Source organism: Aquila chrysaetos, chromosome 11 (genome assembly GCF_900496995.4).
Source record: "Aquila chrysaetos chrysaetos chromosome 11, bAquChr1.4, whole genome shotgun sequence".
Classification (NCBI taxonomy): Eukaryota; Metazoa; Chordata; class Aves; order Accipitriformes; family Accipitridae; genus Aquila; species Aquila chrysaetos.
This window is the reverse complement of record NC_044014.1, coordinates 29123382-29184329: the sequence shown is the minus strand read 5'-3', so window position 1 is coordinate 29184329 and position 60948 is coordinate 29123382. Positions and strand designations below refer to the sequence as shown.

At 38.9% G+C, this 60948-nt stretch overlaps 2 protein-coding genes and 1 long non-coding RNA gene across 6 annotated transcripts; all 3 read right to left on the bottom strand.

Annotated features, from left to right (window-relative positions):
- Nucleotides 1-4314: 4314 nt before the first annotated feature.
- LOC115348613 (pulmonary surfactant-associated protein A-like) lies at nucleotides 4315-17778 on the bottom strand. Of its 4 annotated transcripts, XM_030031556.2 has the most exons (7): nucleotides 17669-17778; nucleotides 15502-15587; nucleotides 14743-14868; nucleotides 9392-9505; nucleotides 6596-6740; nucleotides 5607-5684; nucleotides 4315-4876 (listed from the first exon to the last, which is right to left on the bottom strand). In XM_030031556.2, the coding sequence occupies exons 5-7, from the start codon at nucleotides 6723-6725 to the stop codon at nucleotides 4500-4502; spliced, it is 585 nt and encodes a 194-aa protein (XP_029887416.1). In that variant the 5' UTR covers nucleotides 6726-6740; nucleotides 9392-9505; nucleotides 14743-14868; nucleotides 15502-15587; nucleotides 17669-17778; the 3' UTR covers nucleotides 4315-4499. The 4 variants fall into 4 exon arrangements, with proteins under 4 accessions (XP_029887416.1, XP_029887415.1, XP_040983402.1 ...); XM_030031555.2 differs by lacking the exon at nucleotides 9392-9505; XM_041127468.1 differs by lacking the exons at nucleotides 14743-14868; nucleotides 15502-15587; nucleotides 17669-17778 and having other exon boundaries at nucleotides 9392-9763.
- A 6499-nt stretch (nucleotides 17779-24277) lies between these two features.
- Nucleotides 24278-28635, bottom strand: SFTPD (surfactant protein D). The gene is given in 6 exon segments (XM_041127335.1): nucleotides 24278-24825; nucleotides 25854-25943; nucleotides 26572-26640; nucleotides 26643-26678; nucleotides 27953-28086; nucleotides 28489-28635. Coding segments are annotated over 6 exon segments (780 nt in total). The 5' UTR covers nucleotides 28560-28635; the 3' UTR covers nucleotides 24278-24445.
- Nucleotides 28636-32119: 3484 nt separating this feature from the next.
- LOC115348550 lies at nucleotides 32120-48635 on the bottom strand. The gene is made up of 6 exons (XR_003925845.2): nucleotides 48362-48635; nucleotides 41548-41613; nucleotides 40266-40453; nucleotides 37920-38015; nucleotides 34380-34480; nucleotides 32120-32316 (listed from the first exon to the last, which is right to left on the bottom strand). It is a non-coding gene; the product is annotated as an uncharacterized LOC115348550 (long non-coding RNA).
- Between the last annotated feature and the right edge of the window lie 12313 nt (nucleotides 48636-60948).

The following is a 60948-nucleotide window of genomic DNA, read 5'->3' as shown; positions in this document are numbered from 1 at the left end:
GATCTGTAGAAGAAGGTTAAATGGGTCACTGCAGTCTTTACTACCATAATTACCATCACTGCAGCCTCCTCGAGGGTTAAGGTGCCTTTGCTGTGCAGTTGCTTTTGGCTCCTGAGCCACAAGGGCAGAGATGGGTGAAGGTTTCATTCCAGGTTTCACCTGACATCACACCTGGCTTTTCACCCTTGAGCCAAATTCTGCCAAACCCTGGGTTCCTAACAGGGACTTCAAACCAAATTCAAGTCCCCTTATAATTTTTAAAGATGCTTACTCTAATTTCCAAGCATCCTGTATTGATTTTCCTTTAAACCCAGGTATGTTTGTATAACTGTAGGTTAATATGATTTTATAACAGTACATTTCAACTTCTGGTAGAAAATCACTTGTAATCTGACATTTTGAGGTCCAGACAAACATGCCTATTATACCATTACACAACACTCCCAAGAACATTTTTTTCCTCTGGTTCATAAGCATTGTAATAGAGTCATTAGTCTTTCTACCACTTCAGTGTGGTTTCAAAACCAGCTAACAAATTTCCTGGTGCCAAATATTTCTTTTCCTATTTGCACTTATTGTACTTCTAAAGAAAAGCTGCAAATAAATGTAAAATGTGTGATTAATCTTTACCCTACTTTGTATTTGCAGCACTGCTAGCATATTGTGGCAGCAAGTACTGGTATTTTGCGAACACACATGTACTTTCCTCTGGAAAAGAACAGAGGAATAATGTAATTGTTCTTTAAATTTGGCTTCAAAATTAAAAAAAAACAAAACTAAATAAAGGAGGCACTGGTCACGGTTTATACAAGATAAGGTAGCCCTGCCAGCCTGTGTCACATCCTGCCAGTTACTATGTTCACATAAGGTTTAATTTGAACTCAATTTTCCCAAGAACCATGGGGCTTGGTGTTTTTTTTAAATAAAATTTCTACAAAAATCAGGAAGCCACAGAAAAATACTTATTTGCTGTAATCAAAGGTCAATTTCTTTACGTATGGTAGGGATTTGCAGGGGAGAGGTTCTAAGTGCTCAAAATTGCTAATAGTATTTCTAAGCTAAAACACCTAATTAAATTATATAGTTATAAAAGAGGATATCACTCTAGACCAGAGAGAATTCTCTGAAATCAATATCCATAATTTTTATGGTCAGACAAAACTCTCACTTTTAAATATTCTGCAATAACAATTGTATTAAATTTCTCTTATGTGATATGCAATCCATTTGCTTCAGAAGGGACTGAAGTTTTGTGACCTATTAACTTATACTAAGATCTTAATTCTCAAAATATGCTTTTATAGCATTTGAGAAGTGAATAAGTTATTTTCTGAATTAAAGATCTTACTGTTAGGTTGCTTTTCTGTGGCAAGTTATTCTAAATTAAGAAAAAAGACTAACCTGGATTTTTCCTGGTCTGCTCATTATGCACCAAGGATTATTTTTGCTGATTAGATTTTTAAGGAAAGATTCTATCAAAATTATTTATCCTACAATAACAGAACAGAGAAACAATTTATTCTGTTTCTTCTTGTGCTTGACCTCTCTGTCCATTAAAAAAAAAAAATAATCCATTAATACATAAATGCAGAATTTGGATCCTTCACAAAAACCAGACTGAAATGCTTATAAGTGTTTTAAACAGCATTTGAGGGTTTAAATTGATAGGGTTATACGCACACACAAAGCCATCTAAAAGAACAAAATAATGATTTATGGATACTTTTTTCTGTTCCTCTGTGGAATGACAAAGAATAATCAAGTAACATTCTACTGAGTATGTACCTTCACCAGGATTTTAATTACCACATATGACTCCCATGAGATACAAACACATTCCAAGTCTGTCCATAGAATATTGCTTTTATTAGGGAATTTTATTTCTTCCACATATGATGGTTGACACTGGACTTTTTTTCCCCCCTCTGAAGTTCATTGAAGTTAGGAGATAAAACGTCATACAAAAGAATGTGGACATAGCTTTTTATAAAGAAGGCAGAAATCTGGCAGATGTCCCCTTGATATCCTCAGTTTTATATATGAGGCATAGTCAAGACTTCAGCCACAGAACAAGGAGGGCTGCTTCAGAATGGTGTAAGGGGAAGGCTAGAGCACAGCAAGAGAAGAACGGAGTATGATGTTATATGGAGATATTTTATGAAAATAACTGAGGAGCTTTGTTTAGTTACCTGAAATGTTACAGATCTGTGTGAACCATAGAGGGGAATGTGCTGCCTAGCAGTTCTTTGATGGGATCTGAGTTTTTATTTTTAAGCAGCATGTGTGTGTTTGATTCCACCCCCACCCCCCACCTCCCCCCCCCCCCCCCCCCAAATAGTGATGGCTTAAGCAGAAAGAAATTGGACTCTGAGACCTAGCCTAGATGCTTTGCTTATTGATGTAACAAAAATTAGCCTTTGACTGAAAAAATAATCTTATTTTTCTTAACTGGATGAAAAGCACCCAAGTGTCTTGAAGTCTAAATCTGTTTAGAGATAGGTGATACATTGTGTTAAGCCATTTGTAAGATTTTACATGTTAAGGATTTTAACAAGAAATTTGTATAGTTACTTTGTAACCACAAGTGTGGTGGAAATGAGTTGTTGATTAACTAAAGGAATAGAATATTCCAGATCCAGTTGGAGATCTATCTAAATGAATATGTGAATTTGGTTCAGATAATAAAAGAACATGTTGTTAGAATGATTTTTTTTTTTTTTTTTTTTTTTTTTTTTTTTTTTTTTTTTTGGGGTCTCTTTCGTCAACATGATGCCTTCTTATGCCAGGTAATCACCTTGCTCTAACAAAGAATCTGTATGGTTGAAAGATTCAAAAATCGCTAACAAGGTTTACTCATTAAAATACTAATAATTAAAATGCGAGACGTAGAGGTAGTTTTAAGTAAACCTTCAGCTCTTTCTAGCAGATTTAGTGCAGCTGGTCAGAGCTAAGCCTAGGAAAATGTAAAGGTATTAGTTTAGCCTTATATTTTCCCAAAGTAACCTGAGAGTCAGAATTTTTGTCATGGCATGATCTATCCCCTTCCCATTTGAAATTTTTGGCCAAAATGGTATCATGGTCATAGGTCTCAAAGGGAGCTATTTTGTAAAGCAGGTTCACATGTTGAAATCGATCCAACATGGTCCTGGGTGTACTTTTCCCATTTTAAAGTCGCTGTCCGCTCTCAGATCAGCTGGAGTGCTGTATGCAATGCTGGACGCGAATCCTCCGCTGCCAAAAGTATCCCCTTATCTCCTGCATCTGAAGATGCTAAAGCTTTGCTACTTGATGGGGCTTGAAATGACCATGTGAATAGATCCCATCTCTTCCGCAGTGTAGGCTAGAGGCAAGGGACACCACCACCCAGACTCAAGTCCAGGGTTCCTATGGGCTCCCTGCGCAGAGCCAAACGTGGGGGAGGAGGAAAAGATGAAGTGTTTAGGTGCGTATTTTAACTCCAGTGCTTCCTTCCCTGCCCCCCGCCTCAGGTGGTGTGAAAATGATAATGGATGAGCCTAGGACTTCCTCACTGCAAGGTAAGTGTGTGAGAATTTGCTACTTGTGGTACTTTACTGAGCTCCCACTGCTCACCGGCTACCCAAACCGAGTAGTGGTGGAAACATTTTGGGAAAAGATGCTTCTTGATCCTAGCGGATTTGAGTCATGGTCTGACTGTGTGGTTGCTTGGCATGACATCAGCAGAGAAATAGCTTGTGTTTGAACTGATTGAACTTCCAATCTTACCTGCTCCCCCCAAATAGTATGTGGTTCTTCAGGGTTTGGGAGAAGACAGGTGGCATTCTAACACTGCAATGGGCATAGTTTTATGAGGGAATGTGATGTTTTAGCAATAAAATGAAATCTTTAGCATTTTATACACATATTTCTATGTCTGCATGGATCTAATGCAATGTTTATCTTAGTGTTTTATAGAAAGTAGCTTCTGAAACTAAGGAAATTAATTGTAACATGTACTGTTAATAGTTTTGTAAAACAAGAGTTAAATATGGATGCTGAACGAATCGGTGCAGGTTTCAACATGACACAATACTAGCCCTATAACTCAGAGGCGTACAAAGCCTGAGGCCATAATTGCTCCAGTGAAGTCAACCTCTGTGCATCTCTTAAGGCAGAAACTATTAAATACTTGGAAATGCTTCCACTGTGAAGCCATGGGCAATTTTAACTTCAGATTTTTCCAATATCCCAAGTCAAACCTTGGAATTTTCCTCTAATCTTCACAGTGCACAGAGACAGTCTGCCATGAAAAATGAATTCTGAGCTATTCCCAACCCTCCGAAAAAGATGAACACATCAGATTAGGCACATTTTAATTAAGTTAATCACCTACAACATTTGGCATTTTCTTAAGGTTAAGAAATGCTGTAATATGATTAATTTTAGATTCTCTGACATAGAATAATTGCAGAAATAGCATAAGCCTGATGCACGGGATATTTCATTGTCTCCATGCTTTGAGGTGGCTGAAAGGCCATTCTTCAAAATTCACAGATTGTGAGGCGATACTGGTTGCATTTTTTGTCATTCCAGCTCCCATCAGTGTACATCTCCACACATTTTTCTCTCCCTTTGCCATTAGGCTCATATCGGTGCCAATTGGTATAATTCAGAGGCATGCCATTTATATACTTAAATTGACCTGAAATCTCACCCTCTTTAATGCCCAAGTAAGCATATTGGTTATACTGTTTCACAATACCCAAAATAGCTTTATTCTCCTCCTCATTTGTGGGAGTTGCAAGAGTTCCTCCAGCATCTTCACAGGATTGTAGTGCAGATGCAAAATCAACTCGCTTCCCATTGCTGGCAAGCATTTTCTCTCCTACTTCTCTTATTTCTTCTTTCAAAGCAAGCACTAAAACACGAAAAGAAAAAAATCTAGTTAGCTTTTTCAATTTCCTGTGGCATATTGATGAGAAAGCAAAGAAAGAGAAATCAAGAGATGAAGAGAAAATTAAAAGTGGTATAGAGGGCAAGAACGAGAGTAAAGGATGAAGAGGAATAAAGATGTTCAATATTTTACCAATTCACTAGCTGTTCACTAAGTATATTGTTATGCTGCTTGTGACCATCTGTCATTGCCTTCTCCAAGACAAGGATGCTCCACTGACATTTGCTGCATACACTATATCAGCCCTATTATATCGTGTGTACTCTCTAAAGAGGATCAGTTTGCTTCAAATTTGAGCAAGTGAAACAGAAATGATAATTTTTGTGATTTCCTTCTCAGTAGAAAACAATCTACCACCTTTAGCAATCTGGGTGCTGATAGATAAAAAATCTAGCAATGCGGTACAAGGCTGACAAGGTCCCATGAATCCATGTGGAAAGTGCAACACCCCTTGGAATATTTTTTTAATAAATCAGATTTGAATAAATGTGCATTAGTGTTCCTGAGAGAAATCTGCTTCTCCAGGGAAAATGAGTCCTGATCTTCCTTGTTTTGGATGAGAAAATGAAGTTTTGGTATATAGTACAATTTTCAAGTGTGATTTCTTTCCTGCAAGTCATGATTCTATAATTAATTTTGCCTACTGCACTTAAAACCGATTGTGAGCTGAAACAGTAAAAATGGGAAAAATTACCGCCTTCAAGTCTGGAAAGTCGGTGTTTCAAATTTACTAAAACGTCGTAGAATTTGGTGTCCTGAGAATCAGATAGACCTACACAGATAAAAATAAAAGTTATACAATCAAGCAAAACTAGGCTCTGCTGTGGTAGGAACAACTCCTTGGATAAAACTAATAATTTTCTAAAACTAACTAGCACACAATGTATTTTTTTTTTTTTAACATCATCTGGGGTAAAATAAATATTTTCCCAGTGTTTTCCACACTGTTATTAACCTATATTAAGGCAAACAAATAAAACCCTCTAACCTCTGAAATGCTGGTAATCCCCCTCTGCACAGAAGAAAATGAATTTTTCTAGGTTGAAGCCTTATGTTTGTCGTGTTTGTGAAAGTGGCTTTGCCAAACAGAATTTGTTTTATTTGAATAATCTCAAACTGAAATGTTACTTCGAATAACTTTGATAGTGCTTTGACCTTGGTAACGGACCTGAAGAAAGCATTTCTACATAGAAAGAAAATTATACAGTGACAAGTGTGTTCCTTACCGGACTACTTTTGCACATACTATCTTTGAATACTAGAGAAACATGCCAGAAGCTTTTTAATTACACTTGTAAATACTGGAATAAACATTTTCTTCCTACTTGAAAAAAAAAAGAAAAAGCTTCTGCTGTGAAAGAAGCAATTCCCTTTGGAAAGTCAATGGAAAAGCACTACAAAGTTTATATATATATATATATATATATATACTTATATATATTACATTTATATGTTTAAGTATTGATAACCTGTTTATTTTCCCTCTTCTGCCAGAAGACAGATGAGGCCTATCTTTTAGGAAAAAAAAAAAAAAATTAAACTGACCATTTCCTCCATTCAGTTTTCCCTCCTCTGCTAAACACAGCTGCTTTCTTGAGGGCACATGTCCTTCTGTGTTAACTGTTTTTATTCATATAACCTTCATGACATGGATTCATTGCAAAAAAAGGGAAGTTTACTTACGTGGTGGATGTGGCTGTCCTTTCAGACCATCTCTCCAAGACAGTCCAGGTCCTGGACATTTACACAGTGCATGGCAAGTCACTAGCAAAGCAGCTACTGCTGTGAGCGTGTAGAATGAGTAAGACAACATGATTGCTCAAGTCAGCTGTAAGAAAACCCACATATTTGTCAGGCAGTGATTCTGTAAGGAATTGTAGGCATTGGCTTATATAATTGAATAATTTTCTCCCCCCCCCCCCGGCATTTGTTCCTTCTTGAAATTTACATTCTTTCCTTGTTTAAATAAAATCTATAGTTCAGGTATGAGAGATTTCCCAGATTTATTTTGCTACCATTGCATAGCTTATACACAAAACTGTTTCTAGACTGATACAGATTGATATGCTCATTACAGAATGACAGCTACACGTTTGGGAGCAGTGAAGACAAATCATCCTTTTTGCTATCACTGACGATTTGTTGTTGGATTAATCCTTGAGAAATGATGGGCTCAGATGTAACTGATCATGCTTAAGCCATTAGTTGTCTGTAGGGACTATAATCACTCAATGAAACATAGATGCACATGCTACTAACCTAAAAGGCACAATCTGTTACAGTGGTTTTTGTGATGGTTTGGAGCTAGTTAGCAATCTCTTTAAGCACCGTACTATTTAAGCACATTTATTTGAAATAAGCAGACTGATAGTCTTTTACACATGGGCAAAATTTTATAGCTCAATTGACATTCCTATCTTGTTTTGAACAAAATTCCAGAAGCTTGAAAACGTCAGATTTAGTCTTGTAGAAAATGCATTTTTGCTGGTTAGCAATAGGCCTGTTCATCTTATTTTATCCTTTCAGCTATAACATTAAGTAGGGTTATAATCTCAGTGCTGAGATATCATGACTAAAAAGCACTCTGAAACTACAGATCATGGGTTTACAATGCAGCATTGGTAATGCTGTGCAGTTACAAAACCTGAACTGATTGATGGACTGTAAGACACTATGGTATAGAGATAGCCAGTTATTGGCATTATTAACTTAAAATAATGAGAGATAAAGAAAGGTTCAAGATGCCAGAATAGGTATCCCTTTCTAATGAGATGACCCTGATAGGTTGACTCTCATACAAAACAGGTAACTTTAAGTTAATACCCATGACTTCACTTTTCTTTTGGCATGAATTAGAGAGGATCATGTACTACACTCTCTTAAAAACTTCCATCCTTAAAAAAATTCAGAATTGACAAGATCATTTTAATTGAAAAATATGTTCTGAATCCAGCTCCACTTAAAGTTGAGAATAAAATCTTGGTTAGCTTGAATGCTGCAAGATTATTAACACCTCAGCTCATCAGCTAAAACAAGGTATTTGTTTCAAAGCATATATGCCAAGCAGCATCAAAATATTAGTTTATTATTATTACCATTTATTAAATGGATACACTAAAACTGGACTAAGCTTTGAAAAAAAAAGTATTGTTTACATCTTCCAGACTGACTCTATCATAGATGGCTTTTGACATTATTCTAAATCTGCACCAATACAAACTATTTTTAAGGGCAAAGTGTACTTGTTTTTCTAGAGGAATGTCTCATAACCATCAATTCAGTGGGACATACCCTTGAACATAAGAATATTCAATTATGTCATAAATTTCAGCATTTTGCTGCATATAGAATCTGTTTAAGTAATAGCAGTGTCTATTCCTCGTGGTCAAGAATTTCCACTTTAAGGAGCGGAAATTTCAAATCCACCTGAGAACACATGTGCTATATTAAAAGTGCTGTTGAGGTTCTTGTGTTGCATCTGAAGTGTCTCAAGTTGTTTACCCTTTACTATATTGAAGGCTAGCAGACACCTCTGACACTGCTGGCCAATGACTCAGCAGATTATTAAAGTCTGTAACAGAAACCTACCTTGGATGGCTAGGAATACTTATGTCCCTGAGATAAAAAAATGCAATTACAAAAGGTGCTCTTCATCTGGTGCTGATTGTTCAGGGAATTACATTTGAATGGACTACTGCATCCAGCTCATAATTGGATTATGATGCAGAGGCAGAGTCCTGATCAGTTATATAGCAAAATGGAAAAAACAGCTCTTCAGTTTTAATCTGGTTCTAATGACCTTCATCAGTCATTACAATCTGGTGTCCTTCAGGCATCTCCTCACTAATATAGGCAAAGTAAAAAATACTAATAAAGGAAAACTTAATTTTAAAATGTATATATGACCATGGAAATGAAAAGGAACAAGTTTGCCTTCTAGCTGAAGTTCCTTGTGATTTATTAAAAGGAAATTCAACTTACCCTTCTGCTTCAAAGTGAAGTGAAAGAGCAGTTTGCACAAGTCCCCTTTATATAATGTCATGTTTGTTTGTTAAATGACACTGCTGAAGTGGAGACTGGATAATGAGGGCACGAATGAGCCTTTTGAGTTTTGCTTACACACTTGTTATGCAAATACTGAGAACAATTTTAAGGGTTGAGAAATTTCTTTTTCTTTTATAAGAATAGAAAGCCAAAATTGGAGAAAAAACAGTCTAGAACTAACAGATAACTCCAGAGTTGTAGACACACACAAAACGTAAAGAAACTTTTAGCGATTCCAAGTGAAATCATAACAATTTTTTCTTGTTTTAAAAAATTAAAAATGGCATATGACCAGCAGTGGCTTTTGTAGAAAGAAGGGTGCTCTTGTTCATTAGGGAAGCACGTTACCTTCCAGAGGTAGGTATCAGAGTCTGACCTGCTAATCAGAATTCTCAACTTTGCTTCCCATCTCTGTAGCTGATGTAGTTACCTTACCTTAATATCATTTTCTAGCTGTGTGTATGTTTAATGTTTCTGTGAGCATCTGGTCTCTTTTGCATGTAGAGTACAGCTGATCTTCACTTGGTCAGAGATGGATCCTGGAAAAGTCTGTATACACGCACAAAATCCTCAAATGGACTTGTTCAAGTAAAAAAGAAACCAGAGGCTTTGGTCCTCTGGTTTCCCAGCAATAAAGATTGGGATCTCATGAGCAACTTCCTTCTAGTTCTGATGCCTTCTACTGTAAGGACATTCATGTTTGATCCTAGCTGAGATTTGTTTTATGAACCTTGGCAAGCCAACACATCGGTCCCTCACCTGTAAGATAGAAATACCTCTGCTTCACAGCTTTTTTCTCTGTTTTGCCACTTTACACTGTGATCTCTTAAGGGTAGAATGGTTTCTACTTTTCATTTGCATTTCACTAGAACTACTGAAGTTTTGTCATCACGCTCATGATGATAGTGTCTTTCTACCCAGCAGAACTGACAGCTGCAAGCTAACATCTTTAGGCTCCTTGTTCAATAATAAAGATATGTCTCATATCAACTGGCTGACCTAACTAAGAGAAAATACCATGGGGGAGATATGTTTAGGATCCCCTGATTGATAGAAGAAACTCAGTCACTTAAATTCACTTTGATTCACAACTGTGAGCCTTGTCCTGCAGTTAAAAGTGCTCAGCACGGTCTGTCCTCCCTCTCAAAAAAAAAAACCCCAACCCAACCAAAACAAAACAAAAAACCAAACTGAGGGGACATCAGTGTCCTTTTTAGCAAATGAGCAATTAACACTCACAAATGTATGTTATAAACAATCTATCTTCAAGTCCTTCCTCTACCTGATATGCAGCAAAGCTTTGAATTACAAAACCTCTAGTCCCACCATTTGTTGCAACTATTTCTTCCTGTAGTCCAAATGAGGTAGATGAAAAGAACTGGCGTTAAGCATAGAAGATGTGGATTAGATGGTATCCCGTAGGTAAAATACCTTGTTTCTGAATCCTCCTGCAGTTTGGGAATAGCACAGATACCAGGCAATTCAGCACAATCAAGACATGGGTAATTCTGTTTCTGAATGGCAGCAGACCTCCAAGGTACCTACAGCTCTAAGAAATTTTTGCAATTGCAAGATGGAACTTAATGGATCCAGACTTTGAGAATCAGTATTTTAAATGATTAGGTGCCCAAGTTCTTGGGAATCTAGCTTACCAGAACACAATCTCATACAGATGCAGTTTCTAGGCAATTCTGCCTAGAGTTGTAATGGTTAATTCTGTTCTGTGGTATCACTACCCACATACATCCTCCCCATGCATATGCATGCAACTTTAATATATGAACAACATGATAAATCTTTGCAGATTTGTACTATTTCTTCCACCTAACACAGTTTATACTTTAAAAAAAAAATAATTAAAGAATTGAAAACATTAATCAGGGAAGTCAGTAAAGCCCCACCAGCTACACACTATTTGTCCATTCAGGAAAGTGTGGCATCAGCAAAACATGGCTTATAATGGCTTAAGATGTAGAAAAACTTTATAAATTACTATCTTTTACCAAAACTTTCAAAGAAACATAAATTTGATAACAGTTCTTCTCCCATGAGTCAAATTACACTTACACAATGGAAGCTGATAAGAAATCTAAACCATAATCCAACATGAGAGTTTACTTACTTACTTAGTCATTAGATTTACTTTCCTTAGTTACATGGCAGAGAATTAGGGAAAACAAATATACTAGAATAAGGAAGAGAGAAAGTAAATATTTTTTCTGCAACCTGGCACTCCTGGAGAATAGCTACAAGGCTTGGTATTCTGAAATTTACAGGTAAACCTGTGTGGTAATGGCTGAAGAACTTTAGCTGCATAACACCCACAGAACCTAGCCAGGGAGCTCTAGTGGTTTCAGTGGGCCCCAGATACTGCATCCTTCTTTTTGTCATTAAGTAGAACAATTAAGATTCCCACTAATGCATTAAATAGGCCGTGTCATCAATGCCATCAAATTAAACCCAAACGCCACAATGGCCTGCTCAACTATTAGCAAAGGAAAACTTGGGGAAAAAAAAAATAATCTGATTTTCAAAGATACCATGTACCCAGAAAGACTGCTTCTTTGTATAGCAGCTGCGCATGCTACCCTCAAAAAAGTAATGTGAAAACTAATAACTCCCAAGATGGTTTCAATACTAGAGCCAATTTTATATAGCTTTCAAACTTTTAATTTTCAGAAAACAAGGTGAACTCTGCATTTTACTCAGCACACTGTTTTGAAATGAGCTGATTACTAACAACCTTATCATAGTCCAATCTGCATAAAGCTATGCTGCACTCTTTCACGTAAAATGCAGTGCTGTACAGCCATGCTAGTTTATTTTAGCAGTCTGTGAGACATTAATCTTAAATGTGTCACTGTGCTGCAAGTTCCCGATATCGAATCTCTGAGCTTGTCCTTGGCACAGCATCTGCATGGTAAGCAGGTGTGGTCAATTCTCCATCCTTTACCTTGTTCAAAACAACATTCATTTTTTATATTTGTCCAGTATTTCCACTGTAATCTATTTGCTCTGCTGCTACAGATCTTAAAATCATCCAGCCTTAGGTGTTTATAGTCAGTTTTAAGAAAACTCACTGGCATCAGCTTAAGCCCTCATCAGAAATATAAGGAACTAAACATATGTCACCGATTAAGTAAGTAATGAACAATCCAATGGGTAAAGCACTGCCTCCTCTCCACCTGTAGTCTAATTTTATTGAGACAAATCTAAGCAATAAATATGGGAAGGTCAACAGTCCCCCTGCCTTTGAAAAATAAGAAACACTGATAAAATGATTTTTATGGTAGTTTACAGTGCATTGATGCAGGAACAGGATGAAAAATGTAGAGAGTATGGTACCTTACTACACTGCTAATACTGAAAGAATACAACTTCTGCTGTGGGTAGGTCTTAAAATTTGTATTATTGCTGTGTGTACTCTAGACTTATGCCACTTTAACTTGAGGGTAAGCATCTTACAGGAAGAATGTCATTGCTGATGAGACATATTTATATCTATGAACAAACACGGTATCAGTGACATGCTGTCAGCTTAATAATACACTGTTATTTTGAAGAATGGATCCCAGAGCAGAGATTTCTATGCTTAAGTGTAAGCAGGTGTATGGTGGAGAAGGAATGATGAATATAGATAATGAGGTTCCTAAAGAGAGGACAGCAGAGATGGGGAACAGAGCTTGGAGTATCAGATTTTAAAGACCTGGCTCCACCAGACTGTACTGAACAGCCCTTGCATAACATTGTTCTTGCAAAGTATAGAAAATGTAAACTTCAGACAAAAAAAGAAACAAAAGCCTTCAAGCAATTCAATTAAAAAAACCCACAACCCTTTCAATCTATTTTCCATTCTAGGAAAAGCAAATTCAAACTATACTATCAAGAAAAGGGATGACCAGGTTTTTCAGAGCTTTTGTTAAAAAAAAAAAAAACAGGCATGGTTCTTTCCTGCTGTCCTGGTTTTGGCTGGGATAAAGTTAATTTTCTTTCTAGTAGCTGGTACAGTGTTATGTTCTGGGTTCAGCATAAGAAGAATGTTGGTAACACACTGATGTTTTCAGTTGTTGCTCAGTAGTGTTTAGTCTAAAGTCAAGGATTTTTCAGCTTCTCATGCCCAGCCAGCGAGAAAGCTGGAGGGGCACAAGAAGTTGGGAGGGGACACAGCCAGGGCAGCTGACCCAAACTGGCCAAAGGGATATTCCATACCATGGGACGTCCCATCCAGTATATAAACTGAGGGGAGTTGGCCTGGGGGGGATCACTGCTCGGGAACTAACTGGGCATCGGTTGGTGAGTGGTGAGCAATTGCATTGTGCATCACTTGTTTTGTATATTCCAATCCTTTTATTATTAATATTGTCATTTTATTGTTCTTATCATTATTATTTTCTTCCTTTATGTCCTATTAAACTCTTCTTAACCCACGAGTTTTACTTTTTTTTTTTTTCCAATTCTCTCCCCCATTCCACTGGGTGGGGGGGAAGTGAGCGAGCAGCTGTGTGGTGCTTGGTTGCTGGCGGGGGTTAAATCATGACACCTGCCAAACACTTAGAACCTTAAAACTATGTTAACAGAATAACTACTTGTCTTTTGTTTTCAGATTATATCCAATTCCTTCTTTCTCATATACTTGAAGCAATTGATTTAAACTACAGATTCATAGTCATCCTACAGGACATCATTAAAGCAGCCTCTTAGATTATGTGAAAATGGTAAGCAAGTTGCTAGAAAAGTCATTTTGACTGAACCATTATTTCTATGCCTTGAAAAAAAAAACAGAGAGAAAATCAACTAGAGCACATTAAAACAAAGGCAGCAAGCAGCTCCTGCTTTGACATAACATGGCAGATTTTGAGACACAGCCTTCTTTCTTCCTTCCTTCAGGCAGGACAAGTACTCCCCCCTTCTCCCTTCCCACGTTCTCTCTCCAGGTTTAGTAAAAATTTAACCATACTGTAATCAGCTTTTGTCTTGTCTTTTTAGAAACAAACACAAACCCAGAAACAATCTCATTCTAACTTCACAACCTAATAATGATTTCCAGAAGGTCTGTATCTTACCTGTTTCACAGCTAGAGAAACTGAAGTTTAGAGAGATGCTATCCCTAGGATCATTGAGGAAGCCCATTTTTTGCCAAAGCATCAGTTCACTTTTCTATCCTGTAGGCCATATTACTGACTATAATTCCTCCTTACATCTTCCATGCTAAGCACATAGCCCCCTATGGGAATACTACACAACAGTATGGGAGATGATTCCTAATCCTTGGTCAACACCACAACAAAATTACCCACTGCAATATCAATTAGTAGTGTCATGATGGAGTAAATATGGCCTTTTTTTACTGAAAGTAGTGCAAAGAGTAATCATAGAGGTGTCCTACTATACTGTGTTCCCATGGAGATCAACTGTCCCATGTCCCTCCTATCAGAAGTGGTAATAGGAAGCAATTTATGCTTGAACAGCCACTGGCCAACATTGCCTTGGAAACATATGCTTGTAATTCATATCTTGCTCTTATAAGCAGCCACCTGGCCCTTGTTATCAATTTAAAATAAAGATAATCTAGCCTGCAGATAGCAAAAAAGTCCTGCTAAGCTGTTATTATGTTGTTATTGCTGGGAAATGGCCCATCTAATGTCTCGCTGATAAGTGTTACAACATGTATATCCAAAAGCATCGTCAACATTTTATTTGCAATTGAAATTCAAACTCCTTGGGAGAAACTTGTTACTGAAAATGCATGGCAGAAAATACAGGGTTACAAATGAAAATAAACTCACCAAGCTGCTGTTAAGGTCTGATGGTCACAGTAAAATGAAGCTGCTTTGCATCTTACTGAAGAGACCCCAACTGGTAATGAATTCCCAGAAAACACCACATATCGTGGTTGTTACTGCTGTTATGAGCTGAAAATTAAGACAATAGGTATTACAGAATTTCATCTTGCACAGAACTTTTCAGGAGATCAAACACAGAATTCTGTATGTTTAAGCTGATTGTGTTTGAAGCACATAGTATTTAATATATGGAATCTGTTTCTTTTGTAATGGCGCATGTTTAGATTCTAATTAGTGCAAAAGCATAGAGGAACTACTTTATTTCTCTTTGGTAGCAGATAGATATTAAGGGACTTCATTATTTCGGTTTCCATGAGAAGCAGAGCACCTGACTGGGCTGGTGAAGCGCAGCCAGGTGTCCATCCAGCTCCCGCAATTTCGCGTGGCGGTTTTGAGCTCCATCTCCGGAGGAGCGGATCGCGCTCCCCGGGGCCAGGAGGGATCAGGCAGCAGCAGCAAGCGGCGTTTCGGGGCCCCAGCCCTTGCTGTGCTCAGCTGCTGCATCGCGCTCTGCCTTGCCGCAGCAGTGTAACGCAGCAAAGGCGCGTTGCCCCAGTCGACAGCGCTACACCTTCTGCCCGTAAATCCCCGGCAGCTTCAAACTAGCCATGCTGGATATTGCTGGCAGGATAGCTAGAGCACTGAGATACCAAGGAAAGGCCATAGACTGAAGTGTCCAAGAAAGCAGATTAATCTCCATACCTTTCATTGATACCTGAGCTGACTTAGAACTATGCAAGGTGCAGTCATTGCAGAGGCTTCAGTGTAGAAATATTTTTGGAAGATTCCTGTAAGAGAAGAAGAGAAAAGAAAAGCTCAGCTACATGCATATATTTATTAAAACCATTTTACTTCCACCCTGAGCATTCCCTGACTGTAGCTGGGCATCCAGAACAGAATATTCTGGAGCCTGAATACTAAAGAGAGTTATTTTGTAGTTTTCTGCAGTAATTTGGTTTATTACTAAGTTTTCAAAACCCTTAGACTAAAAAGGTTTTTGATATTTTGAAAGAAGTTTATAGTTTTCTTCTTCAATTACAAGCCAATTTCCTTGCTAAATTCTCTGAAAGACTTTGCAAGACAAATGCTTAAAAAAAATAGACACAGCTTGTTGAAATCCTTTGGATTTTCCTATAGAGTGAGATTTGACCAAAACTACTCATCTACTAACAGAGATAATACAGAGGATGGAATTGGAGGAAAAGTTTACTTCATAATTAGCAATTGGGTAAGGAAATAAGTTAAAATTGAACAAATTCTCTCAATAGAACCATGGCTTATTTCATACCAAATTAGCATTGTTTGCAACACTTGTTGCAATCCTTCAGCATATATTTTGAGATGCTCCCTGAAGAATGAGAACTCATATTTTCACCATCTTGACATAGTAAAACCAGCAAGATTTGATCACAGAATTCTTCACGTTCAAAACAGAAGCTTTAGGCATATGTCTGGTGCCCTAATAAAAAGTATGACCTCTCCCTGAAAACATTTACCATGTTTATATCCTTACGTCATTGTTGCTAATACCATAGTCCTGTTATACCATTTTGCTTGTTATTGTTACGGTCTGGGCTATACTTAGAGTCTTTTGTTCTGATTATAAAGCATGAAAACTGATACCTAGAACTGGAAAGATTAGCACAATGAACCAGATATATTCATTCATTTGTGAGTATTTTTGTACTGAACGGAATGATTCAGGGAACACTACACTATAAGGTAGGAATATGAAACTTACTTTGAGTCTAAAACATAACCCTGCACTTCTAAAATCCTCTAATTTCCAGTGACCTGCAAAGGGAATTGGGTACCTAATTGTCCTTTGGAAACTTCCCTAGGCACGTAAAATGTTGAGGAGAAAGCTGAAACACAATAAGGAATGGGAAAACTTAGAGAAGGAAGGTCTGAGAAAACACTGGGAGGAAATTCTTCTCTCAAATCAGATATCAAGAGGGAAAAAGGTGGGCTCTTCAGTTGCTGGTTAGGATAACAGCCACTTAGCATTTTCCTTAAGTCAAGGCACAAGCCACTGCAACCTGTAGTGCAAGTTGCATGAATACACTCCCAGCTGTTTTCTTTCAGCTCTGCAGTGCATTTTCTTAGCTAGCTAATTAAAGCCCCTAGTAGATAAAAACAAGGAATAGGTGAAGACCCAGAGAAATAGAAAGACAACAAAAGGGAATGAACAGAGCCCTACAACCTCAGATTCTCTCTGGAGAGACTGGGAGATGTTGAATATTGCTTGAGGCCAGAATGATTAAAACTAAAACTCTTTAGTAGGTTATTAAAACACAGCAGACTTAGCTTGCATGACAAATCAAAGAGAATGTTTAATAACTCTGAGAAATGTAATAACCATGAATGTCAACTACTTAACTAATAAAATACAATTTTGTTATTCCATGGGGGTCACTCCTTACAGCCTTTATAGCAGCTTTATATGCAGTTTTGAAGCTTAAACATTATTTTTCTTAGTAAGACAAGAGAAACTCTACAAAATTACTAATAACCATTTCAGCTACCTGTTAAATGTTATTTATGTATTTATTTATTTATGTTTAAATTTGGTTTGGCATTCACTGCTCTGATTTGAGGAATCATTCTAGGATGCTGGCATGCAGAAATCCAGCCCCTGTATGTTCGAGCAGCTCACTGCCTGGTTAAAGAGCACTTATCCCATCCTTAGTGAAGCAATATGAACTACAGCCCAACCTAGAGATTTCAAATCCATTCTGCTAAGCATGACAAATATATGCATACCTGTACAATGGATTATATGTATCTCCATACTTTTTCCATCTGAAATGCAAAAGCACAAATAGCAACTTCTGTTCATCTTGTCTCAGATCCCCACGTATGTACGTACCGTGCAACTACATAGCCATTATCTTGTTCAGATATTATCTCCGCAGCAGCAACTGTGAAAGATGTTACAGATTGCTGGCTTATCCGTACTGTTCTGGAAATACAAACAGCAGCACAGCTATCGATACCCTTTTTGTTGACTGGTTTTTTTCCATTCATTTTAGCAGAGACCTGAGCTTCCAAAAAAGTACTGAACTGAATCAAGCCTTTTCACATCAGTGTAGTTCACACACCCCAAGTACAGTGAAGTTTACCTAAAGGTTTAGGCCAATAGCCTCAGAAAAGTATGTTAAATCACTGGAACAGCTGTTGTCCTGCCAATAATTTTCTTTTCCTGCCTTACTCTCATCTCCTGAAACCCTTGGTGCTTTCTCACATCTATCACCAGTTATATACTTTCCTGTTCTCTGAATATTCTTGTCTACGTTCCTGAGAGGGAAGCAGGTTGTAACATTCCCTCTATAAAAGTGGGCTGTGATATCTTATAACGTCTGGTTTGTAAGGGAATGAATGGACTGTGACAGAGACATGCCTGCAACATCAGCAGCTGGCAGGCAGGAATACGCTTGTTTGTCAGGAGTGGAAATCTACACAAGAGCACTTCAAATATGCTTATTTTTAAAGTAGTCTCGTTGCATGTCTGTCTTACCAGACTGTCTCAGGGGTTCAAGCTAGAAAACAAGTGTAGCATAGGTTTTTCCTAACCGTGTCTTCTCAGACATGTGTTCAGCCCTGTGCAGAGCCCAGCCTGCTGGGTACACAGAGTGCCCCTTTCACAAGGTCAGTCCACTTCCACTGTTATCCTGGACAATCCTCTAAAGCTGAAGTTAAGTATTAACTTCTAAAATTTATTTTTCAAAACCTGGAGAGAACAACTGTGCTCCTGACTGTTTCAGTACCAGTGTTACCATGCCCTACATCATTACATTTCTCTAGCATCTATTTTCCCAGCTATGTTTCCACACAAATGGGGCTCAACTGCCTAATAACTCCCATTTTTTATGTTCTTTTACCTTTCCAGAGTAACATATTGTGCCACTATAACAGAGGTGAATGATGTAGACTACTTTCCAACAACAACCCACACAATATGCTAGAACAAAGGCCAAATTCAGAACTCTACTGAGGGCATTTGACAAAGATAAACTTCAGGGCTGCAGTATTCAAAACCACCGGAGAGCTTCCGGTAACTCGAGATGGAGTGTAGGATACAATATTCAGCAAATTGGTATATAATACACTTAAGTGTTCTAGACAACATTTGAAACATTTCTTAAATAGCTTTTATAACAGCTATTGTGCCATGAGCTGGCAGCTTTTCTCACCAGAATCCTGCCATACTGTTCCCAACACTTAATCCCCATTTGTTAAAAATACAGGTTCTGCTTTAAAATAGACTTTAAAACATGAGATTAAAAGGAAACAAACATTTTCACTTTGTTTGTAGAACTTTCCAATTGAAAGGCTTTTAACCTTTTTTCACCATTAGTCACGAAGACTAGAAATGCACTTTAGTCTTGAAAATGAAAGCTGAGATCTCCAGCTGCTGGCAATTGCAGCTTCAAGCTAAATACCAGGAACTAGAAAATAACAGCACATAGAGGGCAATCTGAGGCTTCAAGATAATATTTGCTGTACTAGTTTTTGATGCACAAATAAAAGATCTACTTAGCAGGCTTAGGAAGTACCTTTAATACCCCCCCCCCCCCCTTTTTTTTTCCAGTTTAGCGGTAGCTCTCTATAATAAAAGGTAAAGAGGTAAAAAGGTTTAAAAAAGTGCATCACTTCTTCCTCCTGCCTTTCTCTTTTCCTGTCTTTACCCTCTTTACCTTGCTTCTGTAAATGCATATAGCTGCTTAAGCAGGGTGGAGAGCGCATAAGGGGATAGAGGGGTTAAAAGGTGGTGAACTGTAAGCAAAGTAACATTGATCAAACCACTTCTGAGTGGGACACCCTTGCATGGGTGTCATTGGATCCATAAAGTGCAAGGTAGGAGATAATCAAGACAGTAACCAACGTATTCATTACTATATTGCTTAAGAGGTTTCAGGTTTTCCAACTAAATTTGATGAAGTGCTGTGCCCATCTCAGCTAAAGCAGCTTGTAGCAGTTTAGATTCCCTTGTTGTATCAAAACAAAAGTTTGAATCAAAAACATGCTTGGGAATAGTTCTTGGGGCAGGGAGGAAGGTTGCATAGAGCCTTTCTTTGTACATATCTGAAGCACAAGGCAAAGGTGGCCGAGAGTTGTAGCCCAGCAGTGCAGACGGGAGGAAGGGGAAGAGATGCTCTGTGCAGAGGTCTCCCAAGAGAGCGCAGAAAGCCTGATGGGGAAAGCTGCAACAAGGCAGCAGGACCAGATGGTTTAATCCCTCCTTCCCCTTCTCACTGCCTTTAGTACATCTCTGAAATGTGTTCAAGTACAAGCTGTGAGAAGGAGTAGGACAATTAGGGGTGTAAACAACTGGGACTCATCATGATACAGTTGCCATGAGTATCCAAACAACAGGGTAAGAAAGAGACCAAACTAAGGCAAAGCAACGCAGGAACAGAGGGCCGCTTTGGGGTTTTGAATGTTGTGAGACAGTATACATACTCACGCATCTTTTGCAGCTCTGTAGTAATATTTTCTGTTAAGGCTGCAACGAAACACTGAAATTCAGTCTGCTGCACCACTGAGCTGATGCAGGCCCCATTTCCATGAAGCCCAACGTTAGCACGCCCAGAGTCTCTGAAATCAGACACCTAAATGTGGGTTGACTACTGCTCTCTCATTCTGTATACTTAGTCCAGCTGCTTGAAGTTTTATCTGTATTCGAACACCCTGGAAGAGGATGCCAACCAGTTAGACATTGTAGAGTCTTCCCCCCACTGCAAGGCTGCCAGAAGCCTCTTGCAGGATTAACGCACAAGCTCAGCTCTGTGGGACAAACTGTGCTGCTCGTTGAAGACACAAACAAACCAGAGCACACAGCCAGGAAAAAGCTCTCACAACAGTCTGCCCTGAAGCACTGATCTAAACAGCTCAAGCTACTGATGTCTGAAGCATCGCTAAGGTCACAGACCATAAAAGAAAGAAGATGTTAACTGTAGGTGCCTCAGGATAAAGTCATTCCCTAGAGATAACACAGAGGATCCAGTCATGCTGCTAGTGCTGAGAGGTTTGGCAGAGAGCTTAAAAGAGATACGAGGTGCACCTAGGTTTCCACGCTCTCCTGCATTATTTCTTCTCCTGGGCATTACTGGCCAAACTACAATCCAGGAACTATTTTTCTTTCCTTGTATCTCCAGGTGCTAGGGCAAAGGGTAGAGCCACTTAGGTAGCACTAGAGCCACAGACTTCCTTGGGTGACAGTTCTCCTCTGCATGTTTCACACAAGAGGGTGATGCCTTCACAACAGAAAACAACCAGAGCAAAGGGCATGTTTCTCCTCTGCTCTGAGCATAAGTTAACCACCCCTTCCCCTGTATTTCTGTGTTATAATTGAAAAATAAAGTGGTAAGTACAAGTTGCTACTGACTGAAATAACTTCCTGTTTCCACCTTGTAGTTCCCCACGAAAATTGCCGCTTGAAAAATAAAGAGAAGGAAAAGAGCTTTTCAGAGACTGTGGTTTTTCACATGTGACGAAATAGGTCTTCCTAAGCCTGTACTTAGCCTGAAATTGTGTTTTAGAAAGATAAACCCAGCACTTGATTAACAAATGCTGCTTTCATCCTGAATTACTCAGAAGCTCTGTGGAGGTCATATTAGCACCAAATGAGATAGTTCTAATCAGGGGCATAACAGCAAGTACAGATTAGTTTATAATTAATGCAAAATTAAGTGTTCATCAGGGATGCTGATTTAAGCCTCTTGGAAGATAATAGAACACAATTTCAAACTCCTTTCTTTTCAGCACCTACTGAAGAAAGGTGTCCCTTAAGAAAGGTCTCCCTAACATGTATAGTGAGAAAGGTCAGAACTTAGGGCGCTCAGCAGTACCTTGCCGAGTTTAAAAGTTTCAAGTAATATGACTCAATAAAAGCTCATTTTCTATTTCCAGGTCTTGTTTCTGCCCTGTGGACTTTTGTCCAGTCAGAAGATCAGCCTGCTCCCACGCAACGGCCTGCCAAAGCTCACAGATCTGAGCACTGCTATTCTGCTCCTCCGAGCAGCGGTTCAGGACAGGACAGTTTACTGGGTAAGCCCAGACCAATAGAGCAATACTTCCACTTACACAGCTGCATTTCTAGGGCAACTCCACCAGGGATAGATTTTCATCAGTGTAATACGGAGCAGAGTTTGGTTTCCCTTCTGCACAGGAAGTATTTCAGCTGGGAAACCGTTTTCCTTGAGATGGTTTACAGCAGGGTAAACCTACAAGATGGGGAATGCTGGGAACAGAAGTGATACCAGACTGAAGCCTGAGAGCTTAAGGACCCAAGAGACGACCTGACCGGACGTTTACATAAAGCAGCTCGGATTTGCTATATCCACCATCTTTGCTGGGGCCAAATACACCTTTCATGTACACAGCCTGGTAGAAAAGTTAGTTATCTGGTAACTGGACTGTATGAAACTGACCATACAATATGAATGTTCTCCCATTCTGCCTTCGTGAACTCCCAATGTTTTTAACATAAGAATATTTTTGCACTTACCTGCAAATAGTTTTGCAGTTTGTATAGATCCCATTTGAAGTGTAGTGCTCTCCAAACACAAAAAATCATAACGTAAGGTTACAAGAAGCTTCATAAATTTCTAACAAACCGTATTGGAGATTTGCTTGGAAAAATCATATAAAAATTAGTCTAAATTATATTTCAGAGCTGGACTCTTGAGAGAGTGATTGATAAGGCAATTAGGAATAGTATTTCTAAAAAAATTCAGTTAAAAGAACACAACTGTTCACATCTGCAAAATACTACTCCAAATCTGTTTCAAACCAGCAGTTTAGTCATTGTAACCTACTGGATGATGCACTAGGGGCATAACACATCATTGCTGTTAGTCCAGCTCCAAATGAAATGGTCACAAAACATATCACAGGTTTTTTTTGATACAATCTCAAAGTAGACTTACATAATCATTCCAAATAAATGCATTGGAGACTGAATTACCATGGATCCCTAAACCTGGAAGCACAACAGGATTGTACCTACTCTCTAGAATGTCTCTTTCTTGTCCTAAATTAACCCAAATCTATCTTTTAAATATTGCACCATATCCTGCGTTTTCATATAATAAATATTGATTAAAAACTCCCAGGCAAAATTTAAAAAGTTCTTGTTTTTATAGCTACAGGGCACCAATTAATGAAGAAAAGCAATGCAGTTCACTTGAGAACTGCAAAGATACATTGCCAGTAATGACAAAGAGAACATGATGCAGATCAGCAGATAAATCATACTCTAGAAAATTCATGCCCTTCACCAATTTCAGTAATTGCTTTTTTGCTGTACCTGTATAAGCTGGTGCAGAGAAAAGAAATGCCATTACTTACAAAGGTAGACATGGAATTAGGCAATGAAAATAACGGCTATAAAACAGAAGAGCTGGGCACCAAATGCTCCTCTGTACAGATATGTTCCTGTGGGTCCACATAACTTGCCAGTGTAGACATAGACCTTCTCTCCGTAGAGGTACTTACATGTCTTAAACTAAGTGGAAGAGGAATTGAAAATCTTCTATTCTTCCGTGGTCAAAAATTTAAAGTCTGCATGTAAACATTTTTCTTAATTGTCGAACTTTTAGTATTGGGCTTTGTTGTCATGGTATTCACCTATTCCTAGTTAATCCAGTCTGTATTTCACCTGAGGTGAAAGAAGCTCCCATCAAGAAAATCATAAAAACCTATGGTATCACTTCTTTCACGTTAAGGACCTGTTCACGTAAATAAGGCCTTTTGCTGTTTTTCTGCATGAGCTAAATTCCACTTGGAGTACATTTCACCAGCAGACTCTTGTGTTTAATTTAACACAAAAATATTCTGCTTTCTACTGCATTTAAATCTTGATCTGTATCTCCTGAACTTCAAATGATGCCTATAGATTGCCAACAAAGATCTTGTTCTCTTGTGATTGTTCTACCGCACGCAAAGCAATCTGGCTGGACTTTTTACTGTTTTATTCCTCTTTGTAGTTACAGCATATTTCATTTTCCTATCACATGGAAAAAACAGCACAAAAATAGCTGAAACTTCAAAAAAGAAATTATTTGCATGTAAGTAATCACTTGTGTGCAATGGACCTCTGTACCCAGATGACAAATACCACTTTAGGCTCTAAGTGATCATTAACAGTCAATTTTAGAACTAGAGTAAAAGCGCATTGGGAGAAAAGCTATCACTAAATACTGAAATAACATAGACTGTATGCACTGTCCATTATCTACGTGATAAAAGAATGTATCAGAAGCAACATATAGAGAGTAATATCTCCAAGTTTACAGCTCAGCTTAAAGACAGAATATATAAGAATTTTTCATTAGTTTCAAGATTATTAAAAAATGCTTCCCTCATGCTGCATTTATGAGGAACTCATAGGAAGGTATAACAACCAGCCTGCTGAGCATGCCATAACTTATTAACCTTACTATCAATATGATAAACACAATTTAATTCATAATGATTGAAAAAATTAAATCTGTATTTTATTAGGAGATTCAAAACTGAAAGTGAAAGAGAAAACAATTATAAATACACTCTGGTTCTGGTTATCTCAGGCCACCTTTATGGGAACAAACTTCTATATCAACCACATAATTGAGAGCAAAAGCTTTGGGTTTTCTTAGATTCATCAGCTCAAGAATTCACAAATAATTAAGGCACACGAATTTCAACAATCAACATCATTCCATTTTCCAGAGTCTTGCATCACTGCACAGTCTTCATTTTTTAGATTATTTGGTTCTCCAGCATTCCAGTTTCTGTAAGTTACAGCCTCTTCATTCGGATACATGAATGTGCTTTTAGTCTGTTCAGCAGATATCCCCATATAAGCCTGCGTCGAAGGTGTTATTAAGTCTTTTAAAGTTGTATTCTCAGCCTCCTTCCTAGGAGAGGCAAGTGCACTTCCAGCTTTTGCACAAAAGGATTTTCCATTGTAAAAAGTATCTTCCTTTTCAGTTGAGACAAATATTTTTTTACCAATACTCTTGATGTTCTTTAAAATCAAAGCTAGAAACAAAAGTGAACATAATTGTATTTATTATACCAAAAATTGATCATGTTATAGTAATTTCTCCATATCACAATTGCACTTCAGAAGTAGCTAATACCAGCTATAAAAAGACTATTTCTTGAAGTCGTAGGCAGAATCCAATAGAAGTCAAACAAAATAGACACCCAGAAATATCAAGCCTACACTTAAAGAAAATGGGAATTTCACAAGAAACTGGATCACAAGTCTTGTACTAATGTTTTTCATTTCCAGTTCATATAGCATTACAGCTCTTGAATCAGGATCTGAAGGAATTCACACTCAAATTGCAAGCATGACAAAATAGCTTGCCAGATTTCAATGCAAAAATCACAGATCAATTAAAATCATACAAAGGAACTGAGCTGCAATTAGGAGATCTTCTGTACCCATCAGCTTTATCACAGGAACCAAAGCTGAGGGACTGTAACAGAACTCAGGGTTCAAAGCAACAGAGTGGAAAGAGGAGACAGAGACAGCTTTAGTGAGCCTGGGAAACTGAGTATTTCTCCAGAAAATATAAAATTATCTTGGAGAATTAGGAACATATAGCTCACATGCTTGACAGGCTTTCATAAAAAGCCAATGAAAGTGAAGCTCTTGTTCATTTAGCAGATAAAACTGCTAACAGTGATTCTTTTGAAACACAGTTGCTGTCTTTAATGAGCAAGTTATTTTATCTTATTGTCTTTAACAGGTTTCTGGGATTAGTGTAAAAGGAGTCTGCCACATCATCTACAATGATACAAAAACTGGGCTATATACATAGTTAAATTTTCCCCTGATGATGTGGCAATGGTAGCAGCACAACATTCTTGTGGGCAGGTCAGTTCAGGAAGGATGTATTCAGTGAGACAGCATTTAATTAATGACCATCTCCCATGAGTGACACAAGAGAAATTTGTAATATTTGTTTCAGCCTACTGTTTTCAGTCCCTTCTCCAGCACAAGCATGTCCATCATTTTACCAGGCCAAAAAGAAAACTAATCAACGATTAGACCTTACCTTTTTTGTATCTGTTTAGTTCAGCCTCCAAAACCTGTACTTTTCTTTCCAAAGCAGTTACTTGTCTGTGCAGGTCATTGGCTACTAGAACTAGGAATTAAGGATGTTATTTAGTAATTTATATTAAAATGACTACACAACAACTGTCTCTGAGATGTTTAGCTTTCCTGTAACCTGATGCCATGTGAGGAGAGCTATTCGGTTTCCAGAGCAGAAACCACAGGTCACATTGCAGGTTTGTTCCATGGAAATTTGTCCCAGTGGGAGAGCCTTATCCCTGACTGGGATGAATACTTGGGTGGGCTTTGAATTCTTAGGGCTGCCAAAGTCATCTTCTATTCAGAGGGAAAAGCCCAGTTCTCAAAGGCAAAACACAGATGTAAACGCTTTAAAATGAATTAAAGTTGAAGCAAAACCCACACGAACAGGCAAAGAATGAAAGAAAAATATGCTGTTTATAATGAGATAGAAGGTTTGTTGTTCCACTCTCAACAATAAACTAGTGACTCATTCCAGACACTTTTTCCCCCCAGTTATGTTGGTCAACTCATATCCTATGTAACAGACAACTTATCTTTCCATTCCTTACACTTCTGGAAATCACACCTTTCCTCAAATGATGTTGTAAGGTTACCAGATATTAACACAAATATTTTTTTGAAAATATACTAAAAGCTTGAAAGTCAGATTATAGAAACATGAGAAATTTATTTCTTACTTCCACATTCTCCTTTTTCTCCTTTCTCTCCTTGTTATCCCAAATCTTCTTTTATTTCTGGAGGTCCTCTTTTCCAGGGAAACCCTGCAGACCTCTCAATTCTTCTCCTAGAGTTTGATTTAAAATAAAATTGTTTAAAAGTTTTCCAAGTTTTTCTCCCACTATGTTTTCTTAGTGCTTAGAGAGAGTACTAAACCCTGACTCTTTTTTTTTCTTTTTTTTTCTTTTTTTTTTTCCACCCCAGGAAAATAAAAGCATCTCAGGAAGATTGAATTGTTCCTGTGGAAAGCTTCATTTGCTAGGAAATGCATTACTTTGATGAAAAATTCTTTACTACACCTACTTACGGCACTGAAAATCCAATGAAATAAATGCTGTCTCATGTTATTGCAGAGGTACACATGCTCTAAAACCAGAAAGCCAATATACTTCAGCTGTAATCCAATCACACATTACAGTATATGATCTAGAAAATGAGCTAAATCATAAGATTAAGGATACCTCTGAAGCAGTTTGTTGAAACAGATAGTGCTGGCTTTGCTTATTTCAACCATATAATTGCAGAAGACATACTGAGGGTATGTGGACCAGAAAACGTCTATACAGAATATCAATATATGCTACTAAAATTTTATGTCATAGTTCATATCAAGTGGTATTGATAACGATGGGAGTTTGCTTGAAGGTTGAAAAGCAGTTATCTAATTCCAGGATGCATGGAGGATAACATGATAACACAGACAGGATACAGTAAGAAAGTATATGATTCCATATGTACTTATTAAGTTTGGACAGAAACTATGATTTGGCAGCTTGGGAGAGCAGATGACTTGGTTCTGCCGCATGACAGAAAGCATGATCTATTTTCTGTTTGCAGTAGTGCATGAAAAAAGTCACCTAACTGACAAATCATGCCTTGGGGGAATTCTGTTGTTGGGACTTAGTGCGTATGAAGCAATCAAGGTATGACCATCAGATTAGGAGCCAACTATAGCAAGCATGATTTCTGGTTTTGAGAGCTGGCCCCTGGAAAGAAAAAGCAATAATCATTTAGTAGGGTATCGTAGGAAACTCTCTAAGTGATTCAGAGTACAAATGGTACAATCAGATTAAAATCTCATTACAACTGTGTTTTATGGGCTGCTGTGAAAATGTACTGTATTTATTTATTAAAAGCCAAGTATCTAGAGTAGCATTATAAATGCAGAAAGCATTTTCAGCTTCCTGACATTGTGTGGAGCCTGCAAAAGGACAATGGGGTAGAAGAAAAGGAGAGAAGTAAAAAGACGAAATGAAAGAATGAAGGAAGCATGAAACAAGACTAAAGGGATGATAAGGAGTATAAAAAATACAATATTGCTAAATGTTCGTAGCTCTGTACCTGGTTCTTGCTTTTCACCTTTGGGAGCATCTCTTCCATCTCTGCCTGGTAAGCCATTGACTGCAGGAGCACTGCACTGAATTACTGGGCAGGAATAAACTTTCTCTTCTGGTATATCTGGTACCAGCACAACACTCGTGGGCAGGGAACCCCTGCTGCGCTTCTGCGCCAGGTAAAACCTCCGCAGTGGTTTCAGACACCATTTTCTAGGGTGCTGATACATGAGCACAGGAGGACAAAAGGGAGATGGCTAAAGAGGTCACTGCTACCAGCTGTTCAGCCTCTCTGTGCTCTTCAATTCCTTGCCCCAATTTCAGGTTAACTTTCACAGGCTTTACACACAACTATGGCTTCAAAGTTGTGCTTTCTCCAGGCCAGTCACCCCTTGGAAGGGGTGCGGAGCTATATGACTTTACTGTGCTGATGCTCATGATGTGGTAAATTGCAGCCTGTGTCATTTCCTCCCAAGTTAATTTAAGAACAGTGATGGACCTTGTGCTTTTCCTAATGAGACACAGTATCTCTTGAGAAATTACTTGCACCATCTTGTTACCATCAACAGTGAAAGCCAAAGTACCAAGGCACTGAAAGGCTGAAGAATAGTCATTGCTAAGCCCACAGATCTGTGACAAATCAAGCAGTCATTTCATAAATTCCTCCATTTACATAATTTTAAAGGGTTGCCTAGGAAAGAGTTGGCTACATTGCCTAGGAAATACACTCCTGTCTTCAGGCAAAAGACCAAGAACAAGAAATAATGTCTGAACCATTTCATCTAGCCTCTGATTGTATCTTTATGTATGGAAACCAGAAGAGAAACAACCAAGCTTATAAGAATCTGAAAATCTCAAGCTGTAATGAAAATACCTAATATAGCAATATAGTCATCAATCTCACCATGCTGCATATCCATTTCAATGTTTTGTTCATTGTATGTCTAAATTTAAAGCATTTCTCTTCATGCCAAATGAGTCATACAGTATTCCAGTCTGGGATGAATCCTGAACTCTCCAGCTACTGTGTTTCTGCTGAGACTCTTCTTTCCACAGCTATCAGGATTGCTGTATGTCTAGCTTAGAGTGATTCTCTTGATAGCATTTCCACTACTAGTGCGTTTAAGTAGTAATGATCTGATTGCCTCCCAATTTCTGCTTTCAGACCTTGTATATTGATAAGATACATTTCCTCAGTATTGCACCTCAGAGCCGAAGTACTCTTGGATCCCAGATCTGCAATGCTTTGCTGCCCTCTCTGAGCAGAACAACACTAACAGGCAGTAACATCATAAGGTAAAGCTCTGCGTGATGTTCTGACAAGTTGCGCCACAGTAATTGTCCTTGGTTTCAATATGTGTTTAACTGAAAAACCAAAATGAAACTACCAGAAACATGAGCTGACAAAATTTTATGTTAAATAAGCCACATACTAAAGGCAATTGGCCTTATTTTCTCCCAGTTCTACCAGTCAAAATGAAAGACAAGCCTAAGGAAGCACCATTTGGTTGACAGATTGGGGTAAGGACAGAAATTAAATCCAGCGTGAATTTTGCTAGTCACCTTAATTATTTCTCTTTATTTTAAGCTTCAGAAAAGATTATCCACAGAGAGCAGCTTCCCCTGTCATGTTTCATCTGATAAAGTACAATATAAAGTATAATCACTAGCATATTACTGTGAGAACATTATCATTAGGATAAAAAGCAGAGTTTAAGAAGCACCACTTATACTTCTTTGTGCTGCCTCCATTAGGCTCCCATCAAAATCTGGGGCAATGGCATACATGAAAATAAAGTAAGGAAAGGTATTTAGCTAACTAGTATAACAAAACTTGAATCCTGGTTTATATTTCTTATCCAGCTTCATGGACTCAAGCCAGTTCTTAACAGCCCTCTAAGGATTTCCTTCTGCTGAGTTTTTATACTATGTTAATTATCCAGTACCAGGGCAGTTGATATGGCTGCTGTCTCCCATGAAGGCAGCAAGACAAAGCTTAAAATAATAGCACAATAACAGAAAACTTGGAAGCAAAATGTTAAGCTCTCAGAGAAGTCTGCTCCCTATGGAGATTCAGCCTCACACAAGCCTTTGTTGGTTTTGCCTGCCAGGAGCTAAGATCTACTTACCTCCAAAGTTTTCCAAGTTGACCACCTCAATCCTTTATTCTAGGAGAGCCAAAGTGCCTGTTTACCTTTGGCAAATTAGTGGCAGGGTTTACTAGCAATGAAATCACTTCCCAAAGACACTAATTATAATTTGCACCAACAATGGTTTAGATAAAAAAGCAAAATGTTCCAAATTTCTCACAAAAATGGAGTAAATCTTAGGGAGCTGAAATAAAAAACACAGGTTTTGCAATCCATATTTATATTCAGAGAAGATGGAGAATCCCACATGCAGAATCACACTAAGTGGATGTAATGACAGTATGACAGTCCTCAGGTCCCAAGGCTTACACAGTTGCACACTTTGTCAGCAGAGCTCAGAATTAGGCCTTGAAAGGTGCCGTGAAACTTCTATATTTAGGAGGTAGCCAGTTCTGGAGGTCCTATTTAAAGACATAGATCTCAGGTAACACTTTTGTTCCTCCATAAAAAGTGCTTTAGGACACGATTCACCCAATGCAGGTAAGAGCGGGGAAGGGATCCTGGAAAAGGCAGCAGGGAGTCCTTGTTCCAGACCTAGTCTTAGAGGTGACAGGTCTGAGTCATTAGCCCGAAACCTGAGAGTCTGACAACACAGGACAGCCCTACTGAGGTAAAGTACTAGGGAAACTGCTCTTCAAAAGCAGATATTACATTTATACAGAGAATACTCAGGGACAGAATGCTATTAAACTGATAGATTACATCCTGCTAACAGTCCTCCTCATCAGCTTGCTGTGGTCCAGTAGGGCAGCCTACAAAAGTCCTTTCTAACCAGCATGTCTGCACCTGCAAGGGTTGCATGGCCTCGGTATGGCCAAACACTTATCATAGCAAAAGAGAGCTTTACTTACCAACACCTTTCCTTGATCAGTACACAGTGAAACTCTTATCGCACCACTGGCTTCCCTGACAGCCAGCACAACAGAATGTAGCAGAGAAGAAATGGAACAGAAACCTGCTGGATTTTTACCATGAGGACAAGCCTGCCGGGAGGAAAAAAAATCCCCTACATTTCTACTAAAAGCTGTAATTTTGTGCTTTAATTTGGGAAGAGGTTGCTTACTGGCTTATGTCTGTCTTGCACAATCCTAACGATTGCCTACCTCAGTCTCACCACCCCTATTTACAGGTACTGCATATGACATTCTGGGAGTGAGCCCTTTGCTCTCTGCCTGGCCTTGGACAGACATTGACTGTGTTACAGTGCAAATGAACAATGAAAAAATCAGAACACCTGCAGGCACTGAAAGTTTTGACTGTAAGGTTTTTCCTCTGTATTCAGTCAATGGATTCATTTTTGAATACCCTAGGAGAGGGAAGGATATTTGAGACTTGCTTGACTGCAGTGACTGCCTTTCCTGCAATGTAGTCTGAATTATCCCTGGAAAAAACTTGGCCAACTCAAACATACCCATTTATGTTTAAAAATGGGATGGAGGATTTGGAAAAACAACATGGAGTGAAGGAATATCTTTAAACTTTAAAGTAAATCACTTACTACTTGTCTTCTTGTAATGCTAGTGATACAGTTAGTGATTAGAATAAACTTCTCAATAGAGCTTGCACTGTCCAGCTGGCTATAGTACATTGTGTGGACATGAAAAGTACAGTAGCAAGAATAGTGTGTGGGATATTGCCATGGGTAGCTCTGCAAAATTAATAACATAAAATATAATGCTGAGGAAGAGATGTCTTGGGCAATTCTGCTTGCAGAAAATTTCCTTACCCAGAGGAAGTTCTGCTAGACATCTCCAGCTGCAAAAACCCAATTCAAACTCTCCATCCCTGCAGCAGTGTCAGGAGTGATTTTTGTTCCCAAGATCCCATTTCTGGGGCTGTTCTCTGATGTGGTGGCATCAGATAGAGATGCCCCAAGCTGTGAGGCTGCCTTTGTATCTTTCCTGTTCAGGAGCTAAAATAAATTTAGTCTCAGTAAAAATAAAATTAAAACATCAGTTCAGAGCAGTGCTATTTGTCAGCCGTGATTTGATAAAAACATTGTAGAGCCAACACCATTAAACAGAGATTTGGAATTCGAGATCTATTTTTTTAAATAGGAAGCTGAAATTTCCACACTGACCTTTGCTATTTTGGCCAAGAACCAAATGTGGTATCTATAAGCTGTCAACACATGGCATGCAGGGCTCATCTTGTAACTTTGTAACCCACAAAAATGTCTGGTTTGTTGAATGTCTGTTGAAGTTCCCTGCAGGTTGCTCGCCTGCAAAAGCGGAAGCATGAAGCAGATCAGATTCTCAGCAATTTCCCCACCCCTAGGTTCTTGCTAGGTCAGGACACCATCTTGCTGAAACAGTTCATCACACAGTAGAAATTTTACTAAGCTGTGGCAAACCCATCATGTTTATATGCAGTACCCAAACTTACAGGACTATTGTAAATTTCTGCATCAAGTGACAAATAAAAATTGTAAGGGCAGGTGGCTTAGTATTCGCTAATTATTAAATGTCTTTCTTCACTGGATTTGTAATTTCGTTTTCTATTTCCTTATTTCTATACAGCCTTCCTTCCTCCAGAATTATTTGGTTCTCCTCATTCCCAATTTGAGTACCGAGATCCTCACTATTTAGATCCTTGAATGTACCTTCTTTCTGCATATCATTCATTTGGGGGAATGGTCTTGCGTCTGGCTGCTCTTTGATGTATGGTGCAGGTCTCTGCAGATTTCCCTGGAGAAGCAAGCAGCTCAGCACGTGAGAACACTTGGCTTTCAAAGTTTCAAACTTGCCTTTGGAGCCATCAGTTTTGAGTATTCTTCACCAGCAGCAATATCATATGGGAATAACAGAAGTGGGAACTATATCCAATTATTTTCATCACAGCATAGCAGGGTGACAGCTTCTAGACACTTGCAAAAGAATATATGGCTAAAGCAGTGGATAGAAATGCACAGCTAGCTCATTGATTCACTTTGATGTCAAACCAACTGAGTGCTCTTATCCCCAAACCAGGAGTTTACAAAGTATTTCAAACTTTTCATTGAGACAACTAGAGTCAGGATTAAAGACTTTTGAAGAACAAAACCTAGGAATAACCTTGTTTCAGAAAAACCTCAAACCAGGCGTTATGGAGCACCATTCCTAATAGGTGCTCATACAGTGAGTTTAATTAGAGCTCTTAGAAAGATATAAGGTGGAAGCTGTCCTGTGCAGGATCTTTTTCTTCTGAATTAGTAGTGATTTATCCCTTGCCTGTGTAACCTACTATGCATGCGTACCTCTGCAGAGTAAGAAGGCTGGAGCAGAGCTGAAGCTCTTCACCTATTTCTTTTCACTTGTCAGCCTGCCACAGAGACTATGCAGATGAACAATTGCTTCCTGTTTGGGTTAGTACCCCAAGTCAGCCCTCATTAGGGATAAAATCTTTGGATGTCCTGTGTCCACTCTCTATATTAAGAGCAAGGTAAAAGTATCAACTTCTTGTGAGAGAGGAGGGAATTGATATAGCGGGACACACTAGGAACAATGTCGTAGTAATAACACAGTTACGCAGGAATAGGAATAATACTGTAATTGTTATTACAGAGTCTCACCCTTCATTCATGGTAGAAATTAGACAGCATAAGCTTCAGCATGTATAATACTCTGAGTTAATGTCTATGTATAAAAATAAAGACCTAAATAAGCAGATCCCAGTGAGTTTCCAGTGGACATTAATGAGAGTCAGATATTCTTTAATTTATTTTTCTGTCCTGGGCCAGACAGCTGACAAACTAGGAACAAAGTGGAATTTTGTACCACCTTCCCCTCCCTCAAACTTTAAATGACTGCATATTAGTCTGGACCTAAGCTTATAAATCAAAAACTGTTCCTGTTTCTTATTAAAAAACAGACTTTGCAGAAATGCTGGGTCTGTACTTTGGAGTTTGCAAGACCAAGCATATAATCTTTACAGAAGCTGTAAGGAAGTGAGACAGTTCTGAAGCAGACCAGACCAAAAAACCCCAAACAACCTCCTTAACTCTGAGTTCCATTTGAAATTCAAAGTTCACAATTCACACAGGATCCCTCACTTGGGGTACTGACTATTAAGAACACATGTACCGAGTTTCTCCTCCGCTTTTGACAATTTGCTGACTGAGCTTCCTGTCACCTGAGCTAAAAGAGGTCTGAGCTTTAAAAGCATGAGATTCAGAAAGAAGATAACATCAAGATGCTATTCTTACCATTCCTAGTCAGCTGCTCTGCTTTACTAACATTGTAAAAGTTTGACTATAAAGTCAAACAACTTCTGTCTTCACCTTCACAGAGATTTAAGGGAACTTACCTTATACATTTGTAACGTATTGCTGTATGGGCCGTCCACCACTCAAGAGAAGTTTTTATTCAGCCACTAGGCCACTTTTCACCCAGCTTTCTGTTTGACTTCTGCAAAGAAGGCATTGCTTAGTGCAACTGGAAAACTAAGCACAGTGTAAAATCATGACATATTTACACTTTTATATTTGAGAGCAGCTACAATCTTGTCCCAATATGAGAAGAATTAGGGAGCTAGAGAGACAGAGGATTTCACAGGGTTTTTTTCTGCTCTAGCATACCCACATACAAAGAGAAATTACAGTGCTTCACAATAAAACCACAGTTTACACCTTAATATCTCCTCAGGTAATCAAACAAAAAATATGCTAATGCTTACATGGGTGTATGGTGCCATACTGTTCAGCGCTATATTGTTCTGTGCAAGAAGAGGTTAAATCTTGCCATCAAAAAGTAACAAAACAAAAATAAATGCCATTCATGCAAAGTTCAGAGCACAAAATCTAACTATTGGGGTAATGGGGTCTATAGACTTATGAGGAATTTCTGCCCTTCATTCATCTTGGAGGAAGAGGAACCTTCTTGCTCTTCCTTTGCTTTTCTTTCATCTGCTGTAAATGAAACTTGAATGGAATAGGGTTATTTTCCGTTCAGACTCCTTCAAACTCACTCAGGCCGTTCCTTGATGCTTAAGGGCTCACGAAACACCAGCTTTTCACTCTAGCTACCATAAAAGATGCAGAATGGCATCTTTTGCCAAAGTTGGATGAGTTGTTCACATTTGACAACTGATCGGTCAAGTAAAGACTTCCCAAGGGTTTTCTTCATGTTGCAACAAAAATTTGTGAAGCAAAGGCCTCTGCAAGCATGCAACAGCTGAGAATCACATACAGTTGAAGAATCAGAAGCTGTAATCACATTTTGCATCTCAATTTAAGTGCACATTGAGAAGCATTTTGTGAACATTGAACAGATAACAATCCAGATGAGAATGCCACATAGATTTAGTAGTACAGAGTAGAGTCTGTTCTCACTGAAAATTATTTAATATGCACAGCAAAGCTTGTGAAGCATGGCATAGTTACTGAGATTACCTACTGACATTATGAGATCAATGAAGTCCCTATGTTTTTTTTATGATTTTTCTTGTTTCAGCAGGATTTTGCCTTTCTGTTTCCTAATGTTAATGATTCTAGAAAAGATTCAAAATCATTAGTAGGGTCTTCAAGAGGTACATTTGCACAGCTGATCCAGAAGTACTTAATATGGGAAACAAGAGATGCTAACTAGGCAACTGAAAGCACAGCCAATAAGGAATAAAGCAGCCTGTAAGTGACCTCTGGTGGACAACAAGAACAGTGTTATATTTGTTCGCTTTATATTTCTCAGGAGATAATTTATCCATTTAACTAGTTTACATCCATTCAGTTGGGTATTATCTAGTATTATACAATAATCAAAGACATTTTCCACTTGAAACATAAGTATTTCATGCAAAAAAATTGAAAACTAATATAGGAATGGTAAAGTTTTGAATCATAAACTTTAAAAGCCTCTGTAACAAGAGGGATTCTTGACTGTTGCATACATACCATTAACACTATACCATTAACAAAGTGAAGATAAGGCAATCTTTCAGGCAGTATAAAACTCACAAGCAATTTCAAAGGGAACACAGTAGTCCTCTGAGGGCACATCAATTGCTCCAAAACCCACCAGCGTTTCGCAGGTCAGGTGAGGTGGTGGAAACTGTTGCTTCCAGCACACGCAGGCTGCTGATCACAGCCACTCTACTCAATCATAAGAACTTACATAGCTATGTACTACAATACAGAATATCACCAAGGACCTTATCCTATTCCCAACTAATTTTTTTGAAAGAGAAATGTAAGCTTGGGAATTCATTTTAATCTCATGGCTTGAAGAGGCTTCCAATGTTGTGTTCTGGGGCCCATGTTTGCAGAGTGCACATACAGCCTGAGAGACCACAAACTTTGTGCAGAACCATGTAGGACCGCAAACTCCCTTTTGGTAATTAGACTTGTTTTCCCTTCCTACTGTTTCCTAATTTCCACCTGGAGCTAAAACTCCAATAGCTTCTCACATGGGTCTAACAACAGACATGGGAGATGGTTTGCTGCACAGAAATAACGTACTGAAATTGTTCCCAAGGAAAACCAGTCTGTCTTGGCAACAGTTGTCTTGGCAACTAAGTCTCCTCACAGAGGATGATGGCCACTGATCCATGAGTCATTTTTCTCAGAGACCAGAGGGGCCGGGGAACAGAGCTGCAGAGCCCCCACCATTTGGCTTTCCCCCCTCCCTCGCATTGACAGGGAACTCCTACCAGCCAAAGACATTAACTGAAATTCTGCCTCTTGAACATAGATGCAGGACGTACTAATTACAAGGCATATTAATAGGCAGCATCCTTACAGACAGGATGGGGTTGGGCGGTTTTTTGGGGTTTTTTTAGATAGTCGTGTTAAGGACTAGCTTAACTCTCCACCAGGAGAGGAAAATTACACTGGAAAAATTGCAGCAGAATATAACTCAACACAGCTGTGAGTACTAAGCAGAGCACAGATAAAAATGGCAGAGCACATTTCTAAGTAGCTTTTTCAGAAGTCAGTGTGAAAGCTTTGAAGAGCTGTACGGTTTTTGATTTCATCTCTTACGTAGAGAGTGACACAGGTGCTCATGAGGGCTAGCACTGCTCCAGCAAGGCTGTGCTGCGCTAGTAACTGCACAGCCCCAGATCTGAGCCTAAATGAAGCCTACGGCTTGTAACGAGGAGCTCAAATGCTGGTCTTTTGCCATGGACAGTGTTCCCATGTTCAGCTCTCCCCGACTGCCTGTTATGACTTGATTGCTCTTTCTGCTAACGTGGCCTTACTGCAAGTTAATATCACTTTGGGACAAAGCAACACGCTATGTTAATTGCTGCTCCTTGCCCTGTACAGCATATGCCTAGCACTCATTGAGTGGAATGGATACAAACACAAAAGTAAAACCGCCTCCTTTTCAGCACCATTTGCACACACCCCCCCCCCCCCAGGTGTAAGAGCACAACATAGGAAGCCTCATTTCCCAGCCAAAGCCTGCTGTTCTCTGTTTCCCTTACACTCCCACCTCTGAGAGGCCGGAGCACAGTTTGCCTCCACGCCTCCTGGAAATGTCTGAAGTCTCAGCGAGGTGAGGTGAGCCTCGCCTGGTCACAGCCACGGGGCTCTCGCACCAGGACAGGGGCTGCAGGGATGGCAGCTCTTCTTCACGAGGAGGACGAGCAGCCCTCCGGCCACAGAGCTGGCAGCGCCCATCCAGCCCACAGACCTGCGCTGCCTTGAAATCCTGCTGCCAGGCAAAGCAACGAAACAGAAACCAGCCATTTCATTTTCATGGGCTTGATATCCCTGAGCTGTCTCTCTCAAAGGACATGTGTGACTGGAGACTCTGAACAACCGAATGATGAGCAAAGGGTTGAGTGGTGAGCAGAAACTTAAGTTACTGCAATTTGAGATGGATCAGTTAGAAGAAACAAGAGAAGTACCTGAGTCGGTCCCAGTTCAAAAAGGCCAGCATGAGGGTGAGCAGGACATCCAGGTTCAGAAACAGCAGCATTTCCAGCAGTTTCTTAGAAACTGATCTGAAAGAAACATTCCTGTTTCAGAAAACGTGACTTTGCGATAAAATTATTTCCTCCTGGTTATTTAACTTCTTTAGTCTGAATGATGCCAATCTATGCATACTACTATTTATTTAGTCATGAATATTTGAACACATGCATTGTCGTATAGGAGGAATGCAAAAGAGTTTATTAGATGATAGCACAACCATTGCATGAATTAATATTCACACAAGAAGAGGAGAAATGTTTTTCATCAGTTTACACTTCTCTTTCCATTACCTCCACAGTAAACTCAAACACAGTAAAAGTTTCAGGAGCCTATTAGGCAGGTGGACTCCCAGAGACTTTCAAGGAAAGGAAAAAAGCACCTCAAGCAATAAATCAAACATCCTGAAAATGGCATAGTAAATACTTGGAGATATGTAAAATCCCACTTCTAACCTAAATGAGTAAACAACTTGAAAAAATGAGGTCAGACATAAAAAGTAGAAACTGACTACAAATCAACTGCAAACACATTAAAGGCCTGTATTTGTTCAAATACATTATTCATAGGAAATAATTTGAGCTGTACTTTTACGCAATTTATGTTGCATAAACTTAAGCAAATACTTGTAACCAAGAGCTGATTTAAAGAATTAATGAGCAATTTTAAAATAAAATTCTATTACTAAATAAATTCCTCCCTGATTTGCAAAGCCATATACTTCCTTTAGCATATATTCCAATACTTCTCTTAACAGCTGAGCCCTGTAATGTTGGGATAGTGCCAAACACTTTAGGTCTGATCAAGTTCTTGCTAAACAGGACTGGTGTGAGGTAGCGGGGGAGAAACCATTGTTTTTGAAACATTCTTAAGGTATTTAAGGTTCAACAGCAACATGAGCCAATCGTATGTTTATGCTAAACAGCTACGTTTCTTCTCCAGGATCAATATTTCAGATTGTTTAGTAAACTAATGAAGAGGAGGAATGCACTTTTTCAGCTCTACTAAAGCACTTGCATTGTCCATTGCTGCACTCTTTTGGACATTAAATTTAGCAATGAACATCTCAGGCTAAGAAGTACTGCAATATAATGTGGTACATCTGCACTGTTTGAATTGATGTACCATACTGGCAGTGTTACTGCGCTTTTTAGTAACTATAAGCAATTGGGAAATTCAGATTCCACATGCCTTCTAGACAGCTGTCTCAAAAAATTTTTCTATATGCTCTGCCAGAACTATGTCATTTTCAGTAAAAAGAATCTTTCAACAAGAAGACAGTTAGTTGGGTGGGGTTTTTTCTTTTTCTTTTTTTTTTTTTTTAAATACCTGGGATCTCCTTTCCCTCAACTCCTCGTTCCCTTCTCTGCTGACAAAATATCTCCAATAAGGGCACAGAAAAGCATGCCCACACCCCCAACTTCTCTGAACTCAGTGCTAGCTATGGAAAAGCATGGAGAGTGGGCTTGATTTGCACTAACTTCACAGCACTAACTCCACACTCATCTGCACTAACTCTGAACTAAATGTGTATATTATGCTGAAGCAATATCGAAGGAACACAAGACTTATCTAATGACTACATAATACACATTTATGCATCCTGAATAAAAACCAATGTAATAAAACAGTAGCTAGCGTCACTCTCAGTTTTGTGTGACCTTTTGCACTGAATTTAAATTGCCTGATCTTTATAGAATTTAAGGTAGACTTCAAATATGTGTATTTCTATGCCAAATCCATTTCCATGTCATTCCAGTAATCAATCCCTCACTATTTTCTGGTGATTCTGATTTTTGGGATTTTCTTTTGTCAATTATTCTATAATTTCTTATATTATATAGAAGCCTTAGTAAACCAGATGTTTTTGAACTGCTGGAGATAATGGGGAATATCTACAAATGAACACCTCCTCCAATTATTACCCCCCAAAATTATCACCCAGAGGAAAGAACTAGTCTGGCTTCAACAGTTAGCTGACTTTTAAAATCTGAATTTAATTAAAGTACATATGCTGCTTGACCAACAGTTGAGGCACTGTAAAGCTTTCCGTTGACTTTTTGGACTGTGGATTAAGCACATATCAGGGATAATGTTGAACTAAACAAAAAAAATCAAACATCTAATATTTGCAAAGAAATTAAATACTTACAATAACTACTTTTACAGTAGCTCCTATCACCTACTTTCCACTAATATTTTACAAGTTCTCTTGTATTCACTTTGTCACACATAAACATGAATGGTACAAATAACTTCCTTAATAGGAAGTTTTCACTTACTCATCTTCTTTACTTCAAAACCACTTTTAAGGTCACAGGGCAGATGCTGTTTTGCAGATTGAACCTGCTTAGAGAAACACTCCGAGCTTTACTTGCTTCTTTGAGACACATCCATAGGCTGTTACATAGTAGATGGACAGTAATACAGAACAAGCTGTTTCTCCCCAGTGTCTCCTCTGGACCTGACTCTTTTGAATACAAGGACAACAGAGATGAAGTTTTGCCTTTTGTAAACATCATGCACAATTTCCCCACATTATGGACAAAAACCAAAATGGACCCTCTTTTTTTAATTTTTTGTTTTGTTTTGTTTTAAACCCCCTCCCCACAGTTTGGCTAATTTATGGCACCAACCAAACAAGTAGCTGTTGTCATTAATCTTTAATAGCGTTGCTACTCATTAGAAATCAAAGCTGTTGCATTTGTAGAGTATCTTTCCACAAAATGTGTCTCGGTATTTGAAAAATAATAGGGAATGAATCCTAACTGCTCTTAAAAGGTAGCTGCCAAAAATCTGGATGTAATCAAGATTTTCCAGACCCAGGATTTTGAAACGATAGATCTTTCCAAAGAGACTGAGCCAAAAATATCTTGATATGTTGACAGAAATGCAAAAATGGGTTTGTTAATGTGTTCTGACAGCACCCCTTAGCTCTCAAATACCTCTCAGTCATGTCCCATCCAACAGGAGGGTTGCAGCTCCAGTGCAATACGAATGACTGTTACTCTCATTCAGTCACTTCTCTCATATAGTCTGAATAATTTTTATGTGACCAGTAGTTTGAATATAAACTATAATGCAAAGTTAGCTATATAATAGAACAGGATCTTCTGGCACAGACTATTTTCTGTTAGTAATTTCTCCAGTAGATGGTCAACGTCTACACCATTAAGTCTCTGGAGCTTCTTTTCGCTACAGCCCAAAGACATTTGTCATCTTTTTGAAAAGTCTGGTACCCCAAAGTTTTCATTGACCTCAATGCGAGCTGTGGGTTTCCAGAATTTTTGAAAACTTACCCACTTTTCTAAGAAGCCTAATTTTAACATGTTGGTTTAAATAGCATATCTATATACAGACATAATTCTGAAAAATATAGAATAGTTCTCCAACAGCTTTCATACATATGAGAGAAGCCCTAAAAACCAACCATCATTTTCTCCCAATGTTTTCTAACCTGTTTCTAGATAAACATAGGATACATCACAGCTCTTCACATATAACTGTGAATTGACTAGTAAATGATAGAAAGGTCATGGGAGGATTTATTGTCATTAATATTACCTTGCAGTGAGAAGGAATGTTCATTTCCTTTCAGTAAGTCACTACCCAGCAGATGATTTCTGTTTGCTTAAAAGTGATAAGAAGAGCAGAATACAAGAAAATTAATTTTCACTGATGACAAAACGAATGAAGGAAGAAAGTCATATAGCTGATGAACTTCAATGTGGAATCCAAGCAGGAATGCTAAAATAGTGAATTTGTTACTGTGATAGAGTACAACCATAATGGGGACATCATTTATGCAATATAGTCCAAAATGTTACTTAAATTTGATACACGGACAACATATAAAGCAACATACACATTTTTACCAAGTGACAAATAACTCAGGGACACGTTGATTAGAGTCAGAAATTACTAACAGGATCCATCTTTTCACTTACGCATTTGTTCATTGTTCTCTTTTTACCACTCTATTTGTTTTTATTGATTTCCAGTTTGAGTTGTAGGATTTTATTACTTACATGCCTAAGCAATTCTCCTGCCTGTATATCATCTATTTCAGGTAATGGTTATGCCGAGCTGCTATTTATTCTATCGCACTGCTCTCTGCTGTCTTCCTTAGAGAAGCAAGCTGCCCAGCGGCTTGGCAATGAAGAGCTTTTGAAGTCTCAAGTCACCTTCAAAAATATCAGTTTTGAATATTTTTCCACCAGCAATCATGCCTTTTGGGAACAGGAGAATGAGGAGGACCCAGAAGCACAATAGATCTAAATTACTTTCAGCACAGCATAGCAGAGTGGCAGCTTCTAGGATCCTGCTGAGCAAGGCCACGTTATTTCCCTGAGTGACCCGCATGTGAGAGCACTGCATAGAAATGCATAGCTAATTTGCCAGTGTACTTTGATGTCAGTTCAGCTGAGTACTGCTCTTCCAAACGAAAAGTTTAAATGGGTTTCCAGCTCTGTAGTTCTCTGAAAAATCTAGGGGGTTCAGGATCAAAGGGGTCCTGGAGCAAGAAACCCTTTGAGATGGCCTTTACTTCACACTGGTGTTACTATGATCCTGGAGAATTACTTCAGTCAGATCTCCGAGGAACCTGCAGTAAACTCTGGGAAATGTTTTTTTCTTAGAGGAATATTGTATTTCTTGTACACACTAATTTGCCATTATTTATGGCATCAGTGTATCACTACCAGCCATGCAACAGCTTGGCTGTATCTCTCAGCTGAGGACAAAACAAAACCTGCAACCCCACAGGTACCCAAATTACTTGCAAACCCAATCTCAATCTGAGTCACCTTTCAAAACGTATCTGTATGAGGGAAACGACTAAGAAGCTGCTGTACCTACGCTACACCAGCTTCTCCTATCTAAACAAGGACCTTATCTCACCCTGAGAAGAGGAAGTGGACCTTTTTTCCCTACTTTTATAACATGTTTGTTTACCTTACAAGGCTTCTGTCTATAATGGTAGCCTACTCTTTTTCTGTGTCTTTTGTTTCCTTTAAGGAAAGGCTGGACTTAGCCTATGCTAATGTCTTTGAACATTGTCCTTTTTGGTCCACACAGTCCATTTTTTCCAAGACCCTCAACACTTCATGATCCAATGGGTTGAATCAGAGAAGATGAAGAGAATGAGTCAAAGAGAAACAGTGCAATCATTACTTTAGTCTCATAGCTTTGTAAACATTTGCAGATTGCTCTTAAAACCACTAGACACAAGCTGTAACAATGAAAAGGAAACCCTAACCTTCTACTACAAAAGCAAAGTACAAGATTTGATCCTTATGGACCTTAACTGGAATTCCAGAACTGAATATATTTCAAAAAGTTCAGATGTTTGCATTTATATCCTTCTTGAATAAATTCCTGTAATTGCCTGAGTAATGGCTTTTTAAGCCTTCCTTTTGGCCTTAGTAAAATTATTTAAGTGGAAAAGAGGCATTGCTTTTTGTGGAAGTTTGCCCAGTTGGGCTTTGTAAAGTTACCTGATGGAAGGACGTACAATAGTGAAAAGACTTCAGTGCTACACGGTAGATTTCTTCTTTCATTGTAGGATAATGTACACAGTAGGCAATTTTCCACATACACTAAACAACTGCACTGACCTAGATATACTGGAAATATATAAATTATCATTTCAGGAGAAAATTCAGTCTCTCTTCTGAAATTAAAATCAACACTAACCCCTATTACTGCATTTATTAAGAGGGGTTTCTGTGGAAATAGCAATTGCTACATCTTATTGTGTGGAATCACAAGTTTTACTACCTTAATTTCAGAATATATTGAATTTACTGGAAAATGTGAAGTGATGATATTCTATTTGTGGCAGTGCCATGATGATGAATTAACATTACCGCAAGGTAAAGTAATTATGGTGAGTTAATACTGGCTTTATTAGAAGCATGTCTTGACTTTAGCCTCTATTAGTAACTAAGCTGGGAGGCTCCTCTGGCTGCAAAAATGGCTGCTGTTTCATCTGGGCCTGCCTATCTTTCTTTAGTATCCTCTTCACCACCTCTGCTGCTTTCAGGAATACTGCTAGGAACAAAAGTGCAAAAATATATTTCCTTTCTCCTTATATTTGCATAGAATGGCATTAGATGCTCTTGTCAATGACATTTCTAAAGAGGAAAACGTGGAAAACAAGAGAAAAATATATTACCCAAATATCTGTCCTGAGAGGACAATGGCAAGATAAGAATTGTGTGCAAGTATGGCATATTTGAGAGACATTTCTGCTATCCTCTCCCGGCTGCTTACTGGAAAACCACAAGTACCAATGCAAAGCCATAGAGAAACTCTAGATATCTGGTAGTGAAGTAAAATAGAAAATAACTGGAGAAGACCCTGATAATATTCAGAGCCGATAATAAAAAGTTTTGCAAGAACTGAGGTAGAGTATATAATTACGGAAGGCTTTTTTGGGGAGGACTAATGAAGTGACTGATTTGGTAGGTGGGGGCGGCGAACCTGCCTCCTCTTCTGCCACTGAAGCTAGGGTGCTGATGCACAAGGCTACTTGTCTGTGACCAGATATCGTGGCTCCCTTATCTTCCATGTTGTCCTCTTCAGCTGCCTGCTAGTACAGATGAGCAAACAAGCCACCACCTGTGTCAAAAAGCTAAGGAAGGGGTGGAAAGTCTTGCTTGCTTGAATCAGAGAGGTTTAAAGTTTTCTGTCTAACTAGCTTCAGTGAAGATGGAAAGCAAAGCATACTGCCTTAAGGTTTGCTCTAAAAGTGCTATTCTTCTATCCTTCCTTCAGGCAGAGATATGGATTATGTGACATTTTCACAACCTTCAGCAGCCCTCTCTTCTACACAGTTTTTTTTTCAGTGGTTTAATGCCTTAATAGTATTTTCTTGCAAGCAGCTTCATTTTATGAGCACTCAATCTCTTATGACACATACATTTGCATTAGAGGTATATTTTTTTTTTTTCTTAACTTGGTAGTGGGACATTTTCAGACCTCTGTAGTTAAAGTTAAATTTCTTTCCTTTAGCCCTCTAGAAACATCAGATTTCTGCAGAATTTCGTAGGAGTCAAAATGATGCTTCCAACAGGTGCACATTTGTTTTCCTTTGCTTTATTAAACAGTCCTTATCTTGCCCCATGAGCCTTTTGTTGTATTTTCTCTCCCTGTCCAGTTAAGGAGGGGCAGCTCTGGTGGGCACCTGGCATCCAGTCAGGGTCAACCCACCACAACCAGAAACAGATCTAATTCACTACCAGACCAGGGCACGTTTAAATATGGTAACCTAGAATTGAAAGATCCGTAGAACAATACTTATGGAATCTTCCACTCGCATCTTGCATGGTGTTCTCATGTTGACCTAGCCTTTCACCACATAATCACAGGGAATCAGAAGATTTTATAAACCTTCACATCAGCTATGCTCACAAACCTTCTATCCATACTCGGCAGGCTGAGGAGGACTATACTAAACATCATTTTAATGAAGAATAGTTGACCATAGTTACCAATGAGACAAATCGGAGATGGGCATTTGTGTGTACCTGGATTCCTTTTTACCCCCATTTCCCTTCTATTTCTGCTGTCTTTGCCTGGCTTTCCATTCTGAGCAGGGCCACAGACTGGTGTGGGTTTGCAGTGGGGGAGCTGCCACCAGGAGCACTAGTTCCTGGGACTGATGTGCCCAGCATTGCATGCAGCAGCATTGCTCAGTCTGGTCTGGAAGAGTTAATGACAGTTACTGTCAGCTGTTGACTCTCTTTAGCTGCTAATGCTCCATAAGGTAACTAAATTAAATCAAGATAGATTGATTACCACTTTTCATTCTGACTTGCTGCTTTTTAATACACAGCATGAGTGCTCCTGGACAGCTCTTAAATAACCCCTTTAAAAAAGAAGCCCTTAAAAAAAAAGTTAATTGTAAAAATCACCTAAAATTTGGAAATCCATAGCGGTAAACTAAGGTTTCATCACATTACACTGTAAGAGCCTTGGCATGTAAGTACTCCCAGATGCATTTTCTCTTGCTCATAGTTAAGGGTCTATGATGTCCCCTAAAATAAGAGGACTTCAGAAATGGGGCAGGTGTCCAACAGGCTTGGAAGCCTTTATTCTTTGAATGTAAGGTGATGAGTTTGGCGAGGGCTTTAACTGATAATTATGGGGGTATTTCTCCTAAGCCATTAAAGCTTCTCCTTGAAAGCAAAATTCAGGCCTTATAATCCTGTCTCTTGAAATTCCTTTTTGCTGGTTTACTACTCGTTAGCTATAGCTAATGCCCAATTGCATCTGAGCTCACAGTTGCTCTGGATTCACTGAGTTTGTTCAAACAGAACTGCACAAAAATCCAATTTACTTAGCTTAGGGTTTTGTAATCAGCAGGCAAAAAACATACAGACCGGATCTATCAAATGTACATTTATCTTCCCGACCGTGAAAAGAGGTAGCTACGCACAGATAAGCTGCTTTGTGTGAATGACACCAAAGTAAGTCAAGTCCAGAACTGTAAACTCTCAATAATAAGAAGATGCACATCAACATATCTTCTGTAAAACAGGAGGCCAGAAATATGAATTACTTCAGACACACTTAATGGGTGCCACATGTTATGTTAAATTCAGCATTATGACACTAGATATGTCATCAGAATGTCATCTACATAAATACAGACTCTGAATTATGAAAAAAAAAAACCACCAAAACACCTTCTCTGAACACACTTCATTGGAAAAAGACCAAATGAAAGCTAGAGGCAGAGAGAGCACGCAGTTATTTACTCTGTAACTTTTGTTGCTTTGCAGAAGTAATTTTGGAGATCAACCTTCCATTAGCCTGTTAAGCAATTAGTAGAATGATTTCAAATTTCTCCCCTATGCCACTTTACTTTAGGCACATTTAAGTAATTAATCTAAACAAGTAATCTAAAAATTTTTTTCATGGTAAGCAATTACATTGTACAAACAAAGGAATCGCAGCTGATAGCTAATTAACTGATATGCCTACTTCATGGCATAATAGAGACCAAATGTATATTATAATCAGGCTTCCAGAGTATTTGATAATACCAGAAACAATGTCTGTGTAAGTTACTGCAAGCTATTGCTTAAGCCCACCCAAATTCTACATTTAGGACTGATCAAAAGTCTAATAAAAGCAAGGAAAATATTTCCATGGACTGTAACAACGCTGAATCATGCCTCTCTCAGAGTCAATTTGCATGATGCTGAACTTAGCAGTAAATCCAAAATCTGAAATACAAACAGAAAAGATTTTTCTTCTGCAATATATTCACCTCAGTTCATATTCTTCAGACCACATCTGGAATTCCCAGTGTTTTTTCCCCACTCCCAGCTGTCATTTTATCACCTATTATATAAAATGGATAGCTAATTATGGGCTGCTGTGGAGGACGTTCCACAGAGATGCCCGTATCTACAGCAGAGAAGTGACAGAACTGATGATGTTTCTTTTCCGTTTCACACATGATTTTTCCGCTGTAATCAAAATGTCAGGTTTTATGATTTCACTGATTTATAGCCCAGTACTCAAAAAACTATCAGAGCTGAATAAACAAAATATTATTAGAACTTCATAAGGCTGTCTACCACAGATAGTCATTACAGGACTTGTGCAGTGTCTTCTAGCCGAGTATTTCCACATACTTCTAAATGCCAACGATTTATTCCTTGATCCCCGATTAGCAAAAGCAGGACATGCTAAGTTACTAACTCAGTTTCAGTAATAATGTGGCCCAAGATCAAGGTTTCGAAAAGTGACAGAGAAGCTGATTTTCCTTAAAACAGTTTAAAAGGAATAAAAGTCTTGGCGCTATAGGAAGCCAGAGCCACTCACGTACCGAAAGGTCAGGTCTTCTCATACTACGTGTCAGAGGAGAATATTGATCCCAAATCATTCCCTGTGACTTCAGGGGAGCTAGTGCTTTAAAGGTTGCCCTCATATATCTGGTTATGGAGACTCTAAATACAATACCATCTTCCTTCTAAAATCTGGCTTAAATGACAAGCCTAAATTTATTTTTAACATGTTTGTTAGATTTAGGTGTAGATCAGATCTTAAACTCTTCCTATTCCTTCCTTATGTTACTCTCATATCTGATTTAGACTTAAAAGTGTTTTCTTTTCAGGGATAGTATTTTCAATGAAACCTGGAGACTCTCTAATCCTGCTTTTAAATGTTGAAAGACACTTTGCAAGAGTAGGTTAGTGTTCTAACAAAAACGGAGTATGCTCTGAATTTCTTACCTATGTTATGCCATTTGTGAATTCACTGACATTAAAGAAACACTGAGGAGACTCTAGTCTAAAGAAATGCACTTTGGCATCTAAGCAGCTACACCACCACCGTGACGACAAGGTTGAAGTCTAGAGCTTACCTTAGTTTGTAGCAGGTTGGCAGGCACTAAAACTCTGGCAGCCAGCTTTACGTTAATCAGAAATGGTTCTCAAATAAAAGTCTGCAAAAAATTTCCAGACACAAAAAAGAATGTTCATGATGATGAGAAAAGAAATCTGCCAGCTATGTATTTTAATTTGTACATATTATGCCTGCAAGATCTACACCAATGTGGCCCTTCTAACCCTTCTCATGGTCCGATTCAAAACTGTCCTTTTTTCACTAGTGTTTCATGGGCTTATGGTGCAATTAAGTTTAACTGATCTGATTTTGACAACACAGAATCTCTCTTCTTCCAGATTCTTCTTTTTTTTGCATATCAAAAGAAAACAAACAAAAAAAGGAGCACTACTGTTGCAGCTAATCTAAATACTCCAAATAGCAGCAACTTTTTTTGGTTTTATAATTTGCTCAGCAACATTTCCTTCTGATTGTCACTGCCTTTCCTGCCTAAATGCCACACTGAGGGAGGTGCTTCTGAAGCATTATCTTATCAAATCCCGTTGCAGCTGCAACCAGCTCTTCACTTGAGGGTGTCATACAGCTAACAGGACCAGGAACACTGGTCACACTCTTACTCACTGGTCTGGCAACAGGTCAGCCTCAGGCCTCTTTCCCATGTATTCATCACATGCTTGGAGATACTACCTCTAACCCAACGCCTGCCCTCACCCTCTCCAAGCGTATCTTCAGCCACAGCCAGGCTCCCTGGGCTGAGCAGGGCTCTGCTGGAGTCCCACCTCGGGAGCCCTCGTTCCCCTAAGCCACCTCTTGCTCTATGCTGCAGGTATACTGGCCTGCAACATACCTAGTTTCTCTCTGGATTTTGAACATTGCTTTTGCTTTTTTTCTAAGAGTTTAACATGTATCACAGTTTAAGGAGATCCAAATCTTTCATTCTTGAGCAACAATTTAAAACAGGTGTCCTGGTTTCAGCTGGGATAGAGTTAATTGTCTTCCAAGTAGCTGGTACAGTGCTATGTTTTTGAGTTAGGTATAAGAAGAATGTTGATAACACACTGATTTTTTCACAGTTGTTGCTAAGTAATGTTTAGTCTAAAGTCAAAGAGTTTTTCAGCTTCTGATGCCCAGCCAGCAAGAAAGCTGGAGGGGCACAAGAAGTTGGGAGGGGACACAGCCAGGGCAGCCAACCCAAAGTGGCCAACGGGGTATTCCATACCATGTGATGTCATACCCAGAATATAAACTGGGGGGAAGTGGGGGGCGGGGGGATCGCTGCTCAGGGACTGACTGGGCATCGATCGGCAGGTGGTGAGCAATTGCACTGCGCATCATTTGTATATTCCAAACCTTTTATTATTACTGCTGTCATTTTATTAGCATTATCATTATTAGTTTCTTCTTTTCTGTTCTATTAAACCGTTCTTATCTCAACCCACGAGTTTTACTTCTTTTCCTGATTTTCTCCCCCATCCCACTGGGTGGGGGGGGAAGGGAGTGAGCGGCTGCGTGGTGCTTAGCTGCTGGCTGGGGTTAAACCACAACAACAGGTCTATAGCACTACATGATATAAAACAGTAATCCTTTGGATCAACTTAAAAAGAAGTCAGAGCCATGAATAAACATAAAATAAATAATTGCACATCCAAATCTATCTTTTCTCCTTTAAGGCCATCCATTACATTTATTCATTTTCTAATTAGTACACAAACATCTGGTTCCTATTTTTGGAAAGTCTGAGTTGGATTAGAGCTGGCAGTTATCATTTAGGAATTGCACCAGGACAGGAGGATGTGAAACTGGTGGTTCATTCAGCTGTTTACTTGCAATCAGGGTATCCTGATGCAAAATAAGGTACGTGTGTTTCAGTACTACAAAAAACCTAAAGGCATGCTACACATCTACAATAGGATTTATTTGCATGCATACAAACAAAAGTTTCAACTCATACAGACATTTTTATTCTTTGGTCTTTCAGACAGGTCCCATTAAATCATAAATATTTGAACACTTCCTCATGTTTGAGCATTCCTTACTTCATGTCTGTACAAAGAGTCACTTTGTTGAACTTGGCCTCCAAGGCATTTATGATTTGTAGTAAAATGGCTGCACATTTTTAACATTTGAACACTTCTACTCGCATCCTGTCATTTCCATGCTGTAGAGATATTTGTGCAACCACAATCTTTAGGTAGGCAGCTATTTTTAAGAAAATGAATTGCTGTATTTGCAGCCTCATGCACATGCTTTAAAACTACCATTTTTGCAATATTTACGCTCTGTAGTCACAACCGCATGCTTGTCACACCGATAACTTTGCACCAGCCCTAACAGTCATTTATGTCTCAAGTTTTCTGTATTAACAACATAAATTTAGAGCTGCACTTTGTACTGCTGTCAGGAGAGGAGAAGAATTAAAAAACAGTGCTAGTGTTCAAAATAAGATACGAGCACATACTGCAATGGCTGCATAAAAAAAGCTCTACGTTTAGTATCTAAAATGCAAATGCTTTAAGGAAAAAAAACTTTGTTCAAAGCAAATTATGTATTGCTTCATCTGTAAGCAACAAAATTGAGAGACATGAAAGATAAGTCATTTTGAAATTGAGTTTTAGAAGATCCTTAACTTAAACCCTTCCCTTAGAATCTGTCACTTCATACATACACATGTATATATGTACATTATGCATTAAGTGATGGGAGCTTTGGTTTCTCAGCTGTGCCAGTTTACAGTAAGCAAGAATGGCACCTACCATACTTGAAGCTATGACCACAAAAGACATCACAAACAACAGAAAGTTTAGTGTTGACACAGTAAAGAAGGAAAAAGCACACTGAATTGACTGCTGCTTCATCTGCTGCAGGTTGTCCTGATGATTCACTTTTTGTCACCTGTACACACACCTGGCTTTTCAGTAATGAAGACCAATTATTTACAAAGGTCATGGGATCTTCTAAAAATTGTCCTCAGTACAATGTACTTCAACAGATGTGGTTTTGCTACTCTGCATTTAAACCAGTTCTTTTCCTGTTACCCTCTTTCTGTGCAAAACATGGTTTGCTCTGGGATTCAGCAGGGTGCCCCCCTGCCTGTCCCACCCTCCTCCTCCCCTTCACACCCCATTCTAAAGATGCACAAAGATTAAGATAAAAATGACACATACATGTGTATACATATTTATATATGTATGTGTATATAGATATTAAAGTAAGTTGCTAGAAGGCTTAGACTTTGACAGAATCTCATTACTCTGGAATATCACAAGGCTTGACCCTTAAGAACAGACTTTAACACTGTTCTGATCAAATGTATCCCTGCTAGAACTGTTTCTCTATTTTTCAGCCTCTGACAGCCTTTAAGAAATCTTAATTCTATACCTTTCCAAACAACAAACCAACCTATAACCTGACCTTACTAAGAGTAGTAATTAGGAAGTAAGAAAGTTGAGCTTATCGTAACAGGAATTCTTTCAGAAAATACATTTCAGAAGGAACACGGGAAGACAAACACTAGTATCAAGAGTTAATCTTGGCAGTCCAGCACCTTTTCTTAAACTCTAAGAGAAAGACCATCAAATTCCTATTTCTAGTTACCAATAGATTTCAAATAGATATTACAGGATTGTTGCTACCTGTTCCACAGAAAGGACACTGCTTTTCAATTCTTTATTTTCCCTTACAGCAGAGACTGGCAAAAGAAAAAAGATCACATAGGGCAACTAAAAGACTATTCTTTCTTCCAGGCAGAGAATGAGAGAAAAAGAGAGAGATATGTACAGATGACAGTTCGTCCTACTGAAATAGCTCACCGATGTTGGCTCACTAAGCCATATTGAGGCCAAGAACTTTTGGGCAGTGTCCATACTCCTTGGGTCATTCACCAGCTTCCCCTCCCACTGCTTATAAACCCTCTCTTGATCCCCTCCTCTCCAGTCAAGGCCTCAGATTCAATAAAACCCTTTCCATCAAACCCTTCCCGTTGTTTCTTTTTACCCCTCACATTTGCGTGAAATTCCCCCTTACCCTACATAGCCTGCAGAGGGTCGGTACGTTACAGTATTTTGTTCAACCTTTTTCAAGTAATGCACATGATATTGCTGACTTTATTCAAAATGACACGTGCTCAGTTACCCAACAAGGTCATGCTTCCTACAGGTATTTTGGCAGTTAGTGAAACATTTGTTATGATTCAGTCAGTTCCAGCCTCAGGGTTTTACTCACAGGACAGACAGTATTTTGCTCAGTACTTCCATAACACTTTATCAGATGCAGCTTTTTATCTAAAAAAGGACAGAATTCATATTTTCATCTTAACACATAATTTTTTTTCCCATGGTTGCAAGTTAAGGGCAGTCCTAGTGATATCTGATGGACCATTAACTATAAAAAGTCATCACCAGGGTTCCATTTCAAGCCAAAACTGAAGAGATCAAGTGGATAAAGTAATCCCCCAGGTGAAACACTTCACTACAAATGACTAGAAGCAGGGTATTCTGCTGCTCAAACATCTGATGACTGTAACTTCCATCTGTGCCTTGCTGAATTCTGGCAGCAGTCAGGATTGCTTGGTCTATTATTGTTCAGCCAGCAGGATGACTTTGTTAAGGCAGGAGATGTGGGACAGCTTTCTCAAATGAAGGCAGCTATCAGAACAAATTGGTAACTGAAGAAACAGGACTCCACTTGAATGAGCTTATGACCTGCTTATCTATAGGCAGAGAAAGCATCACATAGGAATTGGAGTAATTTGTGCTGTAGGATATTTAGATTTTGATTCAGCGCTTATCACTGCCTCTTCAATCAATTGTAAGTTGTTACCCTGGTGTACTGGTAAAATTAAGCCTTTTCTGTTTAATAAACAGGAAAGGTGTTTCTATTGTCATATGACAATATTAGAGATGAATTAAACATTACGCCTTAAGTGAAGTATATTCCAGCCAAAGCATAATATACAATATGATATTCATGCTTACCTGGTATGTCATGAATCAGCAGCTGTAAGTCCTTCTTTTGAAAATATTAGCTGGTACTTTGTTACTTCAAGTGAAATACAATTTTAGATGTACTCTAACGGTTGAAGATTGTACATGCCACTTCAGTATAAGCAAGCCAGAATTTCATTATTTAACTATGTCCTTTAATTACATGATTAATCTTCAAAGCATTATGGAGTACATTTGCAAAGTCACAGAGAGAATAAAAGGATTATAGAGGATAAAAGCCATACAGAGCATAATAGGTACCAGTGGTATAAGTGAGTGGTGATAATTAAAAGATACACATATACTAAGGCTATATTTATATACCAAGATTACACAGCATATGAAGGAAGGAGCCATGATTCTTCTTGTCCCTTTACACCTGCAAAACATATTGTGGCAGCTGTTTATACTAGGCTATTCTAATATTTTATAATCAGCTCTTTCCTAAAACTGCGTGTTATGTATCAGTTGTGGTCATCTTCAGTAGTGGAGCTTCAATATACTACGAGCCCTCTCAGTTACAGTTCTTTATTCAATGGAATTGGAAGGTGGGAACTTCTGATTTACTGTAGTGTCCCCCACAATTTTATTAGATTATTAATTTAAAATACATTCCTTTTCACTTACTCCTTTAATGAGCTCTCCCAGATGACCACTGTGGAGATGTCCTTGCTTCAGCTTTGTATAGGCTTAAAGAAGTTCCATGCAATTAAGAATCAGTCTTCATCCATGCTCGTCTTGGCCTTTGGAAATTGCCGGATATACTTAAGAATCATTCATTTAAATTAACATCACATAAGGAGACATTAAAGTTGTGAAAGTATTTAAAAATGCATTTTTACTAGCAAGTGAGAGGTACACCGAACTGGACCGTCTCAACTTCTACTCTTCCCTAATTTTCCACTTTTTATACCTACCTGATAGAGCTAGCCACCCTTAATAAAGTGTTTTGTTCCCCAAATATTTAAGGTAAGGATAGTATCTCAGCTGCATAGTGTCTGCATGCTATTTTGATCTCTGAGAAACTATGATGAAATGCATATAAATGCACAGTCCTTGCAACTTAAAGCTATATCTTGGGTTTAAAAAAAACCCAATGCTCAAAGATTAGTCAGATATTTTCTTCGTGGAGGAGATGTAATCCTATTTCTGTTTAGAAGTTATTGAAGAAACCTATTGAATTGGATGTCTTAAAACTAATAGTCTCTCGCTGAATACTCAAGAAAATTTAATGTGGAATCCAATGACTTTATCACAGTACTTATACTTAACCTTTTCATTTAGATCTGAAAGGGAAATGAGAAAGAAATTATTTCTAAAATCCATTGACTTGTGTTTACATTTTCAGTATAACTAACAGCAATGCAAGAAACTCAGCTGTTTCTAAAACAAATCCCAAGGAGAGAGCAGTGTGTCGCACCACTAGCAAGGAGTTAGAGCAGACCATACTGGGACCACTCTGACCTTAGGCAATGCACACTACAGTCATGTTGTCGATAACCTCAACCTCATTTTTACCTCATTAGTCTGGTACAAAGAGCAGGGAAGCTTTAAGCGATGAACTAGGTATATCTAGTTCTAGGATATAGGATATGAACTATCCAGTGCTGATGCTGGGAAGACGCATGCAGCCCAGACTGAGGCTCATGCCACCACCACAACATTTTATCCTCAGAAAAGCCAAGTATTTAAATAGCCAAAGCTGTGTCAGGTGTGTTGCCATGTTCTTTGCAATAAGCAATTAGATGATCAGTTATTGATACAGGCTGACTCATTGCATTCACCGACTGAAGCAGGACTAAGTGGGGAGAATTAGGGGGAACGTTTTGCATATTTGTGGGCTTGCATAGAGGGTAATACAACTCTGGTTCCCACACTTTCTGAGATATGGTTGGCAGATCAGAAGGCAGGGCACCTTGAACCCTCCGACTCCTCCAGTGGAAGAAAGGTCATATTACAACCTAATCTCAAAAATAGATCAAAATGGTTTGGGCTTTGGCACAAAAATGTGAGATGCTGGAATATTTGTTACGACGTCCATTGCCGTTTTGCGTTAAAAAAAATATTATAGTTAAAATCAACTGGATTTGTAGTTGACAGACAAAGAAAAGAAACTAGTCACTACTGAACTCCTTGAATTTCATGTCCTGATATAAATGATCTACCTCTAAAGAAAACAAGACAGTTATCTCTTTATTAGCAAGACTCTTCCTGTGCCTGTAATACTGCACAGAGGTATTTTGACTTAAGCACCTGTGATTACATTATGTAGGATTCTTTTTTATGGTATTTTTCTTCATGAAAAAGCATAGCAGTCAATCTTTTGACATAAAATCTAACATAACAATATGAGGAACACTGAACATAAGTTATCTGAGGGTATTGATTTATTTGTCTCTCATGGAATTAATATCTGTGCAGATAATTAGCATAAAATATATGCAATACTTATCTAAAATAAATGGCTTATTGGCCATATGTCTAGCTATGTACCTCATGCAGGATATACTCCTAGACTGAAATATTTCCTTTATGTACACAAATCAGTTCATTATTTTACCTCTTAGGCATTAAAAAATGATGATTTACGCCCAGAAGCTCACAGTATTAGTTTAAAAATTGAAATAATTTTTTAAAAACAAACCAAAAAACCCCCTTTGGTTCATTTTCTGTAAACCTCCACAGTGCTCTGAAGTCCAATTTTCATAGTTACATGCACCATAACACAGAAGAAATCTTGGAAAAAAATTCAGTGTAGGAGGGTGAAGGGATCCAAATAAGAGGTTCAAGCGTCAGGAAGAATTCAGAGAGGCAGCCAGAGTAGGCAGGAGAGAATACCTTGTATTTAAAGCAACGCTGCCTGCTTGCTTCATCTTAACACTAATGAAATATGTAGTAGCAACATCCTCGGTCCTTCCTGAGCACAGCAGAAGGCTGCTGGCTGGAGCCCTTACTCTCCATGGCTCTGCTGCAGACTCCAAACGCCCCGAGGAAGACCAGTAACTACCCAGCAGTAACTACCGCAAGGGCTGTTTGGCACTACTGAGATAAACAAAAACGTGCCTGCTGTATCCCTGCATCAGTGTTCTAATTGCTCAAACGTAAGGAGACACAAATGGATCAGAATCACTTTTGTTAAAAAAAACCTGAGAAACCAATGAACCTGCTGGGTAGGGAAACTAAATAAAGAAAATAATTACTTTCATCCATTCCTTGAAACCCAAATCCAAAAGATCTGCTCTGCTATGACATTACTGTTATGCAGAATTTCCTGGCTGACAAAATAATTATGTCCATTAAAAGGTAGCCAGTGTCTGTACTGAGGAACATGTTGGACTCCGAACTCTGCTTAGAGACCTCTCGTGTACTTTTGATGTTCTACACCAAATCCTACCCAAGGGCACCCAATCTAGCTGAAGCTAAAAAGGTCAAATAACTCGTCCTTCTTGTAGTAATTCCTTTAATCATTTCCTAATACTCTGTGTTCATTTAAACACAAAACTAGTAAGTTCAGTTTTTAACTGGTTCTTTGTTTTCTACATTTTCTTCCTCACTTCAGTTTGGAATGAGATAGCTGTTCAGAAACTGTAGTCTCCAGAATGAAAGCATATCATTCTCCCTAGTTCCTGAGCATTTCAAAAGCTACAATGTTGCGAGGTTATCCCAAGTCTCTAGACCTGTCTTCTAGCCAAAATTTTGGAGCAGAAAATAAAATTGATAAAAATATTAGCTAGCTCTCATTACAAATGCAGTCTTTTCCCTAATATTTGTTCTCTTTTTTTTTGTTGTTGTCAAACAAAATAAAAACCTAAACACAGGTTTCTAAGATTATGCGGACTCAAATAACAGCGCTACTCATATACTAAGTGGCAATTTTGGAAATTCTGAGCACAGTTCAAGTGATACCAATCTAACACAGAGCATTACATGGCCATAAAAGTAATATGAAACAAACTTTTATAATTTAGTTTCTGTCTACATACATGACTTCCAATATTAGAAAACAAAATTTGTAGCTCAAGCTGTCTTCCTTAGATACATCTAAATTACATGAGATTAAAGTTACTATAATGCAATTATCATAGATTTTCACTCGTATCAGAAAAATAGAATTTGAACTGAATTTGGGATAGATAGGGAAAGAAATGGTACTGCTGCCAAATTTTAGCCATTATTCTAGCCACCTAGATAACAAAGACATCATCTACTACTTAGTGCACTGTATTTAATAAAAGCAGTAAATTAAAGTAGAAAACTGATGTACTCACAAAACTGAAGGGAAGCACATCTGAATGCCTTTGCATCCAAAATTACATATACACGTGTACTAACAAACTGTATCAAAGGACTGTGGATGACTTTATTCCGGAAAAATATGCTTGGTCTGATCTGTTCTCTTAATCATCCTTGATTTTTCACCAGGAACACTCTGTATAGTTTCAAAACACAACTAAGGAATAAAAATATTTTGATAACAACCGTACAGCATTCATCCAAACCTACTTCATTTTCTTGTTCCCATAGACCGTTACCTAAAATTCTATGGAGACTATTTCTCCTTTCATTTGTGTTCAGTACAATAAATGTGTGTACAAACATACTTTCATGTGATGTGGACAGAAAAACATAGAGTGGCTGTAAAAATGAGAGAGGGTCTGATATTGCTCAGAAGGCATCTCTCATCTGCTGACCTAGAATCAGCTCAATCAGTTTAATGAGAACCATAGAACAGCTCTGTAGACGGAGACATTCAGAGCCTGGAAGCAGCATTGTGGTTTCCTCTTTATCTAATACATTATTGTTCTTCAAAACTTGTCTTTATGGTGCTTCTGTATTTTCTAACTGGCATGCAGAGGTGATCGCAGGCAGAAGAGATATCAAGATATCAGGAAAAAGCAGAAGACTAGTATTAACTGTAAAGCACAAGAATATATTACTTCATATCTAAATCCCTCACTATCTTGACATAAAAAGAAATTGTCTTGTATTTTGGAGCCAAGGATATTTAAAGTACTAGCTCCAGGTCATTGTGAAAAGAGAAGGAGAAAATCAAATCCATAAACCAAATAGAAGTTGTTATACTGATACTCTTCTTTTGTTTCCCAGTAGTATCTAAAGTTCATATCAAAACATGCTGGGATATAAAGTGGATAAATGGCCAGATAAATAAGGAAAATTTATAACTTCTACATATCAAGTAACCTAAACATTACCTGCTGACAGTAAAGCTATAACACCTAAACTTTTTTTTTTTTTTGGGGGGGGGGGGGGCAGTTCTTTGACTTGCCTTTATTTTCCGCAGTTTCTTCAGATATACTCTCTTGGGGTATTGTTCACATTTTTCTGTAATTTCCGCCCTCCCTACCTTCCCATGGCTGCCATGCTCTCCTGGTATGCCTTTTATGTGCTCTTCTTCAGCCCGGCTTTTAATATTAAACACAAGAAGTATGTGTCTGTCACTTTTCTCCCTTTAAATCAATTTATCTCATAGTTTCCACTTGAGGAGCAAAAGTACAGACAAGAACGCACGCTAAATTAACATGAATTTCCGACATGTTAGTTTATGAGGTATTTGTTTTTTTCCCAAAAAGGATCTAATTGCCCTTTGAATTTAAATATACATTTAAATTACATACAAAGTAATAACTACTTTTTCAGATGAAGGTTTTGTCAAGAAACTTGTCTACCACACTTAACGCAATGCTCTTGGATGCGCTAAGCTTTTTATATGCTTCCGCAACCCAACGTGGTAAAGGTTTGAAATAGCTTCTAAAGGCTGACGGTTTGAAATCGCTTCTAAAGGCTGTGTGCCTGCTAAGGTGCTGGAAGAACAGATCACCACAGGTGTGATCAAAACAGATCAATGCCATCAAAATACTTTGCAGAGATCCACTCCTACAGGAGGAGTCTTCGGTGGCAGATGACGAGGAGGATAAGGAAAGCACTGCTGATCTGTCGGGCTGAAGCTGAAGCATCCCCCCTGAACGTGACCGGGCGGTTAAAAAGCTCTTCCGAGCGTTTTATTCAGCACGTAAGATAAGGGTGAATTACTGCATTTAAGCCTTGCAAAGCACTGTGTCGGTTCTCTTCACGCTTCCTGCTGGTGCTGCTATCAGGCAGGACCAGGGGAAAGCACGGCTGGGAGAGAAGAGGAAAATCAGGGCGCTGTTGGTTAAGGGAGGACGAGCCGTAGCGAAACCCAGCGCTGAGGTTTCTCCGGGACGGGGCGGGACGGGACGGGACGGGGCGGCGGGAACACGGGGAGAACCGCTCGCGGTTTGCAGCTCTCCTGCAGCAGGTGCAGGGAAGGCTGCGCGCCCGCTTCCGCCGCGAGGGGGAGCGCCAGACCCAGGAGTGGGCCGGGCGGCGGGGGCGGGGCCGGGCGGCGGGGGCGGGGCCGGGCGGCGGGGGCGGGGCCCGGCGGCGGGGGCGGGGCCGGGCGGCGGGGGCGGGGCCGGGCGGCGGGGGCGGGGCCGGCCCCGCTCGGGAGCTGCCCGCAAAACTGGCACGTTACGGGGTTTTGCAGGATGTGAGGGAGAGGGGGGGGGGGGCTGAGCAGGGTGCCGTTATTTCCCTGCGAACGCCTTACCGATTTGAGCCCCGGTCTGGAAAAGCTGGCTGGCTGCGGTGTAAGTAGCGGGAGGAGCCGGCCTTTCGCACCAGTCTGGGCCAGTAGCAACTGGTCTGACGATGGCTTTGTTGTCTACGCGCAATCTGCTTCCCTGTGATGAACGGTATCGTCACGTTATATAGAGTACCATCCCTGTTGGCATCTTAGATGCTGCCAGGTTCAGTAATGGAGTCAGAAGGAATTGGCGTTCCTCCCTCAGCTTGCCAATACTTTGATTTCTCAGCTCCAAATGGTGCAGCGCTTTCCAACCTCGCCAATAGAGACTAAGGTCATGAAACACCCACGCTGCCATCCTGCCTACACTGATGCTTCCTCAAATGCGGTTGTGCCGCTGCTGCAAAAAATTTATTCCAGATCCACTTGTGGCCCTTCTGCATCCGAGTTAAAGCACATTGCTGGGGACAGAGCAAAGCGTGTCTTCACTAGCATATCTCTGGCTCTGCAGCTAGAGAACGCATCAGTCTCCAGCACTGCCGTTTTGATGAAATGTGCCGCTGGTACATTTCAGTTAGATTTTCTCACAGAACGTTACGGTCTCTCTGGAGGACTATCTTGCATCTGAATCGCTAATTTGAATATGGCACACATTCAGTTACCCCATTTCTTTTTAAGATCCAAATTTCACTAGGTTCCACACAAGCCTATTGCTCTCACGTACTGTAAATTATCAACCTCAGCAATGCAGAGTCATGAAACTAAATAAAGATGTTCCTTATGGCAATAAAGTAAGTGCTAGAGCGTCGGATGACTCACTCTTTCCCTCTTGTATGCTGTCTTTATGTCATATTTGGTTGCTAATTAATTAGAAGATATGAATTAAAATGTCTTTACTCTCTAAGCAATGCTTCTGTATGAATTCTAGTCATTATGCAGCACAGAGCTCCTAACTTTGCCTCACATACAGCTGAGCAAGGTTATGCTGTTACACCTAAGTCCTAATCCCTTTTCTGCATAAGTACAATACATGTTTTTAACCTATTTAAATTTGCCTTA

What these genes read in the sequence shown, in the direction of transcription:
- LOC115348613 (XM_030031556.2), bottom strand. Translation starts at nt 6,725, where the DNA reads ATGTTGTCTTACTCATTCTACACGCTCACAGCAGTAGCTGCTTTGCTA. An exon ending in AGGACAGCCACATCCACCAC is followed by an intron (nt 5,685 to 6,595) that starts GTAAGTAAACTT and finishes TTATCTGTGTAG; the next exon opens with GTCTATCTGATTCTCAGGAC. An exon ending in ACTTTCCAGACTTGAAGGCG is followed by an intron (nt 4,877 to 5,606) that starts GTAATTTTTCCC and finishes TTCGTGTTTTAG; the next exon opens with TGCTTGCTTTGAAAGAAGAA.